This window comes from Pituophis catenifer, unplaced genomic scaffold (genome assembly GCF_029215685.1).
Source record: "Pituophis catenifer annectens isolate HBS135680 unplaced genomic scaffold, rPitCat1.0.hap2 SCAF_10, whole genome shotgun sequence".
Lineage (NCBI taxonomy): Eukaryota > Metazoa > Chordata > Lepidosauria > Squamata > Colubridae > Pituophis > Pituophis catenifer.
Window position 1 is genome coordinate 26,057,624 of NW_027256890.1, and position 70,668 is coordinate 26,128,291.

General features: G+C 47.1%; 3 protein-coding genes across 3 annotated transcripts; all 3 read left to right on the plus strand.

The window, feature by feature from the left end:
• Nucleotides 1-21,513: 21,513 nt before the first annotated feature.
• LOC139322403 (cystatin-like) lies at nt 21,514-23,575 on the plus strand. Its single transcript, XM_070951502.1, has 3 exons — nt 21,514-21,726; nt 22,446-22,574; nt 23,531-23,575. The coding sequence occupies exons 1-3, from the start codon at nt 21,514-21,516 to the stop codon at nt 23,573-23,575; spliced, it is 387 nt and encodes a 128-aa protein (XP_070807603.1).
• Nucleotides 23,576-25,568: 1,993 nt separating this feature from the next.
• Nucleotides 25,569-28,207, plus strand: LOC139322246 (cystatin-like). Its single transcript, XM_070951283.1, has 3 exons — nt 25,569-25,739; nt 27,198-27,323; nt 28,136-28,207. Exons 1-3 carry the CDS (start codon nt 25,569-25,571, stop codon nt 28,205-28,207), a joined length of 369 nt encoding a protein of 122 aa, XP_070807384.1.
• Nucleotides 28,208-59,045: 30,838 nt separating this feature from the next.
• LOC139321803 (cystatin-like) lies at nt 59,046-69,664 on the plus strand. The gene is given in 4 exon segments (XM_070950690.1): nt 59,046-59,168; nt 59,170-59,271; nt 61,763-61,891; nt 69,256-69,664. Coding segments are annotated over 4 exon segments (432 nt in total). The 3' UTR covers nt 69,334-69,664.
• Nucleotides 69,665-70,668: the final 1,004 nt, after the last annotated feature.

Below are 70,668 nucleotides of genomic sequence, written 5' to 3' on the forward strand. Positions count from 1 at the left end.
AAAAAAAATTTTTTGACTCAAATGTAACAACGGATGCTAGAATGTGATTCGGGGTGGAATTCCATGCTTAAAAATGTTATTATTAGCTGTTTTTAAAAATCGAGTGTTTTTGCTGCCCGAGGAAGAAAACGCGTGATGCCGGGGTCAGAAAAAAAGCTGCCCAGGAGCAAAAAAAAATTTTTTGTCTCAAATGTAACAACGGATGCTAGAATGTGATTCGGGGTGGAATTCCATGCTTAAAAATGTTATTATTAGCTGTTTTTAAAAATCGAGTGTTTTTGCTGCCCGAGGAGGAAAACGCGTGATGCCGGGGTCAGAAAAAAACCTGCCCAGGAGCAAAAAAAAATTTTTTGTCTCAAATGTAACAACGGATGCTAGAATGTGATTCGGGGTGGAATTCCATGCTTAAAAATGTTATTATTAGCTGTTTTTAAAAATCGAGTGTTTTTGCTGCCCGAGGAGGAAAACGCATGATGCCGGGGTCAGAAAAAAAACTGCCCAGGAGCAAAAAAAATTTTTTTGACTCAAATGTAACAACGGATGCTAGAATGTGATTCGGGGTGGAATTCCATGCTTAAAAATGTTATTATTAGCTGTTTTTAAAAATCGAGTGTTTTTGCTGCCCGAGGAAGAAAACGCATGATGCCGGGGTCAGAAAAAAACCTGCCCAGGAGCAAAAAAAAATTTTTTGTCTCAAATGTAACAACGGATGCTAGAATGTGATTCGGGGTGGAATTCCATGCTTAAAAATGTTATTATTAGCTGTTTTTAAAAATCGAGTGTTTTTGCTGCCCGAGGAAGAAAACGCGTGATGCCGGGGTCAGAAAAAAAGCTGCCCAGGAGCAAAAAAAATTTTTTTGACTCAAATGTAACAACGGATGCTAGAATGTGATTCGGGGTGGAATTCCATGCTTAAAAATGTTATTATTAGCTGTTTTTAAAAATCGAGTGTTTTTCCTGCCCGAGGAAGAAAACGCGTGATGCCGGGGTCAGAAAAAAAACTGCCCAGGAGCAAAAAAAATTTTTTTGACTCAAATGTAACAACGGATGCTAGAATGTGATTCGGGGTGGAATTCCATGCTTAAAAATGTTATTATTAGCTGTTTTTAAAAATCGAGTGTTTTTGCTGCCCGAGGAGGAAAACGCGTGATGCCGGGGTCAGAAAAAAAGCTGCCCAGGAGCAAAAAAAATTTTTTTGTCTCAAATGTAACAACGGACGCTAGAATGTGATTCGGGGTGGAATTCCATGCTTAAATATGTTATTATTAGCTGTTTTTAAAAATCGAGTGTTTTTGCTGCCCGAGGAAGAAAACGCGTGATGCCGGGGTCAGAAAAAAAGCTGCCCAGGAGCAAAAAAAATTTTTTTGACTCAAATGTAACAACGGATGCTAGAATGTGATTCGGGGTGGAATTCCATGCTTAAAAATGTTATTATTAGCTGTTTTTAAAAATCGAGTGTTTTTGCTGCCCGAGGAAGAAAACGCGTGATGCCGGGGTCAGAAAAAAACCTGCCCAGGAGCAAAAAAAAATTTTTTGTCTCAAATGTAACAACGGATTCTAAAATGTGATTCGGGGTGGAATTCCATGCTTAAAAATGTTATTATTAGCTGTTTTTAAAAATTGAGTGTTTTTGCTGCCCGAGGAAGAAAACGCGTGATGCCGGGGTCAGAAAAAAAACTGCCCAGGAGCAAAAAAATTTTTTTTGACTCAAATGTAACAACGGATGCTAGAATGTGATTCGGGGTGGAATTCCATGCTTAAAAATGTTATTATTAGCTGTTTTTAAAAATCGAGTGTTTTTGCTGCCTGAGGAGGAAAACGCGTGATGCCGGGGTCAGAAAAAAAACTGCCTAGGAGCAAAAAAATTTTTTTTGACTCAAATGTAACAACGGATTCTAAAATGTGATTCGGGGTGGAATTCCATGCTTAAAAATGTTATTATTAGCTGTTTTTAAAAATCGAGTGTTTTTGCTGCTCGAGGAAGAAAACGCGTGATGCCGGGGTCAGAAAAAAAACTGCCTAGGAGCAAAAAAATTTTTTTTGACTCAAATGTAACAACGGATTCTAAAATGTGATTCGGGGTGGAATTCCATGCTTAAAAATGTTATTATTAGCTGTTTTTAAAAATCGAGTGTTTTTGCTGCCCGAGGAGGAAAACGCGTGATGCCGGGGTCAGAAAAAAAACTGCCCAGGAGCAAAAAAAATTTTTTTGACTCAAATGTAACAACGGATGCTAGAATGTGATTCGGAGTGGAATTCCATGCTTAAAAATGTTATTATTAGCTGTTTTTAAAAATCGAGTGTTTTTGCTGCCCGAGGAGGAAAACGCGTGATGCCGGGGTCAGAAAAAAAACTGCCTAGGACCAAAAAAAATTTTTTTGACTCAAATGTAACAACGGATGCTAGAATGTGATTCGGGGTGGAATTCCATGCTTAAAAATGTTATTATTAGCTGTTTTTAAAAATCGAGTGTTTTTGCTGCTCGAGGAAGAAAACGCGTGATGCCGGGGTCAGAAAAAAAACTGCCTAGGAGCAAAAAAAATTTTTTTGACTCAAATGTAACAACGGATTCTAAAATGTGATTCGGGGTGGAATTCCATGCTTAAAAATGTTATTATTAGCTGTTTTTAAAAATCGAGTGTTTTTGCTGCCCGAGGAGGAAAACGCGTGATGCCGGGGTCAGAAAAAAAACTGCCCAGGAGCAAAAAAAATTTTTTTGACTCAAATGTAACAACGGATGCTAGAATGTGATTCGGAGTGGAATTCCATGCTTAAAAATGTTATTATTAGCTGTTTTTAAAAATTGAGTGTTTTTGCTGCCCGAGGAAGAAAACGCGTGATGCCGGGGTCAGAAAAAAAGCTGCCCAGGAACAAAAAAAATTTTTTTGTCTCAAATGTAACAACGGATGCTAGAATGTGATTCGGGGTGGAATTCCATGCTTAAAAATGTTATTATTAGCTGTTTTTAAAAATCGAGTGTTTTTGCTGCTCGAGGAAGAAAACGCGTGATGCCGGGGTCAGAAAAAAAACTGCCCAGGAGCAAAAAAAATTTTTTTGTCTCAAATGTAACAACGGATGCTAGAATGTGATTCGGAGTGGAATTCCATGCTTAAAAATATTATTATTAGCTGTTTTTAAAAATCGAGTGTTTTTGCTCCCAGAGGAAGAAAACGCGTGATGCCGGGGTCAGAAAAAAAACTGCCTAGGAGCAAAAAAATTTTTTTTGACTCAAATGTAACAACGGATTCTAAAATGTGATTCGGGGTGGAATTCCATGCTTAAAAATGTTATTATTAGCTGTTTTTAAAAATCGAGTGTTTTTGCTGCCCGAGGAGGAAAACGCGTGATGCCGGGGTCAGAAAAAAAACTGCCCAGGAGCAAAAAAAATTTTTTTGACTCAAATGTAACAACGGATGCTAGAATGTGATTCGGGGTGGAATTCCATGCTTAAAAATGTTATTATTAGCTGTTTTTAAAAATTGAGTGTTTTTGCTGCCCGAGGAAGAAAACTCTTCTGTTCTGTTCTGTTCTGTTCTGTTCTGTTCTGTTCTGTTCTGTTCTGTTCTGTTCTGTTCTAATTCACAGACTCCTGGTTTCTAGGCCAGCACATTAGCTACTACACTAAAGTGGCTCTCTGTTATTTACTGCTTTTTATTAATTCTTATTTACTGGCTCTCTATTATAATTGATTATTATTAAACTTATATATGATGCCCATCTTCATGTCAAGTGACCCTGGGCAGCTTATGAGATTGTAAAAAACACAAGAGAGTAGGGTAGAATAGAAATAGAAAGAATAGAGAATAGAATAGAATAGAATAGAATAGAATAGAATAGAATAGAATAGAATAGAATAGAATAGAATAGAATAGAATAGAATAGAATAACAGAGTTGGAAGGGACCTTGGAGGTCTTCTAGTCCAACCCTCTGCTCAAGCAGGAGACCCCTAGACCATGTTAGACAAATGGCTGTCCAGTCTCTTCTTAAAAACCTCCAGTGTTGGAGCGCCCACAACTTCTGGTGGCAAGCTGTTCCGCTGGTTGATTGTTCTCACTGTCAGGAAATTTCTCCTTATTTCTAGGCTGCTTCTCTCCTTGATTAGTTTCCATCTATTGTTCCTTGTCCTGCCCTCCGGGGCTTTGGAGAAGAATTTGACCCTCACTTCTTCGTGGCAGATATTGGAAGACTGCTATCATGTCTCCTCTACTCCTTCTTTTCATTAAACTAGACATACCCAGTTCCTGCAACCGTTCTTCGTATATTTTAGCCTCCAGCCCCCTAAATCCTCCTGGTTGCTCTTCTCTGCACTCTTTCTAGAGTCTCTACATCTTTTTTACATCGTGGCGACCAAAACTGGATACAATATTCCAAGGGTGGCCTTATAAAGTGGTATTAACACGTCACATGATCTTGATTCTATCCCTCTATTGATGCAGCCTAGAACTGTGTTGGCTTTTTTGGCTGCTGCAGCACACGGCTGGCTCCTATTTAAGTGGTTGTCCACTAGGACTCCAAGATCCCTCTCACAGTTACTACTATTGAGCCAGGTACCACCTATGCTATACCTGTGCATTTGGTTTTTCTTGCCTAAATGTGGAACCTTCAACCTTCTCTACATTGAATTCCCTTTTGTGTATGGTGCTACTCTAATCCACCTTGCGGATTAGATGTATAAATCATAGCCCAGGTTTTATTCAAATTTCAGAGCGCACCCTTTGTCAAGAACGCTCTAATCTCTCTTTGCGCAACGCCACCTCTCAAAAGGTGGATTTCTTCATCCCGGATTGTGCAAAATTGCATGACGTGAGTAACCGCTGATGGCATAAACTTGCTACGGTGAGCAGAATTGGAGGGGAAAAAAAATCTGCGTTTGCCTTGAGAAACGTATCTCTAAATCTCTGCAAGTGTTAGGTGAGCTTTTAAAAAAGAATCTCAGCTCTTGGGCAACTGAAACTGACAGGTTTGCAAAGATGAGAAACCAGGAGGAAAACCAAATGGACAGATTTGCATATTTGGGTAAGAGGCTTAAAAGACAAGGTCAGCCCAAACTTTCCGGAGCTAAATTAGACTAGAATAGGATTTGCTGTTCGTGGTTTGGCAAATTGTGGGGATGTAGCCCTTTTTCTCAGCATATAATCTTGTGTTTTGCTACTGTATTTCATTAACTCAGGCTTAGGTTTTAGTATAAGTAGTCCTCGACCTACAACATTCATTTAGCAACTATTCAAAGTTACCAGGGCGCTGAAAAATGTGACTTATGACCATTTTTCACACTTATGACCGTTGCAGCAGCTCCATGGTCCTGTGATCAAAATTAAAGTATTTGGTGGCTGACTCAACTCACCAAAGTCAAGTCGCCATAGCCAACTCACCATGGCCAACTCATCACGGCCAACTCACCATGGCCAACTTCTCACAGGCAACTCACCATGGCCAACTCAACATAGACAACTTCTCATGGCCAACTCACCATGGCCAACTCACCATGGCCAACTTCTCACGATCAATTCACCATGGCCAACTCACCATGGCCAACCTCACAGCCAACTCACCATGGCCAACTCAACATAGCCAATTTCTCACAGTCAACTCACCATGGCCAACTCAACATAGCCAACTTCTCACAGTCAACTCACCATGGCCAACTCAACATAGCCAACTTCTCACGGTCAATTCACCATGGCCAACTCAACATAGCCAACTTCTCACAGTCAATTCACCATGGCCATCTCACCATGGCCAACTCAACATAGCCAACTTCTCACAGTCAACTCACCATGGCCAACTCAACATAGCCACCTTCTCACAGTCAATTCACCATGGCCAACTCACCACCGCCAACTTCCCATGGCCATCTCACCCCAGCCAATTCACCACAGCCAACTCACCATGGCTAACTCATTATGGCCAACTCATCATAGCCAACTCATCACAGCCAACTTACTATGGCCAACCCACCACAACCAACTCACCATGACCAACTCATCATGGCCAACGTGCTGCGGGATAAAAGTTACACTAATATCAAAAGAAATGGTGGAATAGAATCATTAAAGAAAGGATGCAAAAAAGGGACAGAATGAAATGTGAATGACAAAACTTAAAATACTTATAAAATTATTTTAGATAATTAAATATCGTTGTTGAATGGTCCCGCAGTGAGTTGTCCCATGGCAAATTGGCTGTGGCTAGTTGTTCTGTGGCAAGGTGGCCATGGCTACTTGGCCATGGCAAATTGGCCATGGCTACTTGGCCATGGCAAATTGGCAGCAGTGAGTTGGCAGCTGCAAGTTGGCTGGCCCCGCCCATGCTGCCCCTCCCCTCCCAGTAGTCTACACGCGTCCCATTTTGGATGCCAGGTAAGTACAGGGCTCGCGCGGAGGTTCTGGGAGGGCGAAAATGGGCCAGAAATGTGCCATTTCCAGCCTCCAGAGGGCTGGGGGAGCCCATTTTTGCCCTCTTGGAGGCTCCAGAAAAGTCTCCGGAGCCTGGGAAGGGCAAAAAACAGGCCTACCGGAAGTCCGGAAACTGGCTATTTCTACCCTCTGGAGACTTCAAGGAGACCTACTAGGCCAAAAATGAGGCACCGGGGGCCGGGGGGCGGGAGGGTCATGCGTGCATGTGGGGGGGGGCACCGGAGGCATTGCATTATGGGTATGGGCACCTGAAGAAAAAAAGGTTAGTCATCACTGTCCTATTCCTATTAGAGGTTTGTCTTGTACCTGAGTGGTACAAATGGGGTGGTGGAACGAAGCATTTATCTGAGGATAGAGATAAGCCTCCAAGTGGCCTCAACGACTCTCTCAAAGGATGCAAATGACCAGCTGTCTGCAAGGAGTATCAATCCTTCCATTCTCCACCATTCTATCAGAGCTGAAGAAGCTTCTGGGATGAGAAGCAAAATGTCTTCAAAGAAAAAACAGAAAATCCAGCTGCCTCCTGAAAAAGCACCTTTGGGACAATCAGGACCTGGGATGACGGAAAATCGCTACAGACTAAATCCAGTCTTGCCTTTCCCAAACTCTTCCCCGGCTCCTTCAGCTGCACAACAACCTTGTGAGGTTATCAAGACAAGGACACACAAGCCAAAGGTTTACCTTCCCACTCCAATCCGATACTCCGATCGTGCCCTAAATGTAACACTCCAAAATTTACTAAACTACCATATTTTTTGGACTATAAGACGCACCGGAGTATAAGACGCACCAAAGATTTCGAAGAGGAAAATCTCCCAAACCCGTCATGTATTGTGTTTTTGCCCTCCCCAGCCCCCAGGAGCACTCTGCAGGCCTCCCAAACCAGTAGTGGGTTTCACTTACCTTCGCTACCGGTTCAGAACTGTGAACGCGTGCCCGCTTCGCTGCTGCACAGCCCTTCTGCGCATCCGCAGAGCATCTGTGATGATGTCCGAGCCTCCCGCCGCTGCTGCTACCAGTTTGCCTGAACCAGTAGAAACCCAGCACCATCCCAAACCCTTTGTGCATCCCGTTTTTGCAAAAAATGGGCCTGTTTTTAGCGAAAATGGGACGCGCAGGGTGGGGTTTCGGGAGGCCGAAACTGGCTGTATTCGGTGTATAAGACGCACCAACACTTCCACCCTCTTTTAGGGGGCGGAAAAAGTGTGTCTTATACTCCGAAAAGTACAGTAAGTTCAACACCTGAAGACATCAGTGACTAACCCACAGCTCTGATCTCCTGGTGGTCTCCCCTCCCAATTCAAAGCCTGCTTAGCTTTTTCAAGAGCTAAAGAGAACCGCGCTGCACCATAAATCTTTTACAAACTGCACAGAGTTTTCGGGAAGAAACCGAGGAGTGGGGGTGGGGGATTAATAAAACATCAAAGATTGGAGATGAAAGAATCTTCGAGTCACCTTAATGACTAGCACGTTAATTAGGAAACAGGTTCACAGGAGCTGACGCCCCAGTGCATTTATTACCCTTTAAAAAGTGTCACAACACGAGGCTTTGTTGTGTTTGATGCGGCAGACTATATGGAGGAGGCTGGCCTCCTTTTCAAAGCTGTGATCCTATGAGATAATGTCTAAAAAAAAAAATCAATGTTCTTTTGTCGGGAACACCAGTCCAGGAAATTATCATGAGGAGAACAGAGCAACAATGACCACAAGCCACTCTGGCAAAAGTCTCTGGATTAGGGGCGTTATTCAGCAGGTTCTGACCAGTTCTGGAGAACCGTTAGCGGAAATTTTGAGTAGTTCGGAGAACCGGTAGTAAAAATTCTGACTGGCCCCGCCCCCATCTATTGTCTGCCTCCCGAGTCCCAGCTGAAAAGGGGATTTTTGCAGTATCCTTCCCCTGGAGTGGGGTGGGAATGGGGATTTTACAGTATCCTTCCCCTGGAGTGGGGAGGGAATGGGGATTTTGCAGTATCCTTCCCCTGAAGTGGGGTGGGAATGGGGATTTTGCAGTATCCTTCCCCTGGAGTGGGGTGGGAATGGGGATTTTGCAGTATCCTTCCCCTGGAGTGGGGTGGGAATGGGGATTTTACAGTATCCTTCCCTTGGAGTGGGGAGGGAATGGGGATTTTGCAGTATCCTTCCCCTGGAGTGGGGAGGGAAAGGGGATTTTGCAGTATCCTTCCCCTGGAGTGGGGTGGGAATGGGGATTTTGCAGTATCCTTCCCTTGGAGTGGGGAGGGAATGGGGATTTTGCAGTATTCTTCCCCTGGAGTGGGGAGGGAATGGGGATTTTGCAATATCCTTCCCCTGGAGTGGGGTGGGAATGGGGATTTTGCAGTATCCTTCCCCTGGAGTGGGGAGGGAATGGGGATTTTGCAGTATCCTTCCCCTGGAGTGGGGTGGGAATGGGGATTTTGCAGTATCCTTCCCCTGGAGTGGGGAGGGAATGGGGATTTTGCAGTATCCTTCCCCTGGAGTGGGGTGGGAATGGGGATTTTGCAGTATCCTTCCCCTGGAGTGGGGTGGGAATGGGGATTTTGCAGTATCCTTCCCCTGCGATGCCCACCAAGCCACGTCCACCAAGCCACACCCACAGAACCAGTGGTAGTAAAAGTATCCACTGCTCTGGATGCAATACCATGAGGAAATGAGTGGGTCTTTCAGGCCAAATTGGGTGGGCCTGGAAAGGACCCAGATTAGGCCCAGGTGACCCTGAGGACACAGATAAACCTCCAAGCGGCCTCAACGACCCTCTAAAAGGATGCAAATGACCAGCTGTCTGCAAGGAGTATCAATCCTTCTGTTCTCCACCATTCTATCAGAGCTGAAGAAGCTTCTGGGATGAGAAGCGAAACGTCTTCAAAGGAAAAAAACCAGAAAGTCAGCATCTTAGCCACTGGGCCACCGCGTCCCTATTTAGACTCTATAGAGGTCAACAATTATGGATTTTTCAAGCATGTGGGTTCACTAAAATAATTACCAAACACTACCGTAAAAGGAGAGGTCCCTAGCTGATTTTCAACAGAGGGGTTATTAATATGAATTTTCTATCAATATCTGACTTTCGTTTTAAAGGACCAAGGAGGAAAAAAAAACCCTTTCAAACAATGTAATCAGGTTTTGGAATTAAGCTATTATTAATCAGACCCTCTTTTTGTTCTTTTTAAAAAAGTTAATAATGATGAAGTTCGAAATGGTTTGATTGTATTAACTATCGTACAGAACTACAGATAAGCCCTCGACTTATTCATTGAATGACGGTTCAAAATCATAAAAAGTCACTGGGAAAAAGTGACTATATATATATATATATATATATATATATATATATATATATATATATATATATATATATATATATATATATATATATATAATGTGCCACTATTTCTATTGCACTGTATTTCCTTTTCTAATTAAGAGTTGTTCGGTTTCATTTTATCTGTCATTTTCCCATTTAACTGTGGCATGTGTTTTATTCGGGGTTTTTTTTCCCCATCTCTACGCCACATCAGGATATCTCATTTCTTTACTGTTCTTATTACATATTTTGTATTCATATCAGCCTGCCTGCTGTTTATTTGCTGTGACTTTACATAAATTGTTCCGTTTGTCCTTTTTCCTAATTCGCCTTTCATGCTATTCATTACACATTTGCTAAGCTTCCCAGAACATTGACGGAAACTAATTTTCTTTGTCACTTGCGTTTCTCTCACCTTCTTCCTTCCTTTCTTTTTTTTCCTCCTAGCAAAATATCTATTTCTTTCCCACTAAAGATGAAAAACGGTTCACAAGTCACATCTATGGATGGGCGAGAGAAAATTGCTTAATTCTCACAGGTTGTAGATAATTGGAGGTCTTATTATGTTAGGTGTTTTATTTATTTATTTATTTATTTATTTATTTATTTATTTATTTATTTATTTTTTTATTTATTTAATTTATTTATTTATTTATTTATTTATTTATTTATTTATTTATTTATTTATTTATTTATTTATTAAATTTATATACCGCCCTTCTCCCCGAAGGGACTCAGGGCGGTGAACAGCCGAGAATTAAAATAACATACAATATAAAAGTTAAAATAATTAAAATAAATTAAATTAAACGGCCGCCCCAATTTAAAACCCCTAGCCATGGCAGTTTCTTAAAAGGCCACCAGATGGCAGCAAAGAGGGACTTTTGATCCCACTGGTGGGTCAAGGGGCTCCGGCCCCTGCAGCCCCATTGTGTTCTGTCCCCGTCTCACACACGCACACAAACAGACAGCCGGGGGTTAAATAAACTGGCAGACAACCAATTCTTCCGATAAGAAGCTTGGCAGCAACCCAGTAGCTGCTTGCCAAGAACTTTACTCATAAAACAAAATACACACAGTCAAGAATTGTCCAATTCGTAAAATAAATCCAAGGCTGATAATGTTGTTTCCAAAGATGCAATGTGACTCGATAGTAGTTAGTTTTGTCCGTCACAGAGTCTGAATGGCCACCTCACCCCCTTTTATACCCTGTGGGGTGTGGTCCAGTGACTCAGCCTAATCTCGGGCATGCCTTTTCTTCTGTTGCGCGCGCTTATCTCTGCGACGCTGGCGTGGATCCAGCCAAGACTCATTACCCTCATCACTGTCCACCTGTGGCTGCGTGGACGTGCTTGGCCCCAGCCCTATCTCTTGCCCTTCGGCAGACACCGAAGGCATTGCCAGAGAGGAGGGTCCTGGAGAGGGAGGCCTTGCCAACTCCTCTCCTTCACTCTCGGAGTCCTCTCCTGCCGATGACAAAGGCTCAGGTAACGGAGCCACAACACATTGGGGAAAGTTAATGGCCCTCTGGCCCCCTCACACATTGGTAAGGGAGGGGCCAGGGGCCCCTATAAGAACCCCTGCACAATGGCTGCTCTTCCCTGCTCTTATTCTAACTTCCTATGGGACTGATCCATGGGCTCAATCCAGGCATGGATGCCTCCATGCCAGGGAACTCATTGTACTCCACTTTTACTTCTAAATAAAGGCTTAATTTGATGGCATCCTTGTGTGCTGACTTTTCTTGGAAGTGCCCTCAACGAACCATCGACCTTCGTGAGATCCCTCACATATTAAGATTTTACAAAGCCTCTCAATGGGTTCATTCAGTGACCGAGTCAATATTTCAATCAGAATAGAGTTGGAAGGGACCTTGGAGGTCTTCTAGTCCAACCCCTTGCTCAGGCAGGATATCGTATATCATTTCTTAGACAAATGGTTGTCCAGTCTCTTCTTAAAAACCTCCAGTGATAGAGCAACCAACAACTTCTGGTGGCAAGCTGTTCCACTGATTAATTGTTCTCACTGTCAGGGACCATTTGCACCACTCATTGTTTCTTGTCTTACCTTCTGGTGTTTTGGAAAATAAGTTGACACCCCCCTCTTCTTTGTGGCAACCCCTCAAATACTGGAAGACGCTATCATGTCAACCCTGGACCTTCTTTTCTCTAGACCAGTTCCTACAACCGTAGAATAACAGGGTTATTCTAAACATAGAATAACAGGGTTGGAAGGTGTTGTGGCTCCGTTGCCTGAGCCTGGGCTATCGACAGATGCAGACTCTGAGAGTGAGGGAGAGGAGTTGACAAGGCCTCCCTCTCCAGGACCCTCCTCTCTGGCAATGCCTCCGGAGGACACCGAAGGCCAAGAGATAGGCCCAGAGCCAAGCACGTCCCCGCAGCCACAGGTGGACAGCGACGAAGGAGATAAGTGCTGGCTGGACCCGCGACAGAGGCGCAGGGAGAAGCGTGCACAACAGAAGGGAAAGTGTGCCAGAGATTAGCTGAGTCACTGGACCACACCCCACAGGGTATAAATGTGGGTGTGATGGCCGGTTCAGTTTGTGACGAGCAAAAACTGGAAATACTCCATGATCTCTGCGTTACTGGACTTTGCCTGCTTTATCGGACTGCATTTGGATTAATCCTTGTATTGTTGACACTCTGCCTGTTTTATCGGAATGCTTGCAGTCTAATCTTTGTTTTGTGTGAGTAAAGTCTGAATTGGCAGCTAGCCACTGGGTTGCTGCCAGCTTTATCTTCAAAGAGTTTTGTTGTGTGGTTTATTAACTCCGGGCCGTCTGTGGAGGTGTGTAGGAGGTGCGGGGACAGAACACTCAGGGCTGTTTCTCACTTCTGTTTCTAATTTTCATCTCATTTCTTTCTGTTTTTGGTTTTTTTCCCAGCCAGGTTTCTAGGTCCCAAGAGCTACTGATCCAGTTCGACAGAGGAATTATGGAGTCTGTCATCTGCACCTCCATAACTGTCTGGTTTGGCTCTGAAACCCACCAAGACAGACAGAGACTTCAGAGGATCGTTAGAACGGCAGAAAAAAACATGGCTACCAACCTGTCTTCCATAGAGGACCAGTAAACTGCACCAGTCAAAAAGAGGGCTGGGAAAATATCGACAGAGCCCTCGCATCCTGGACATCAACTGTCTCAACTCCTACCCTCAAAACGACGCTGTATAGAGCACTGCACATCAGAACAACTAGACACAAGGACAGTTTTTTCCCCCAAAGCTATCTCTCTGCTCAACAAATAATTCCCTCAACACTGTCAAACTAGTTACGAAGACTGTATTACTATTATTCTTCCCTTCCTTACTAGCACCTACCTCTTCCCACTGTATGACTATATGACTATATCCATGTTGCTTGTATCTTTCAAATTAAATTGTTTTTGTTTCCTAGTACAATTTGATAGCTTATTAGTAACCTTCACTATCACTAAGTGTTGTATCACTTTATTCTTAATGAATGTATTTTATTTTCCTTATGTACACCGAGAGCCTGTGCACCAAAGACAAATTCCTTGTTTATCCAATCACACTTGGCCAATGAAGAATTCCATTCCATTCCATTCCATTCCATTCCATTCCATTCCATTCCATTCCATTCCATTCCATTCCATTCCATTCCATTCCATTCCATTCCATTCCATTCCATTCTATTCTATTCTATTCTATTCCATTCCATTCCATTCCATTCCATTCCATTCCATTCCATTCCATTCCATTCCATTCCATTCCATTCCATTCCATCTACTCTACTCTACTCTACTCTACTCTACTCTACTCTACTCTACTCTACTCTACTCTACTCTACTCTACTCTACTCCACTCCACTCCACTCCACTCCACTCCACTCCACTCCACTCCACTCCACTCCACTCCACTCCACTCCACTCCACTCCACTCCATTCCATTCCTAATTTCTCTTCTCTTCTCTTCTCTTCTCTTCTCTTCTCTTCTCTTCTCTTCTCTCTTCCATTCCATTCCATTCCATTCCATTCCATTCCATTCTGCATTCTATTCTATTCTATTCTATTCTATTCTATTCTATTCTATTCTATTCTATTCTATTCTATTCTATTCTATTCTATTCCATTCCATTCCATTCCATTCCATTCCATTCCATTCTATTCTTCATCTGACATGTAGCTTCTATCCTTTTTTTCCTGTATTTCCTCTATATTGCCACTAAAGGGAGCCCTTGGCTAGCAAATTTAAGATCCTTGCAGGTAGTCCTTGACATACGACCACAAAATATATGTCTCGCATTAACAAATGCGAGACATTTGTTAAGTGAGCTTTGCCCCGTTTTACGACCTTTCATGCCCCCGTCGTTATTTCATGTCTTGCCTTCTGATGTTTTGGAGACACCCCCTCCCCCCCCGTCTTCTTTGTCACAGTCACTTATCTGAAATGGTATAGGTTGTCCAGCTTGAGCAGGGGGCTGGACTAGAAGACCTCCAAGGTCCCTATCAGCTTATTCTATTCTATTCTATTCTATTCTATTCTATTCTATTCTATTCTATTCTATTCTATTCTATTCTATTCCTATTTCTATTCTATTCCTATTTCTATTCCATTCCATTCCATTCCATATTTTCTATTCTATTCTATTCTATTCTATTCTATTCTATTCTATTCTATTCTATTCTATTCCTATTTCTATTCCATTCCATTCCATTCCATTCCATATTTTCTATTCTATTCTATTCTATTCTATTCTATTCTATTCTATTCTATTCTATTCCATTCCATTCCATTCCATTCCATTCCATTCCATTCCATTCCATTCCATATTTTCTATTCTATTCTATTCTATTCTATTCTATTCTATTCTATTCTATTCTATTCTATTCTATTCCATTCCATTCCATTCCATTCCATTCCATTCCATTCCATTCCATATTTTCTATTCTATTCTATTCTATTCTATTCTATTCTATTCTACTCTACTCTACTCTACTCTACTCTACTCTACTCTACTCTACTCTACTCTACTCTACTCTACTCTACTCTATTTCTATTTCTATTCCATTGCATTGCATTGCATTGCATTGCATTGCATTGCATTGCATTGCATTGCATTGCATTGCATTGCATTGCATTGCATTGCATTGCATTGCATTGCATTGCATTGCATTGCATTGCATTGCATTCCATTCCATTCCATTCCATATTTTCTATTCTATTCTATTCTATTCTATTCTATTCCATTCCATTCCATTCTGCATTCTATTCTATTCTATTCTATTCCATTCCATTCCATTCCATTCCATTCCATTCCATTCCATTCCATTCCATTCCATTCCATTCTATTCTATTCTATCCCATCCCATCCCATCCCATCCCATCCCATCCCATCCCATATTTTCTATTCTATTCTATTCTACTCTACATTTATTCTATATTTTACTATTCTATTCTACTCTTCTCTCTCTACTCTACATTTATTTTATTCTACTCTTCTCTACTCTACTCTACATTTATTCTATGTTTTACTATTCTATTCTACTCTTCTCTACTCTACATTTATTCTATATTTTACTATTCTAATTCTAATTCATTCCATTCCACTCCATTCCACCCCACTCCACCCAACTCCTATTCTTTGTGGCAGAAAACGCTAAGTTGGCCAGGTTCTTCACTCCACCAAGTTCAACATCGGCTCATATAAGAATTCAGTCGGAGCATTCCTGACAGATGTCACCAAGAGAGTGACACAGGTGAGACCTTCCGGGCAGTTTCTCAACTTTGCCAGCGTAAAGCCAGACGTCTGTACATCAGCTCTCAGAATTCCCCAGCCAGGTGGGTCCTTGGTGTAGCCAAAGGCAGCTCCTGAAATATTGGAACATTGCTAGGATGTCACCCCTCACTGTTCTGAATTGAAATCGTCCATGAAAATAATTAAAACTTCCTTTGCAGAGGTGGCTGCTGAGCTCAGACACGGCAGGTTTTATCAATTAAACTGCAAATAGATAATCAGGAATTTGGCATCCAATCTCACCTCCTCATTCCCTGGAAGTTGCTTACATTCCTGGATCATCTTCTTATATATCCTTTTCTCACCGGTCTCCTTTTTATATTCTGTTTCAATCAATTCCATAGAAAGATGGTATTCGACCCCAGTAATTACCTGAATTTAAAAATAAGTACACGGCCTTTTAATTAATTAGAAAACAGGATCGGCTTCATCGGTTGCAACCCGGAAAGCACTTTATGGCTTGAGAGCAGCAAGAACATCAGTTCAAGAGGAAATATTTCCCTTTCAGATACAAACAGCAGAAATCCAATCCTTTTGGGCCACGACAACAATCCCTCTCTTAGAAAACCCCTCAAGCTCCCTCCAGCGCCCCCCCCCCCCCAAACCCTTCTATTAAGAGCCCTGGAGGCACAGTGGTTAGAATGCAGCATTGCAGGTTAACTCTGCCAACTGCCAGCAGTTCGATCCTGACTGGCTCAAGGGTGACTCAACCTTCCATCCTTCCGAGGTCGGTAAAATGAGGACCCAGGTTGTTGGGAGGCAAGATGCTGACTCTGTAAACTGCTTAGAGAGGGCTGTAAAGCATTGTAAAGTAGTATGTAAGTTTAAGTATTCTTCCTTCCTTCCTTCCTTCCTTCCTTCCTTCCTTCCTTCCTTCCTTCCTTCCTTCCTTCCTTCCTTCCTTCCTTTCTCTTAGAATGCAGTTTTCTTTGGGGCAGCCCCTCAAATAGCAAACACTGCTATCATGTCACCCCTAATATCTTGAATTGAAGTCGTCCATGAAAATAATTAAAATCCCCTTTGCAGAGATGGCTGCTGAGCTCAGACAAGGCAGGAAATCAATTGATTTAATTTATAAGTTAAACCACAAATATATAATCGGAACTTGGCATCTAATCTCACCGCCTAATTCCCTGGAGGTTGCTTACATTGCTGGATCTTCTTATATACCTTTGTCTTACTGATTTTCTTTTTACATTCTGTTTCCACCAACTCTACCTTAAGATGGGGTTCATCCCTATTATCCACCTGGATTTAAAAATAAGTACACGAGGCCTTTTAATTAATTAGGAAACAGGATCGGCTTCATCGGTTGCAACCCGGAAAGCACTTTATGCCTTGAGAGCAGCAAGAACATCAGTTCAAGAGGAAATATTTCCCTTTCAGATACGAACAGCAGAAGTCATGGCCATTTGGTCCACGATAACAGTCCTTTCTGTCCACAATCCAAAAATCCTCCCTGGGAAGACCCACCCAAAAAAACCTGCCTCCTGTCCCCACACCCCAATTCTCTTCCATTGTATTTCGTCCTTGACGAAGATTGTGTTTTAAGAATGGAGTTGGAAGGGACCTTGGAGGCTTCTAGTCCATCCCCCTATTTTAGCAGGAGAATATTATTCCATTCTGAACAAATGGCTGTCCTATCTCTTCTTAAAATCCTTTTAAAAACTTCTTAAAACGGTTTTTAAAAAAAAAAACTAAGATCACTCAAACCCTCGTATCACTTAAATATGAGCCAGCAGAATAGAATAGAATAGAATAGAATAGAATAGAATAGAATGGAATGGAATGGAATGGAATGGAATGGAACGGAACGGAACGGAACGGAATGGAACGGAATAAAATAGAATAGAAAAGAATTCAGAATGGAATGGAACGGAACGGAACGGAACGGAACAGAACAGAACAGAACAGAACAGAACAGAACAGAACAGAACAGAACAGAACAGAATATTCTATAGAATAGAATAGAATAGAATAGAATAGAATAGAATAGAATAGAATAGAATAGAATAGAATAGAATTCAGAATGGAATGGAACGGAACGGAACAGAACAAAAAAGAATAGAATAGAAAAGAATTCTGAATGGAATGGAATAGAATAGAATAGAATAGAATAGAATAGAATAGAATAGAATAGAATAGAATAGAATAGAATAGAATAGAATAGAATAGAATAGAATAGTTGGAAGGGACCTTGGAGGTCTTCTAGTCCAACCCCCTGCTTAGGCAGGAAACCCTACACCACTTCAGACAAATGGTTATCCAACATCTTCTTAAAAACTTCCCATGTTGGAGCATTCACAACTTTTGGAGGCAGGTTATTCCACGGATTGATTGTTCTAACTGTCAGGAAATTTCTCCTTAGTTCTAAATTGCTTCTCTCCTTGATTATTTTATTTATTTTTATTTTATTTTTTTTCCCATCCGTTGCTTCTTGTCCTACCCTCAGGTGCTTTGGAGAATAGATTGACTCCCTCTTCTTTGTGGCAGCCCCTCAAATATTGAAACACTGCTATTATGTCACCCCAGTCCTCCTTTTCATCAAGCTAGACATACCCAATTCCAGTAACCGTTCTTCATAATTTTAGCCTCCAGTCCTGTAATCCTCTTGGTTGCTCTTCTCTGCACTCTTTCTAGAGTCTCCACATCTTTTTTACATCGTGGCGACCAAAACTGGATGCCGGATTCCAAGTGTGGCCTTATAAAGTGGTATTAACACGTCACGTGATCTTGATTCTATCCCTCTGTTGATGCAGCCTAGAACTGTGTTGGCTTTTTTGGCAGTTGCAACACACAGCTGGCTCATATTTAAGTGATTGTCCACTAGGACTCCAAGATCCCTCTCACAGTTACTACTATTGAGCAAGGCACCACATATACTGTACCTGTGCATTTTGTTTTTCTTGCCTAAATGTGGAACCTTATTTTTGCTTTTTTGCTTGCTTTTTTTTCACCACTGAATTTCATTACGTTAGATAGCGCCCAATGTTTAAGTCTGTCCAGATCCTTCTGCATCTTGAACCTATCTTCTGGGGTGTGCTGCAGCCGCCAAAAAAGCCACTGCAATGCTAGGCTGCCTTAACAGAGACGTGTGAGCCCACATCAGAGGCTGCCCAGTGCCAAGGAGAGGCTCAAAACCTTTGAGAAGGCCTTCATCCAATCTCCTGCAGTTTCTCTCTATCGGTGATGGCGAACCGTGTGCCAGAGATGGCATGCAGAGTCCTCTCTGTAGGCACATGCGCCATCGCCAGCTGCTCTTCTGGTTTCCGGCGTGCACATGCGTGCCAGCCAGCTGGTCTTCGGGCACGCCAGAGTGCCTGGAACCCTAAGACCAGCTGACTGGCGCATGCATGCACACCAGCCTCCTGATATTTGGGTTTTCAGCGCTCCGAAAAGATTCGTCATCACTGCCCTGTATCCTTCTTTGCATCAGCGAGTTGCAGTCCGCTCTGTTCTTTCTGGCAGATTGCTTTCCCCGCTTTATGAGTCTTTCATGGCGCGTGGGAAGCACTGACCTCCTCCTGATGCTATCAATGGGCCAATCCAATTCCCCTTTGGGCTGGGACCAGGGGTGAAATCCAGCAGGTTCTGGAGAACCGGTAGCGGAAATTTTGAGTAATTCGGAGAAACGGCAAATACCACCTCTGGCTGGTCCCAGAGTGGGGAGGGAAGGGGGATTTTGCAGTATCCTTCTCCCTGGAGTGGGGAGGGAATGGGGATTTTGCAATATCCTTCCCCTGGAGTGGGGAGGGAATGGGGATTTTGCAATATCCTCCCCCTGGAGTGGGGAGGGAATGGGGATTTTGCAGTATCCTTCCCCAGGTGTGGGGAGGGAATGGGGATTTTGCAATATCCTCCCCCTGGAGTGGGGAGGGAATGGGGATTTTGCAGTATCCTTCCCCAGGAGTGGGGAGGGAATGGGGATTTTGCAATATCCTCCCCCTGGAGTGGGGAGGGAATGGAGATTTTACAGTATACTTCCCCAGGAGTGGGGAGGGAATGGAGATTTTACAGTATCCTTCCCCAGGATTGAGGAGGGAATGGGGATTTTGCAATATCCTCCCCCTGTAATGAGGAGGGAATGGAGATTTTGCAGTATCCTTCCCCTGCCACACCCACCAAACCACACCCACAGAACTAGTAGTAAAAAAATGTGGATTTCACTACCACTTCCAGTGGGACCAGAAGGCCCATTTTTTGCTCTCCTCAGGTCCCACTGGAAGTTGGCAAACAGGCCGTTTCCAGCCTCCGGAGGGCCTCCGGGGGCGTGGGAGGCCATTTTCGCCCTTCCCAAGCTCCTAGAAAGGCCCTGGAGCCTGGGGAGAGCGAAAAAACGGGCCTTCCTCACCCGCCCAGGCCCTCTGGAGGCAGGAAACTGCCTGTTTCCCTACTTCCGGTGGGCCCAGAAGGCCCAAAAATCAGCTGGCCGCCGGAGCTGAGCTGGCATGCCCACCTGTGGCACGCACGCCATAGATTTGCCATCACAGTTATCTTACTGGTTTTCTTTTTACATTCTGTTTCCACCAACTCCACAGTAAGATGGTATTCGGCCCCAGTAATTACCTGGATTAAAAAAATAAGTACACGGAGTTTAATTAATTCCAAAACACGATCGGCTTCATCGGTTGCCACCCGGAAAACACTTTATGCCTTGAGAGCAGCAAGAACATCAGTTCAAGAGGAAATATTTTCATATCAGATACGAAGAGCAGATTGTGTCCTTTTGGTCCACGATAACAATTCCTCCCTTAGAAACCCCCCTAAGCTCTCTCCGTCCCCCCCCAAACCCGTCTATTGTTTCCAGAACAAGTCTGAGTCCTTTGGCTACTCCAAGGACCCAACAAGGCTGCCCACCCTCCACCCCCAAGAAACCTCCCCACCCCCAGACACACACCGCATTCCAAGCGTGATCTGACCCGGTGTGACAATAGCACTTCTTGTGATCTTAAAAATATAGCAATAGCCCTTTGACTTATATCCCGCTTCACAGTGCTTTTACAGCCCTCTCTAAGCGGTTTACAGAGTCGGCCTCTTGCCCCCCAACAATCTGGGTCCTCATTTTACCCACCTCGGAAGGACGGAAGGCTGAGTCACCCTTGAGCCAGTCAGGATCGAACTGCTGGCACTAGGCAGAATTAGCCTGCAATACTACATTCTAAAAATAATAATAAAGATAAATTTTTATTAGAGTATAAATATTAAAAAAAAACATAACACAACATACACACAACAAACATTTATACAACATATAAGCAAAAGAAATTTTGTTTCCTTCTTAAGCATTGTTTCAAAGTGACATTCAGCTTGTTATATATTTAGTCCAACCCACTGCCGCCCCAGCCAAGCAGGAGACCCTACACCATTTCTGAGGGATGGGCAGCCCAGTCTCTTCTTGAAAGCTTCTTGAAAACTAGCAGGAGCAGACGCTTAGTATCCGCCATAGAGGAGGGGGAGGGCTTCCTCTCCGTGGTTTAGGGGGGGGGATGACAATCCTGGTTTTGGGGGGGGGGTTCCCCACATCCTCATTGTCCAGGTGGCTAAAGGCAGCCTTGGCTTCTGCTTAGGAAACACACAACCAGGCTAAGAGATTAAGAGAGCTGGAAGGGACCTTGGAGGTCATCTAGTCCAACCCCCACCCATAGCCCTTGGCTTCTGCTCAGGGAATACACAACTAGCAGGAGTGATGACATTGTGTAGCAGAGTGCTGAGTAGTTAAGTCAACTATCTCGCCCCCCTCCTTCCGACTTCAGCCTAACCTCAACTAGGGGGGAGAACTGGGCCGAAGGGGAACCCAAAGCGTGCAGAGGCGGAGAGCACCTGGGCAGTGGAGACGGTCCAGCCACAGGGGGGGGGTGGGGCTTCTTGGAGAATGGGCGTGGCCTCCGCGCAGGTTAGCGCCGCTCCCACCTGAGGCTCCTTGCACATATAAGGCAAATCTGTCGAGCTGGCTCTGTTTCCCCGCCTCCCAGCGACCCTCTCTCTCTCTCTCTCTTGCCAGCCCCATGGTGCGCTCCGGGATGCCGATCCACTCCTTCCTTTGCATCTTGGGCACCCTCCTGATGCTCTTCCCACAGCTGCTCCTGGGAACCACCCCGGGCCTTTCCACGGTGCCTGTCACTGATCCAGGGGTGCAGAGAGCCCTCTCCAACCTGGTGCGGCAATACAATCGCCGCAGAAGTGACACCCTCCACTATTTTAAGGTGCACCAGCTTCTGGGAGCGCAGCAACAGGTGTGTGCCAGGAGGTTGGGGGTGGGTGGGTGGGTGGGTAGGTGGGCAACCTAAGTTGGACCCTTGGACCTTGTTTCCAAAGTCAGCAATCTTCTTGCCCCTAACAATCTGGGTCCTCATGGGAAGGACAGTAGGTTGAGTCAAACTTGAGCGGGTCAGGATCGAACTGCTGTCCGCGGGCTGAATTAGCCTGCAAAATGGCATTCTGAGAGAAAGGAACGATGCAAGGAAGGAAGGAAGGGAAAAAAGGAAGGAAGGAAGGTAGGTAAGCACATTGCTGAGCTTACCTTACATTGCTGAGCACATTGTAAGCCGCCCTGAGTCTCCGGAGAAGGGCGGCATATAAATCAAATTAAAAAAAAATAAATTAAAAAAAAATAATTAAAAAAAATCCAATAACACAAGACTTATATACTACTTCACAGTGCCTTACGGCCCTCTTTCAGCAGTTTGAAGAGTCAGCCTCTTGCCCCTAACGATCTGGGTCCTCGTTTTACCGACCTCGGAAGGACGGAAGGCTGAGTCACCATTGAGCCAGTCAGGATCGAACTCCTGGCAGTTGGAGTTAATAGAAGGGCTCTTAATAGAAGGGTTTGCGGGGGGGGGGGGGATGCTGGAGGGAGCTTAGGGGGTTTTCTATAGGGAGGATTGTTGCAACCAATGAAGCGGATCGTGTTTTCTAACGAATTAAAAAGCCGTGTACTTCTTTTTAAATCCAGGTGGTAAATGGGAAGCTACGTGAATACCATATTAAGGTGACTATGCTGAAAACAATATGTGTAAAGCAGAAACGTAGCTTGACGTTTAAAAGCATCCAGAGGTGTGAGACACTTCCAGGATTTCAACATGTAAGATCAGATGCCAAATTCCGATTATCTATTTGCGGTTTAATTTTTTTTTTTTTTAATTTGATTTATATGCCGCCCTTCTCCGGAGACTCAGGGCGGCTTACAATGCGTTAAGCAACAGCCTTCATCCTTTTGTATATTTATACAAAGTCAGCTTATTGCCCCCACAATCTGGGTCCTCATTTTACCTACCTTAGAAAGGATGGAAGGCTGAGTCAACCTTGAGCCTGGCGAGATTCGAACCTGCAGTAATTGCAGGCAGCTGGTGTTAATAACAGGGTGCTTTAGACCACTGTACTACCAAGGCTCTATTGATTAAACCTTCATTTGTTTGAGCTCAGCAGCCACCTCTGCAAAGTTAGGTTTTCATTATTTTCATGGACGATTTCAATTCAAAACATTGGGGGGGTGAGACGATAGCGGTGTTTGCTATTTGAAGGGCTGCCCAAAAGAAAAACGGGGTCAGCCTACAATATTAAAAAAAAAAATATTTAACAAAGGTTGTTGAGACTCTGGAAAGAGTGCAGAGAAGAGCCAAAAAGGATGATGAGGGGACTGGAGACAAAAACATACGAAGAACGGTTGCAGGAATTGGGTATGTCTAGTTTAATGAAAAGAAGGACCAGGGGAGACAGGATAGCAATATTCCAATATTTGAGGGGCTGCCACAAAGAGGAGGGGGTCAACTTATTTTCCAGGCCAGGCAAGAAGCAACGGATGGAAACTTTGGAAGGAAAGAAGCAACCTAGAACTAAGAGGAAACTTCCTAACAGTGAGAAAAATTAAGTATGGAACTGCTTTCCTCCAGAGGTTGTGGATGCTCCATCACTGGAAGTTTATTGAAACGACAAATGTTTCTCTGAATTGCTACAAGGCCCCTTGTTTGAACAAGGGGTTAGACTAAATGATCTCCAAGGTCCCTTCCAACTCTGTTTTTCTCTTTCATTCCTTTCCAGATAACACACGTCTACTTTATTCTCGACGTTTCACAAGAACATTGACATTCCCTGCCTGTTGCCGAACTGGACCTCCGCAGGACCTCTTCTGCTCAGGCTAAGGATTCTGAGGTTGTCCAGCATCCGAGCAACCTCTGGTGTGCAAACTGGCTTCAGACCAAGCTCTGCTTCTTCTGGCACCAATCAAGAAGGAGACGGTTTGCTTCAGCCCAAATTCACATCTTCTGAGTTTCTGAGATGATTCCTTGACATCCAGGGAGGCCTTTTCCTGCAGTTCTCCTCGTTTCTATCATTTTCATCTCTGAGAAGAATCAATATTTTGCTAATTCAGTTCATTAATCTTAATAAAGCTTTTGTCCTGATGTTTCTGGCTTGTGTCTCTTTCTTGTCCAAATCCCGTCCAACCTTCCGGTTTTGACACCCACAGCACAAGGACACCATGGCTTGTCCGAGAAAGTCCAGCTGGGGGAAATGGGGGTCTCCCTGGGCTTCTGCTTTGCCCGTCCATGCCTGTCCCACCTGGGAGGAAGGGAGGCCATCAGAGACCCCTGAAGCATCCTTGGCTGGAACTGTCATCAAGTCCAGTGGTGACCAACTGGTGGTCCATGAGAAAATTTTGGTGGCCCACAGAAAAATTATTTTCATTTCTTATATTGCACTAAATCGGGGGTCCTCAAATTACAGCCCCTGGGCCGGATGGTGCAATGAATGCTTGTGTTGCTGCAGAGAGTCTCCCCCTTTGGGGTCTTCTTCTGTGGGTCGGAGGGGGGCAAAAATTCCGACTTGGGTTCTGCTTCGGCCTCCTGGTGGGGGGCTTTGGGCGAAGGCTGGAGGGAAGAGCCTCTGGTGGAGAAGAGCCGGAGGGTCTCGTTCCAGTGGGACAGCATCATGGCCTGGAACTGGCTGACCATCTCAGCCCACTGAGCCTCCAGGCGCCGGTACCTGGCCTTGCACTCCCGCAGGTCTCCCCTCTGCTTGGAAAGCCTCTGCTCCTAGTCCTCAGTGAGGAGCTTCTGCTGAGCCTCCTTCTCAGCCAGATCCAATTTGAACTGAGCTGTTTTGCCAACTTTTTCTCATGGTGGCTGCTTAGCTCCAGCAACTGCTTTCCTGTTGGGGCCCTAAGGAGCCCGGGCGGGGAGGGGAGGAGGGGCTGGAAGGGGAGGGGCGAGTAGAGGCCGGCCATGTCACATGAGTGCCGTCAAGTTGGCCACACCCACCCAGTCACATGACCACCTAGCCACGCCCACCCAGCCAGTCATTAGGCAGATCATATTAGTGGGGTCCGCGGGATTTAAAATTATGAAGTTAGTGGTCCCTGAGGTCCAAAAGGTTGGGGACCCCCGATCTAGTCCAACGCCCTACCCAGCCCAAGCAGGAGACCCTACACCATTTCTGAGGGATGGGCAGTCCAGTCTCTTCTTGAAAGCTGCTTGAAAACTAGCAGGAGCAGAAGCTTAGTAGCATCCATAGAGGAGGGGGAGGGCTTCCTCTCAGTGGTTTGGGGAGAGGGGCGACAATCCTGGTTGGGCGGATGCCCGCACCCTCATTGTCTACGTGGCTAAAGGTAGCCTTGGCTTCTGCTTAGGAAACACACAACCAGGCTAAGAGATTAAGAGAGCTGGAAGGGACCTTGGAGGTCATCTAGTCCAACCCCCATCCTACACATAGCCCTTGGCTTCTGCTCAGGAAACGCACAACTAGCAGGAGCTCTGACGTTGTGTAGCAGACCGGGACTAGTAACTCAACTGTCTCCCCAACTTTCCCCAACTTCAGCCAAACCTCAACTAGGGGGGAGAATTGGGCCGAGGTGGAGAGCACCTGGGCAGCGGAGACGGTCCAGCCACAGGGGGCGGGGCTTCTGGAGAATGGGTGTGGCCTCCACGCAGGTGAGTGCAGCTGTCACCTGCCTCTCCTGCACATTGAAGCTCTGCTTCCCTGCCTGCCAGCAACCTTCTCTCTCTCTCTCTCTCTCGCCAGCCCCATGGAGCGCTCCCGGCTGCCTCTCCAGTCCCTCCTCGGCCTCTTCGGCGCCCTCCTGATGCTCTCCCCGGAGCTGCTAATGGGGATAGCCGGGGAAATTTTCGACCCGCCCATCACTGATAAAGGGGTGCAGGAAGCCCTCGCCTTCGCCGTGGAGCAATACAACCAGGACAGAAGGGACAGCCCCAACTATTTCAAGGTGGTGCGCGTTATGATGGCACAGTCGCAGGTGTGTGTGTCTGGAGGTGGGGAGGATTTGGGGAGGGGGGTAGGTAGGTGGGCAGCCTCGTTGGATCCTTGGAGTAGCCAAAGGACTGGGAAATTTTCTAGAAACAATAGCAAGAGGGGTTAGATTTATATCCCGCTTCACTGTGCTTTTACAGCCCTCTCTAAGCGGTTGACAGAGTCAGCCTCTTGCTCCCAACCATCTGGGTCCTCATTTTACCCACCTCAGAAGGACGGAAGGCTGAGTCAACCTTGAGCTGGTCGGGATGGAACTGCAGGCAATGAGCAGACTAAACCTACAATACTGCATTCTAAGCAGAAGGGAGGGAGGCAGTGGGGAAGGAAAGAAGGAAGGAAGGAAGGAAGGAAGGAAGGAAGGAAGGAAGGAAGGAAGGGAGGGAGGGAGGGAGGGAGGGAGGGAGGGAGGGAGGAAGGAAGGAAGGGGAGGGAGGTTGGAAGGAAGGAAGAGGGAGGTTGGATGGATGGAAGGAAGGAAGGGGAGGGAGGTTGGAAGGAAGGAAGAGGGAGGTTGGATGGATGGAAGGAAGGAAGGAAGGAAGGAAGGGAGGGAGGGAGGGAGGAAGGAAGGAAGGGGAGGGAGGTTGGAAGGAAGGAAGAGGGAGGTTGGATGGATGGAAGGAAGGAAGGGGAGGGAGGTTGGAAGGAAGGAAGAGGGAGGTTGGATGGATGGGAGGAAGGAATGAAGGGGAGGGAGGTTGGAAGGAAGGAAGAGAGAGGTTGGATGGATAAATGGAAGGAAGGGGAGGGAGGTTGGAAGGAAGGAAGAGGGAGGTTGGATGGATGGATGGAAGGTGAAGGAAGGAAGGAAGGAAGGAAGGAAGGAAGGAAGGAAGGAAGGAAGGAAGGAAGGAAGGGGAGGGAAGATGGAAGGAAGAGGGAGGTTGGATGGAAGGAAGGAAGGAAGAAAGGGGAGGGAGGTTGGAAGGAAGAGGGAGGTTGGGTGGATGGAAGGAAGGAAGAAGGAAGGAAGAAAGGAAGGAAGGAAGGACGGACACTTAGACTTATATACTACTTCACAGTGCTTTGCAATCTTCTCTAAGCGGTTTACATAGTCAGCATATTTGCCCCCAACAATCTGGATCCTCTTTACCAACCTCGGAAGGACGGAAGGCTGAGTCACCCTTGAGACAGTCAGGATCAAACTGCTGACAGTGGGCAGAGTTAGCCTGCAATGCTGCATCCCAACCACTGTGCCATCAGGGCTCTTAATAGAAGGGTTTTGGGAGGGCTGGAGGGAGTTTAGGGGGTTTTCTAGGGGTGGATTGTTATCGTGGCCCAAAAGCCCATGACTTCTGCTGTTCGTATCTGAAAGGGAAATCTTTCCTCTTGAACTAATGTTCTTGCTGCTCTCAAGGCATAAAGTGCTTTCCGGGTTGCAACCGATGAAGCCGATCATGATTTGTAACTAATTAAAAGGCTCTGTACTTATTTTTAAATCCAGGTGGAGACTTGGGTGAATTACAGTCTTTTGACGCAGTTGGTGAAAACAACATGTGAAAAGATAGCTTCTTGGAAACCGACTTATCAGTATATCCAGAAATGTAAGCGACTTCCAGGGAAGAAGGAGGTGAGATGAAATGGCCAATTCCGATGATCTATTTGTGGTTTAATTGATAAATTAATTTATCTCCCGCCTTGTTTGAGCTCAGCAGCCACCCCTGCAAAGGAAGTTTTCATTATTTTCATAGACGATTTCAAGTCAGAACATTAGGGGTGAGACGATAGCGGTGTTTGCTATTTGAGGGGCTGCCCCAAAGAAAACGGGGGTCAGCCTATTCTCCATAGCGCCTGAAGACAGGACGAGAAGCAACAGATGGAAACGCGTGAAATAGTAGCACCGCTTTATAATGCCTTGATAAGGCCACCCTTGGAAGATCACATCCAGTTTTGTCCACCATGATATTAAAAAAAGATGTTGAGACTCTGGAAAGAGTGCAGAGAAGAGCCAGAAAGGATGATGAGGGGGCTGGGGATAAAAACATACAAAAATCAGTTGCAGGAATTGGGTATGTCTAGTTTAATGAAAAGAAGGACCAGGGGAGACAAGATAGCAATATTCCCATATTTGAGGAGATGCCACAAAGAGGGGAGGGTCGACTTAATTTCCAGAGCTCCAGAAGGCCAGAGAAGAAGCAACGGATGGAAACTTTGGAAGGAAAGAAGCAACCTACAACTAAGGAGAAACTTCCTAACAGTGAGAAAAATGAACCATGGGGCTCCTTTCCTCCAGAAGTTGTGGATGCTCCATCACGGGAAGTTTTTATGAAAGGACAAACGTTTCTCTGAAATGGTCCAGGGTCCCTTGTTCGAACAAGGGGTTGGACTACATGATCTCCAAGGTCCCTTCCAACTCTGTTTCTCTCTCTCATTCCCTTCCAGAAACCAAACTGCTTCTTTAAAGTTAGACAAGTGCTTTCCAAGATGGAATTGACAGTCACCTCCTGTAAGTGATCTGGACCTCCGCAGGACCTCTTCTGCTCAGGCTAAGGATTCTGAGTGTGTCCAGCAGCCGAGCAACCTCTGGTGTGCAAACTGGCTTCACACCAAGCTCTGCTTCTTCTGACACCAATCAAGAAGGATACGATTTGCTTCAGCCCAAATTCCCATCTTCTCCTCTTTTCTATCATTTTCATCTCTGAGAAGAATCAATATTTTGTGAAATCATTAATCTTAATAAAGCTATTGTCGTGATGTTTCCAGCTTGTGTGCCTTTCTTGTCCAAATCCCATCCAACCTTCCGGTTTTGACACCCACAGCACAAGGACACAATGACTGGTCCAAGAAAGCCCAGCTGGGGGAAATGGGGGTCTCCCTGGGCTTCTGCTTTGCCTGTCCATGTGGTCTTTTTTAACCCATGACTGTCCACCTGGGAGGATTAGAGTTAGTAACCTCTATAGAAGGGGGGAGGGCTTCCTCTCCATCCCTTTGGGAAGGGAGTGACAATCCTGGGGCGGAGGGGTTCCCTCATTGTCCAGGTGGCTAAAAGTAGCCTTGGCTTCTGCTTAGGAAACACAATCTGGATCCTCTTTACCAAGGAAGGAAGGAAGGAAGGAAGGAAGGAAGGAAGGAAGGAAGGAAGGGGAGGGAGGTTGGAAGGAAGAAAGGAAGAGGGAGGTTGGATGGATGGAAGGAAGGAAGGAAGGGGAGAGAAGTTGGAAGGAAGAGGGAGGTTGTGTTGAGGGTAAAACTGCCCTCTGCAAAGTAGTGCAACGGACCAGATAGCGAATAGATACGATGCTTAGCAAAACGCACAGATAGTCACAGACTCTGAACGTTTAAAGAAAAATAAACAGTCTTTACTTGTAGTATAAAAACAAACTTGGCTTCTCAAAACAACTTCTTCAAACAATCACGGTTTAACATAAAACATAGTTCGCTTACAATTCCAGCTCTCTTCAAACACAGACACAGTTCCTTCCAGCAGTTCAACCTTCTATAGCAGGAGCAGGAGCAGGAGTGAGAGCAGAAACGAACAAACTTCCTGCCTTCCTTATATGTCTGCTTAGCACAGCCAATTAGTCATCTTTGTAGCAGTTAAAGTTACAGAACATAGTTTTCTATATATTATCTACCCAACTGTAGGATAAGCATCCAACATTCTCCACTTTGGGTAGACTAATATATTTACAATCTTAAACCATACTGTTCACATGTATCTATATGTTTCCTACTCCCTGTGCTTTTGTGAAATGATCGGAGGGGAGAAGGAAGGAAGGAAGGAAGGAAGGAAGGAAGGAAGGAAGGAAGGAAGGGGAGGGAGGGAGGGGGAAGGAAGGAAGGAAGGGAGGGAGGGAGGGAGGGAGGGAGGGAGGGGGAGGTTGGATGGATGGAAGGAAGGAAGGAAGGGGAGGGAGGGGGAAGGAAGGAGGGAAGGAAGGAAGGAAGGAAGGAAGGAAGGAAGGAAGGGTGAGGTTGGATGGATGGAAAGAAGGAAGGAAGGAAGAGGGAGGGAGGTTGGAAGGAAGGAAGAGGGAGGGAGGGGAGAAGGAAGGAAGAAAGGAAGGGGAGGGAGGGGGGAAGGAAGGAAGGAAGAGGGAGGTTGGATGGATGGAAGGAAGGAAGGGGAGGGAGGTTGGAAGGAAGGAAGAGGGAGGGAGGGAGGATGGATGGATGGGTGGATGGAAGGAAGGAAGGAAGGAAGGAAGGAAGGAAGGAAGGAAGGAAGGAAGGAAGGAAGGAAGGAAGGACACTTACTTATATACTACTTCACAGTGCTTTGCAATCCTCTCTAAGCGATTTACATAGTCAGCATATTTGCCCCCAACAGTCTGGATCCTCTTTACCAACCTTGGAAGGACGGTTCATTCATCTTAATAAAAGCTATTGTCCTGATGTTTCCGGCTTGTGTCCTTTTCTTGTCCAAATCCCGTCCAACCTTCCAGTTTTGACACCCACAGCACAAGGACACCATGGCTTGTCCAAGAAAGTCCAGCTGGGGGAAATGGGGGTCTCCCTGGGCTTCTGCTTTGCCCGTCCATGTGGTCTTTTTTAACCCATGCCTGTCCCACCTGGGAGGATTAGAGTTAGTAACCTCTATAGAAGGGGGGAGGGCTTCCTCTCCATCCCTTGGGAAGGGAGTGACAATCCTGGGGGGAGGGGTTCCCTCATTGTCCAGGTGGCTAAAAGTAGCCTTGGCTTCTGCTTAGGAAACACATAACCAGGCTAAGAGATTAAGAGAGATGGAAGGGACCTTGGAGGTCATCTAGTCCAACCCTCACCCCACCCATAGCCCACCTTGGGGAATTCATGGGAGGAGGGGAGGGCTAGGGAGGGAAAGGGAGGGGGAAATGGGAAAAATTTGTATTGGTAAAACTTTTTCAATAAAAAGAGAGATAGAAGGGACCTTGGAGGTCATCTAGTCCACCCCCCCTCAAGCAGGAGAATCTAACACCATTTCTGACGGATGGGCAATTCAGTCTCTTTTTGAAAGCGGCTTGAAAACTAGCAGGAGCAGAAGCTTAGTAGCATCCATAGAGGAGGGGGAGGGCTTCCTCTCCATGGTTTGGGGAGGGGGTGAAAATCGGGGAGTGGGTGGCTTTCCCACATCCTCATTGTCCACGTGGCTAAAGGCAGCCTTGGCTTCTGCTTAGGAAACACACAACCAGGCTAAGAGATTAAGAGAGCTGGAAGGGACCTTGGAGGTCATCTAGTCCAACCCCCACCCACCACCCCCCTTGGCTTCTGCTCAGGAAATACACAACTACCAGGAGCGCTGACGTTTCGTAGCAGACCGGGACTAGTAACTCAACTGTCTCCCCCCTTCCCAGACTTCAGTCTAACCTCAACTAGGGGGCAAAATTTGTCATGTGTAAATGCCTCATTCTTGAATGAAAGAAATATATATGTTCAGGAGTGTCAATAGTTAATTCATTCTCCTCCTTCTAATGTATTCCTCACTAACCACTCCCCACATTCAATCCTGCCTCCTTGGTATAAAAGATGATGCACACTCATTCTCCTTGCTTCTTTCTGCAATCGCTCTGTGAATAAAGAATGCCTTCTGTAAATAAACTATCTTCTATTTGAATATAAGAAGTCTGAATTTATTATTGAGTCTGATCCTCGAATTACGGCAACAAAATTGGGCCGAAGGGGAACCCAAAGCGCGCGGAGGCGGCGAGCACCTGGGTAGCGAAGGCGGTCCAGCCACGGTGGGCGGGGCTTCTGGAGAATGGGCGTGGCCTCCGCGCAGGTAAGCATCTCTGCCACCTGCGGCTCCTGCAGATCGAAGGCAAATCCGTCGAGGTCGCTCTGCTTCTCCACCTGCCAAGGATCCTCTCTCTCGCCAGCCTCATGGAGCGCTCCCGGCTGCCTCTCCCGTCCATCCTCGGCCTCTTCGGCGTCCTCCTGATGCTCTCCCCGGAGCTGGTCCTGGGGATAGACGGGTGTCTCTCCGACGTGCCTGTCACTGATCCGAGGCTGCAGAAAGTCCTCGCTTTTTCCCTGGACCTATACAACCGGTGCAAACGTAGCAGCCTTACTTATTTCAAAGTGCTGCGAATTCTGAAGGCGCAGTGGCGGGTATGTGTCTGGAGGTGGGGAGGATTTGGGGGGGGTTGGTTTGTAGGTGGGCAGCCTCGTTGGATCCTTGGAGTAGCCAAAGGACTCGGAAATTTTCTGGAAACGATAGCAAGGGGGGTTAGACTTATATATCCCTTCACTGTGCTTTCCAGCCCTCTCTAAGCGGTTTACAGAGTCAACATATTTTTCCCCCAACAATCTGGGTCCTCGTTTTATCCATCTTGGAAGGACGGAAGGCTGAGTCACTCATGAGCCAGTCAGGATCGAACTGCTGGAGAGTGGGCAGAATTAGCCTGCATTCTAAGAGGAGGGAAGGAGGGAAGGAGGGAAGGAAGGAAGGAAGGAAGGAAAGAAGGAAGGAAGGAAGGAAGGAAGGAAGGAAGGAAGGAAGGAAGGAAGGAAGGAAGGAAGGAAGTCTGGACTACTGTAACACTCTCTACATGGGGCTCCCCTTGAAGAGCACCCGGAGGCTCCAGCTGGTCCAGAATGCAGCCGCGCGGGTGATTATGGGGACGACTCGATGCTCCCATGTAACACTATTCCTGCGCAAGCTGCACTGGCTCCTGGTGGTCTTCCAGGTGCGATTCAAGATGTTGGTCGCCACCTTTAAAGTGCTCCATGGCATAGGACCTGGGTACTTATGAGACCGCCTTATGCCTCCGATAGCCTCCCATCGACCAGTAGGCTCCCACAGAGAGGGTCTCCTCAGGGTGCCGTCGGTTAGACAGTGTCGACTGGCGACCCTGAGTGGGAGAGCCTTCTCTGTGGGGGCACCTGCCCTCTGGAATGAGCTGCCCCCGGAGATTCGTCGGATTCCCGACCTTCGTACCTTTCGTCGCGCCCTTAAAACACTATTATTCCCTCAAGCAGGGCTGGCCTAAAATATTATTTTAATGGGTTATTTTATTTTAGATTATTGGCCAAACTATTTAATAATTTTAAATTGTTTTTAACTTTCATATTGTTGGTTTTTATCTTGGCTGTACACCGCCCTGAGTCCTTCGGGAGAAGGGCAGTATAAAAATTTAATAAATAAAATAATAATAATAATAAGGAAGGAAGGAAGGAAGGAAGGAAGGAAGGAAGGAAGGAAGGAAGGAAGGAAGGAAGGACACTTAGACTTATATACTACTTCACACTGCTTTACAGCCCTCACTAAGTGGTTTACATAGTTAGCATATTTGCCCCTAACAATCTGGGTCCTCATTTTATCCATCTTGGAAGGGCAGAAGGCTGAGTCACCCTTCAGCCAGTCAGGATCGAACTGCTGCAGTGGGAAGAGTTAGCCTGCAATGCTGCATCCCAACCACTGTGCCATCAGGGCTCTTAATAGAAGGGTTGGGGGGGGGGGCTGGAGGGAGTTTAGGGGGGTTTCTATGGGGTGGATTGTTATCGTGGCCCAAAAGGCCATGACCTCTGCTGTTCGTATCTGAAAGGGAATTATTTCCTCTTGAACTGATGTTCTTGCTGCTCTCAAGGCATAAAGTGCTTTCCGGGTGGCAACCGATGAAGCCGATCATGTTTTGTAACTAATTAAAAGGCCGTGTACTTATTTTTTAAATCCAGAAGAAAACTAGGGACGAATACCATGTTTCGGTGGAGTTGGTGGAAACAACATGTAAAAAATGGCCACATTGGCCATATGATTATGAGGAGGTCCAGAAGTGTGAGCAAGTTCCAGGGAATCAGAAGGTGAGATTGGATGCCAAATTCCTGATTATCTATTTGCGGTTTAATTGATCAAACCTGCCTTCTCTGAGCTCAGCAGCCACCTCTGCAAAGAAGTTTTTAATTATTTTCATCGACAATTTCAATTCAGAACATTAGGGATGAGACGATAGCGGTGTTTGCTATTTGGGGGGCTGCCCCAAAGAAAACAGGGTCAGCCTATTCTCCAAAGCACCTGAAGGCAGGAGGAGAAGCAACAGATGGGGACACATGAAATAGTAGCACTGCTTTATAATTTTTTTTTTTTAAATTTGATTTATATGCCGCCCTTCTCCGGAGACTCAGGGCGGCTTACAATGCGTTAAGCAATAGCCTTCATCCTTTTGTATATTTATACAAAGTCATCTTATTGCCCCCACAAACTGGGTCCTCATTTCACCTACTTTAGAAAGGATGGAAGGCTGAGTCAACCTTGAGCCTGGTAAGATTCGAACCTGCAGAAATTGCAGGCAGCTGGTCTTAATAACCAGCTTAATAACAGGGTGCCTTAAACCCCTGTACTACCAAGGCTCTTAATGCCTTGATAAGGCCACCCTTGGAAGATTGCGTCCAGTTTTGGTCACCACAATATTAAAAAAAGATGTTGAGACTCTGGAAAGAGTGCAGAGAAGAGCCAACAAGGAGGATGAGGGGGCTGGAGACAAAAAACATACAAAAACCAGTGGCAGGAATTGAGTATGTCTAGTCTAGTGAAAAGAAGGACCAGGGGAGACAAGATAGCAATATTCCCATATTTGAGGGGCTGCCACAAAGAGGAGGGGGTCAACTTATTTTCCAGGCCAGGCAAGAAGCAACGGATGGAAACTTTGGAAGGAAAGAAGCAACTTAGAACTAAGGAGAAACTTCCTAACAGTGAGAAAAATGAACCATGGGGCTCCTTTCCTCCAGAAGTTGTGGATGCTCCATCACTGGAAGTTTTTATGAAACGACAAAAGTTTGTCTGAAATGGTCCAGGGTTCCTTGTTTGAACAAGGGGTTGGACTACATGATCTCCAAGGTCCCTTCCAACTCTGTTTTTCTCTCTCATCCCCTTCCAGAACCCAATCTGCTTCTTTAAAGTTATACAACTGTTTTCCAAGATGGAATTGGCAGTCAACTCCTGTAAGTGATCTAGACCTCCACAGGACTTCTTCTGCTCAGGCTAAGGATTCTGAGTGTGTCCAGCAGCCGAGCAACATCTGGTGTGCAAACTGGCTTCACACCAAGTTCTGTTTCTTCTGATACCAATCAAGAAGGATATGATTTGCTTCAGCCCAAATTCCCATCTTCTGCGTTTCTGAGATTGTTCCCTGAAATCCAGGGAGGCCTTTTCCTGCCCTTCTCCTCTTTTCTATCATTTTCATCTCTGAGAAGAATCAATATTTTGCTAATTCAGTTTGTTAATCTTAATAAAGCTTTTGTCATGATGTTTCCAGCTTGTGTGCCTTTCTTGTCCAAATCCCGTCCAACCTTCCGGTTTTGACACCCACGGCACAAGGACACCATGGCTTGTCCGAGAAAGTCCAGCTGGGGGAAATGGGGGTCTCCCTGAGCTTCTGCTTTGCCCGTCCATGACTGTCCCACCTGGGAGGGAGGGAGGCCACCAGAGACCCCTGAATCATCCTTGGCTGGAACTGCTGCCAGATGCTGAATGGAGAAGGGAGGGAGGGCGGGAGGGAAGGAAGGAAGGAAGGAAGGAAGGAAGGAAGGAAGGAAGGAAGGAAGGAAGGAAGGAAGGAAGGAAGGAAGGAAGGAAGGAAGGAAGGTTGCTTAAAATCTGTCCACGGATCATCACCTTTCTTTTTTTTTTATTAAAGTTTTTTTTATTTTAAATACATTAAAACAGCATTAAATATCAAACATGTAGACACAACAAAAAGTAACACGACCAAAAACAAAATATCATTTTCTTTTCAGCTATATACGGATCACCTTTCAATTTCTCACGCCCCAACCTCCATATCCGCCCCTCCCCCCATCTACTCAGAAAGATGCCAAGATGCCCCTTGGCTGTAAACTCTCCATGGGGAGGAGGGGGCTTTCAGGGTGACAATCTTGGGGGTCCCAAACTCCTCTTCATCCACCTGGCTAAAGGTAGCCTTGGCTTCTGCTTAGGAAACACACAACCATGGTAACAGATTAACAGAGCTGGAAGGGACCTTGGAGGTCATCTAGTCCAACCCCCATCCTACACATAGCCCTTGGCTTCTGCTCAGGAAATACACAACTACCAGGAGCGCTGAGGTTTAGTCGCAGATGGCGAGTAGTAATTCAACTGTCTCGCCCTCTCCCTGACTTCAGCCTAAACTCAACCAGGGGGGAGAATTGGGCCTAAGGGGAACTCAAAGCGCACAGAGGCGGAGAGCACCTGGGCAGCGGAGAAACTCCAGCCATGGGGGCAGGGCTTCTGGAGATTGGGCGTGGCTTCTGCGCAGGTGAGCATCTCTGCCACCTGCGGCTCCTGCAGATCGAAGGCAAATCCGTCGAGGTCGCTCTGCTTCTCCACCTGCCAAGGACCCTCTCTCTCGCCAGCCCCATGGAGCGCTCCCAGCTGCCTCTCCCATCCCTCCTCGGCCTCTTCGGTGCCCTCCTGATGCTCTCCCCGGAGCTGCTAATGGGGACAGCCGGGAACCTTTTCGAACAGCCCGCCACTAATCCGGAGGTGCAGCAGGTCCTCGCCTTCGCCGTGGAGCAATACAACAAGGACACAGGTGACAGCACCAACTATTTCAAGGTGCTGCGCCTTGTGAAGCTGCTGAGAGAGGTGGGTGTCTGGAGGTGGGGAGGATATTTTGGGGGTGGAGGCAGCTTAGTTGGATCCTTGGAGTAGCCAAAGGACTCGGGATTGTTCTGGAAACAATATCAAGAGCTATTAGACTTATATCCCGATTCACAGTGCTTTCCAGCCCTCTCCAAGGGGTGGACAGAGTCGGCCTCTTGCCCCCCAACCATCGGGGTCCTCATTTTACCCACCTCGGAAGGCTGAGTTAACCTTAAGCCAGTCAGGATCGAACTGCTGGCAGTGGGCAGAATAAGCCTGCAATCTAACCAGAGGGAAGGAACGAGGGAGAGAGAAAGGGGGGAAGGGAGGGGGGAGGGAGGGAGGGAGGAGGAAGGAAGGAGGGAGGGAGGGGGAAGGAAGGGAGGAAGGAAGGGAGGAGGGAGGGAGGGAGGGAGGGAGGAAGGAAGGAAGGAAGGAAGGAAGGAAGGAAGGAAGGAAGGAAGGAAGGAAGGAAGGAAGGAAAATAGGTAAGTAGCAATGGCATTTAGACTTATATACTGCTTCACAGTGCTTTACAGCCCTCTCTAAGGATGGAAGGCTGCCAATCTTGAGCCAGGCAGGATTTAACTGCCGAACTGGTAGCAGTCAGCAGGAATACTCTGCAGTATTGCATTCTACCCACTGTGCCATCAGGGCTCTTAACAGAAGGGTTGCGGGGGTGCAGGATCGAACTGCTGGCAGTGGGCAGAATTAGCCTGCAATCTAACCAGGGGGAGGGAGGGAGGGGGGTTTTCTAAGTGAAGGATTGTTATTGTGGCCCAAAAGGCCAGTATTTCTGCTGTTCGTATCTGAAAGGGAAATATTTCCTCTTGAACTGATGTTCTTGCTGCTCTCGAGGCATAAAGTGCTTTCCGGGTTGCAACCGATGAAGCCGATCCTGTTTCCTAATTAATTAAAAGGCCCTGTACTTATTTTTAAATCCAGGTGTTTATTCTGAGCTTCTACCATTTTATGGTGGAGTTGGTGGAAACAACATGTAAAAAAAAGGCCGGTTGGACAGCCACATATCAGGACATCCAGAAATGTGAGGAACTTCCAGGGAATCAAAAGGTGAGATTGGATTCCAAATTCCGATGATCTATTTGCGGTTTAATTGATAAATGGAATCAATTGATTTCCTGCCTTCTCTGAGCTCAGCAGCCACCTCTGCAAAGTTAGGTTTAAATTATTTTCATGGACGAGCTCAATTCAAAACATTAGGGGTGACACCATAGCGGTGTTTGCTGTTTGAGGGGCTGCCCCAAAGAAAACAGGGGTCAGCCTTGTTAGATCAGGCGCAGGAACAGAAGACGTGACCAGCTCGATACATGTAACAACTTTATTTACATAGTAACAAGTAAAAGAAGACTGCTGGCGCGCTGCCGGAGCTCTCCTTATATTCGCTCCCGGCAGACGCACCGCCCCTAGACAGGGATTCAAATCTCCCGCCCGATGGCTGGCAGCCAATCAGGGCGGATGCCCTTATATGGACATAACACTCCTCCCCCCTTAGTCTGAACTGTCAATCTCGTTTACAAAAGTCACGTAGTCGCGCAGGTACGTAGGACGCCTCGGCACCCTAGCTGACCTGCGCAGTCTCACTTGTTCTCCGTCTCCGACCTGGATGGACGGGGCTCTGTCGTCTCCGGGCTCCCTCTCCGGAACCGGGCTTGGTTCGGCTGTCGAGTGAGCGGGGTCACCCCCAGCGCCTCCGGTCGGACCGCAGACCTTGGGTGGCTGGTTCTGGTGGTCTTCTTCCTGGCCTGTGGATCTGTTTCCTCGTCTCGGTGGCTCGGTTCCGACCCGGGAAGAGCGTCTGAGTCTCGGTAAGTCCATCGTTTGCTCCTCCCTGGTCTCCCGGGCGCTGCGGTTCGGTTGCGGTTCGGCCTGGTGCCGGGTGGGTGGTGGTTCTGTTTGGTGCCCTCTGGACCGGCCCGCCGGCTGCGGGAGGTGCTGGCCCGTGTTGCGTTGTCCGACCTCGCAGGGGTGGTGTTGGTCTGCTAGGTCGGGCTGGCGTTGGTCTACCCTGTCTGGTCGGTGGTTGTCGACCTGGTCGGGCTGTTGTTGCGGCACTACCTCTGCGGGGCGGCGGAGGTCTCCCTTGCCGGGGTGGTGCAGGCCTACCTGGCCGGGTTGTTGTCGGCTTTCCCTTCCCCCTAGTCCCTGGTCTACCGTTGGGTGGTGCCTGGGGTCATCCGGGTCGGGGTGTTGTTTCCTGGCTGCCTCTTGTGATGGGCGGGGGTCCCTCTCGCCGGGGAGTCGAGTGCCACCCTTGCCCATAGGTTTGGGGGTGCCCGTCTTGGATGGGTCCCGGTCTACTCGCCTGGAACTGCAGCCTCCCTTGCTGGGCTGGCATGGGCTGCTGTAACTGGTGGGGTGCGCTGCTCCTCCTCTGGGCAGGTCCCGGTCTACCTGCGGGCTGGGTTGGTGGTCCTTGGCCTTGCCGTGCCCGGTGCCCACCTGGCTGGGTTGGTGGTGCCATCCCCCGTGCGGTTGGCCCCGGTCTACCTCGCTGGACTGCCGGTGTGACAGCATTTGGTAGTGGGCTGGGCCAACCTTGTCGGGGTGGTGCTGCTCTGCCTCGCAGGGGTGTGGTAGGCCTACCTCGTCAGGGTGTTGTAGGCCTACCTCGTCGGGGTGTTGTAGGCCTACCTGGTCTGGGTGTGGTAGGCCTACCTCGCCGGGGTGTTGGAGGCCTACCTCGTCGGGGTGTTGTAGGCCTCCCTCGTCAGGCTGGTTTTCATGTGCCCCCCCCCACCTTTTTCGGAGTTGGTCGATGTGGCGTCTCGTGAACTGTCCATCTTCCAACTCAACGATGTAGGATTTGGGCCCGGTTGTGCTGGCAATTTTCCCCTTCAGCCACTTAGGAGAGCCGCTGAAATTCAGCGCGAAGATTGAATCTCCTTTGCTGAAGGCGCGAAGCGGGCGGCTGGCGGTTGCGGTCACTTCCGGGCTGTATTGGGGGTGCAGCCGGTCCAAGGGTGACCTCAACCTTCTGCCCATCAACAGTTCGGCCGGGCTCTTGTGGGTGGTGGCATGTGGCGTGATGTGCTGTGTGAGGAGGAAGTTGTCTATGCGCTCTTGCCAGTCCCCCGGGCCCATCTTGGTGAGGGCCTCTTTGGTCAGCCGGACCATGCGTTCGGCTTGTCCGTTTCCGGCCGGCCTGTAAGGGGCGGACAGGGCGTGGCGGATGCCCAGTCCTGCCAGGAAGGACTCCATGGCCAGGGATGTGAGCTGGGGGCCGTTGTCTGAGACCAGCACATCCGGTAGGCCGTGTGTGGCAAACAGGCGGCGCAGGGCTCGGATGGTTGCTTCAGTTGTGGTAGATGCCATCGGCACCACCTCGAGCCATTTGGAGAAGGCATCTACCACGATGAGGAGGTGTCGCCCTTGCATCGGACCCGCGAAGTCAATGTGGATCCTCGACCAGGGGTTGCTGGGGGTCTCCCACTTCGCGACTTCGGATTGCGGCGGCGCTGGGCGAACTTCTTGGCACGGGTCACATCTGGAGACCCATTGTTCAATGTCTTTGTCCATGGAGGGCCACCAGACATAACTCCGTGCCAGGGCCTTCATGCGGACGATGCCCGGGTGCCCCTTGTGTAAGGTTTCTAGCGTCCGCCGTTGCAGGGTGCCTGGAATCAGCACCCTGTCTCCCCATAGCAGGCAGCCTTTGATGGTGGACAGCTCCTCCTGTTTCCTTGCGAACGGGCTGAACCTTTCCTCTGGCTTTTCCGCTGGCCACCCTCTGAGGATCCAGGACTTCACTTGGCGGAGTGTGGGGTCCTTTTGGGTGTGGACGGCCACATCTGCGGATGACACCGGGCAGCTGGCGTCGTCATCAATGTGAAGTAGGTGGAGCGTGGGGGCTGGGTCCTCGACCGGCTTCCTCGACGGGCATCTGCTGAGGGCGTCAGCGTTTCCTATGGCTGTGCCTGGCTGGTGCACGAGCCTATAGGAGTAGCCAGCTAGGAAGATGGCCCATCTCGTCATTCTTGGGGACATGAAGGTCGGGGTTGGTTGGTCGCCTGCGAGGAGTCCCAGGAGAGGCTTGTGGTCTGTGACTATGGTGAAGCGTCTTCCGTAGAGGTATTCGTGGAAGCGCTTCACTCCAGCCACGATGGCCAGGGCTTCTTTGTCCAGCTGGCTATAGTTCCGTTCTGCGCCGGACATAGTCTTTGAAAAGTACGCGATTGGGGCTTCCGAGCCATTGGGCAGTTCGTGGCTGAGGACTGCCCCCACCCCGTAAGGCGACGCGTCGCAGGTCAGTCTGATGGGGAGCGTCTCGCTGTACTGGATGAGGACGCTTTTGGACGTCAATAGTCCTTTGATGGCCCGGAATGCCGCTTCCTCTTCCTGGCCCCACTTCCAGGAAGCCGATTTCCCCAGCAGGCGGTGGAGTGGCTCAGCAACTGTGGCTTTCTGTTTTAAGAAAATGGCGTAGAAGTTGAGCAACCCAAGGAAAGCCTGAAGCTCCGTTTTGTTTTTTGGGCTTGGAGCTTCATGGATTGCTTCCACTTTTGATTTGGTGGGGTGTATGCCTGTGCTATCAATGAGGAAGCCCAGGAACTCGACTTCCTGTACTCCTATGATGCACTTGTCCCGCCTGACCCTCAAACCCTTGTCCTTGAATCGCTGCAGGACAAGCCTGAGCCTTTCAAGGAGTTGGGGTCTCGAGTCACCGGAGATGAGCACATCATCGAAGTAAGGCACCACCCCTGGAACGCCTTGGAGAAGGCGTTCCATCATGGATTGGAATATGCCAGGGGCAGCGCTGACTCCAAATTGGAGGCGGTTACATTTAAATGCCCCTCTGTGCGTGACAATTGTCTGAGCCTCCGCCGTTTTGTCATCCACTGGCAGTTGCTGGTAAGCCTGGGCCAGGTCCAGTTTCGCGAAAATTGATCCAGATCCCAGGGAATGCAGCAGGTGTTGCACCACTGGGACTGGGTATGCGCTCTGTGCCAACGCCTTGTTGATGGTACAACGGTAGTCAGCACAGATGCGCACAGACCCATCATGCTTCAGTGGGGTCACAATGGGGGTCTCCCATGAGGCATGATCGATCGGTTCCAGTACGCCCTGGGCGATCAGCTTATCCAGCTGTTCATCTACTTTCGGCCGCAGGGCAAATGGAACTCGGCGGGGCTTGAGCCTGATTGGGGTGATTCCCTTGTCCAGATTAAAGGAGATTGGCCTCCCCACAAATTTCCCCAGCTTACCATCGAAGACTTCTTTGAACTCTTCGATGATGGAGTCGAGTTCGTCCCTGCGGATCTCGTGGATGCCCTGAAGTGAAAGTCCTAGAGGCTTGAACCACTCCACGCCCAGCAGGTTCGGTCGGCTGTGCTGCACGATGGTGATGGGCAGCTTTCCATCGAAGTCGTTGTACTTCACATGGATGGTTGCTCTGCCTAGGATGTCGATGGGGTTTCCATTAAAGTCCACAAGTTTGTCTTTCGGGGCTTTCAGCTGGGTCCTTTTGTATGCCGGTTTCAGCTGTTGTAGGTGCTGCCAGTCCATGATGGAGAAGGCGGATCCGGAGTCTACCTCCATCTTGCACGGGGACCCCTCTGCTAGCAGCGTCACGTGGAACTTGGTGGTCCCCTCGTCGCTTGTGTGAGCAATGGTGGTGGTCTGGTGCACCGTTCTGTTTCGGGGATATTCCTCCTCCCCGCGCCGGGACTGGTTTGAGGACCGTTTGGATGTCCTCTGGTTATCCTTGCGATTTTCCCGGAATCGCGGTCTGGGCGGCTCCGGGGCTGGGTCTGTGGCTCTGCAGGCCTCGGCGATGTGGCCCCTCTTCAGGCATCGGCGGCAGGTCGCGTCCCTCCATCTGCAGGTCGCTCTGGGGTGGTCGCCTCTGCAGCTGCCGCATCGCTCTCCGCGGTCGCCATGCGGTGGGGTTTCCCGCCTGGGAGGGCGGGACACCTTGTGGACGGCCATTTCCTCATCAGACTCGGATTGAGTGGTTGCCTCGTCCGATGAGGTTGGGCCCGACTTGTGGATCTTATGGATCCCTCTTGCTTTTACCATTGCAGCGGCTGCTTGTTCGGACGTTTCCGCCGCTGTTGCCTCGTCGAGGACGTCTTTAAGCGGAATCTTCTTCCTGCTGAGGAATTTCTTCTGCAGCCCCACATCTCGCATTCCAAACACAATGCGGTCCCGGATGGCATTGTCCACATTGTCGAACTCACAGTTGGCAGCGAGTTGGCGGAGCGCTGCCACGAATTCTTTGATTGATTCACCTTCCCGCTGGTTTCTTTGCTGGAAGGTGAACCTGTTTGCGATGGGGGTGCCTGTAGGTGCATAGTGCTCCTGTAAGACGTCCTGCAGGTCATTCCAGGACATCTCCTCGATGTCCCTAGGTGCCACGAGGTCCATCGCCATCTCTAAGACGTCCGATCCGCAATGAGCCAGGAAGAGGGCTCTTTTCCTCTCATCATCGAGGTTCTGGTATCCATTGCCTCGCAGGAACTGCCGGAATCGGACCATGTATGACCTCCACTTCTCCCGGGATGGGTCGAACGGGTTCAGCGCGGTCATCGGGGCTTGCGGGGTAGCCATTCTGGAATTCGCTGTGGTGAGGTGACTTCAGCTCTTTGGGCGATCGTGCCGTGAGTCTTTCTCAGGTTCTCTTCTCTAGTCCTTCGTCGCCAGTGTTAGATCAGGCGCAGGAACAGAAGACGTGACCAGCTCGATACATGTAACAACTTTATTTACATAGTAACAAGTAAAAGAAGACTGCTGGCGCGCTGCCGGAGCTCTCCTTATATTCGCTCCCGGCAGACGCACCGCCCCTAGACAGGGATTCAAATCTCCCGCCCGATGGCTGGCAGCCAATCAGGGCGGATGCCCTTATATGGACATAACAAGCCTATTCTCCAAAGCACCTGAAGGCAGGACGAGAAGCAACAGATGGAGACACATGAAATAGTAGCTCTGCTTTATAATGCCTTGATAAGGCCACCCTTGGAATATCGCATCCAGTTTTGGTCACCACAATATTTAAAAAAGGATGTTGAGACTTTAGAAAGAGTGCAGAGAAGAGCCAAAAAGGAGGATGAGGGGGCTGGGGACAAAAACATACAAAGAACGGTTGCAGGAATTGGGTATGTCCAGTTTAATGAAAAGAAGGACCAGGGGGGACAGGATAGCAATATTCCAATATTTGAGGGGCTGCCACAAAGAGGAGGGGGTCAACTTATTTTCCAAAGCTCCAGAAGGCCAGAGAAGAAGCAACAGATGGAAACTTTGGAAGGAAAGAAGAAATCTAGAACTAAGGAGAAACTTCCCAACTGTGAGAAAAATGAACCATTAGGATTTGCTTTCCTCCAGAAATTCTGGAAGTTTCAATGATACGACAAATGGTTGTCTGAAACACTACAGGGTCTCTTGTTTGAAACAATGGACTAAGTGATCTCCAATGTCCCTTCCAACTCTCTTTTTCTCTTTCATTCCCTTCCAGAAACGAATCTGCTTCTTTAAAGTTATACAACTCCGTAAGATCCTGTTCAAGTTCATGTCGGAATTGGCTGTCACTCTCTGTACCTGAGCTGGACCTCCGCAGGACCTCTTCTGCTCAGGCTAAGGATTCTGAGGGTGTCCAGCAGCCGAGCAACCTCTGGTGGGCAAGCTGGCTTCACACCAACCTTGGCTTCTTCTGACACCAATCAAGAAGGAGACCGTTTGCTTCAGCCCAAATTCCCATCTTCTGCGTTTCTGAGATCGTTCCCTGAAATCCAGGGAGGCCTTTTCCTGCCCTTCTCCTCTTTTCTATCATTTTCATCTCTGAGAAGAATCAATATTTTGCTAATTCGGTTCATTCATCTTAATAAAAGCTATTGTCATGATGTTTCCGGCTTGTGTGCCTTTCTTGTCCAAATCCCATCCAACCTTCCGGATTTGACACCCACAGCACAAGGACACAATGGCTGGTCCAAGAAAATCCAGCTGGGGGAAATGGGGGTCTCCCTGGGCTTCTGCTTTGCCCGTCCATGTGGTCTTTTTTAACCCATGACTGTCCCACCTGGGAGGAAGGGAGGCCACCAGAGACCCCTGAAGCATCCTTGGCTGGAACTGCAACAGCTGCTGAATGGAGAAGGGAGGGAGGGAGGGAGGGAGGGAAGGAAGGAAGGAAGGAAGGAAGGAAGGAAGGAAGGAAGGAAGGAAGGAAGGAAGGAAGGAAGGAAGGAAAGAAGGAAAGGAAGGTAGGTTGCTTAAAATCTGTCCACGGATCATCACCTTTCTTTTTATTTTATTAAAAAGTTATTTTTATTTTAAATACATTAAAACAGCATTAAATATCAAACATGTAGAAAAACAAGAAGTAACACAACAAAAAACAAAATATCATTTTCTTTTCAGCCCCAACCTCCATATCCGCCCCTCCCCACCATCTACTCAGAAAGATGCCAAGATGCCCCTTGGCTGTAAACTCTCCATGGGGAGGAGGGGGCTTTCAGGGTGACAATCTTGGGGGGGTCCCTAAATCCTCTTTATACCACCTGTCTAAAGGTAGCCTTGGCTTCCGCTTAGGAAACACACAACCAGGCTAACAGATTAACAGAGCTGGAAGGGACCTTGGAGGTCATCTAGTCCAACCCCCACTCCACCCCGCCGCCCTTGGCTTCTGCTCAGGAAATACACAACTACCAGCAGCGCTGACGTTTTGTAGCAGACCGCGACTAGTAACTCAACTGTCTCCCACCTTCCCAGACTTCAGCCTAACCTCAACTAGGGGGGAGAATTGGGCCGAAGGGGAACCCAAAGCGCACAGAGGCGGAGAGCACCTGGGCAGCGGAGGCAGTCCATCCATGTGGGGGTGGGGCTTCTGGAGAATGGGCGTGGCCTTCCCCCAGGTGAGCGTCTCTGCCACCTGCGTTTCCTTGCACATTGAAGGCAAATCTGTCGAGGTGGCTCTACTTCCCCGCCTGCCAGAGACCCTCTCTGTCGCCAGCCCCATGGAGCACTCCCGGCTGCCTCTCCTGTCCCTCCTCGGCCTCTTCGGCCCCCTCCTGATGCTCTCCCTGGAGCTTCCCCTAGGGATAGCCAGGAGGACTTTTGAGCTGCCCATCACTGATAAAGGGGTGCAGAAAGCGCTGACCTTCGCCGTGGAGCAATACAACAAGGACACAGGTGACAGCACCAACTATTTCAAGGTGCTACGTTTTCTGAAGGCAGTGAGAGAGGTGGGTGCCTGGCGATGGGGAGGATAGTTTGGGGGTGGAGGCAGCCGTGTTGGATCCTTGGAGTAGCCAAAGGACTCGGGATTGTTCTGGAAACAATATCAAGAGCGGTTAGACTTATAAACTGCTTCACAATACTTTCCAGCCGTCTGTAAGCGGTTGACAGAGTCGGCCTCTTGCCCCCCCAACCATCTGGGTCCTCCTTTTACCCACCTCGGAAGGCTGAGTTAACCTTAAGCCGGTCAGGATCGAACTGCTGGCAGTCGGCAGAATTAGCCTGCAATCTAACCGCTGGGAGGGTGGGGGGGAGGAAGGAAGGAAGGAAGGAAAGGAAGGAAGGAAGGAAGGAAGGGGGAAGGAAGGAAGGAACAAAGAGGGAAGGAAGGGAGGAAGGAAGGAAGGAAGGAAGGAAGGAATGGATGGAAGGAAGGAAGAAGGAAGGAAGGAAGAAGGAAGGAAGGAAGGAAGGAAGGAAGGGGGAAGGAAGGAAGGAAGGAAGGAAGAAGGAAGGAAGGAAGAAGGAAGGAAGGAAGGAAGGAAGGAAGGAAGGAAGGAAGGAAGGAAGGAAAGTAGATAAGCAGCAATGGTAAGGATGGAAGGCTGCCAATCTTGAGCCAGTCGAATTGGTAGCAGTCAGCAGAAATACTCTGCATTACTTCAGTCTAACCACTGTGCCACCAGGGCTCTTAATGGAAGGGTTTTGGGGGGTCTGGCGGGTCTGGAGGGAGCTTGGGGGGGTTTCTAAGGGAAGGATTGTTATTGTGGCCCAAAAGCCCATGACTTCTGCTGTTCGTACCTGAAAGGGAAATATTTCCTCTTGAACTGATGTTCTTGCTACTCTCAAGGCATAAAGTGCTTTCCGGGTTGCAACCGATGAAGCCGATCATGATTTGTAACTAATTAAAAGGCTGTGTACTTATTTTTAAACCCAGATGCATGATTGGAACGAACACCATCTTATGGTGGAGTTGGTAGAAACAAGATGTAAAAAGAGGGCCGGTATGATAATGACTTATGAGAACTTTCAGAAATGTCCACCACTTCCAGGGAATCAAAAGGTGAGATTGGATTCCAAATTCCGATGATCTATTTGCCGTTTAATTGACAAATGAAATCAATTGATTTCCTGGCTTCTCTGAGCTCAGCAGCCACTAACTGCAAAGTTAGGTTTTAATTAAACGGGGGGTCTTCACCTGAACCCCCCCCTCCCTTGCTCTACCTCTTTCCTGCTCTGCCCAGCCTGACTTTGCTCTTCCCAGTTTCTTTCTTTTTTAAAAAAATATACTTTATTAGTTTTATGGTTAAAAGCATCAAATCTCTACTAAAATCAGAAGTGCAGTGTTTGTACCTATTTATAAAATATACATCAGATATACTTCACGTTTAAATTGCAAGAAATAAGCACACCCTGACATCATGATTTTATCCTACTGTTTAACCATTCGTACCACTTTTCCCATACTACATGGTGTTTTGATTTCTCATCGTTATTTATTTATTTATTTATTTATTTATTTATTTATTTATTTATTTATTTATTTATTTATTTATTATATTTCTATACCGCCTTTCTCCCGTAGGACTCAAGGCGGTGTACAGTCAAGAAAAAATATAGACACACAAACATCATGAAATTGCTAATTAAAATTATTACTTAGTTTGGTCAATTAAATAAAACCCAGAATTAGATAACATTTAAAAAATCATTCGCATGTTTGTATGTTTAGCCCTGCCTGTTGGAACATCAGGGTCTTGAGGGCACGGCGGAAAGCACGGAGATCAGGGATATTCCGTATCTCCAGGGGCAGTTCATTCCAAAGGGTATTTAGCTCGTTCGTTAGTTTTGTCATTTCTGCGCACTCTGAAATTTTATTTATTCATATTTCCTCTGGTGGTATGGTTTTCTCTTTCCAAAATTCCGCATACACTAATCTGGCCGCTGTTGTAATATGAATTATAAGTTGAATTTTATCTTTAGTAAACTCATCCCTGATTATTCCCAAAAGAATAACAGCCAACAGATCCACTCTCTCACTCTCGGTCAGCCGTTCCTCTTCCCCTTCGGATTCAGACTCCGACAGGGACAGGACAGGACCCTTGGAATATTACGTCCAGTTTTGGCTGCCACGAGATGAAAAAAAAAGATGTTGAGACTCTGGAAAGAGTGCAGAGTAGAGCAGCAAAGATGATGAAGGGTCTGGAGACAAAAACATACGAAGAACAGTTGCAGGAATTGGATATGCCCCGTTTAATGAAAAGACGGACCAGGGGAGACAGGATAGCAAAGGAGCCTTGGTGGCACAGTGGACTAAGTGCTGTTAAAGTAGCACTTAGCTGCCAGCTGCCTGCAATTACTGCGAGTTCAAATCTCACCAGGCTCAAGGTTGACTCAGCCTTCCATCCTTCCGAGGTAGGTAAAATGAGGACCCGGATTGTGGGGGGCAATAAGCTGACTTTGTATAAAAAAAAAGAACACGGCTTAGAGGGGGCCAAAAGCCCTACTAAGCAGGTAGATACAAAAAAGTATGAAGACTATTGCTTAACGCATTGTAAGCCGCCCTGAGTCTCCGGAGAAGGGCGGCATATAAATCGAACCAATAAATAAATAAATAAATAAATAAATAAATAAATAAATAAATAAATAGGGAGGGAGGGAGGGAGGGAGGGAGAGAAGGAGGGGAGGAGAAAAAAGGAAGGATTGAGATGGACGGAAGGAAGGAAGGAAGAATAACAGAATGAAAGCATTGGAAGGGACCTTGGAGGTCATCTAGTCCAACCCTCTGCTCGAGCAGGAAACCCGGCCAATCCTGTATAAATCGAACCAATAGATAGATAGATAGATAGATAGATAGATAGATAGATAGATAGACAGATAAATAGCAGTATTCCAATATTTGAGGGGCTGCCCCAAAAGGGAGGGGGTCAACTTCTTTTCCAAAGGGTGTCAGAATATTCATGACTGGGAAGACATGGTAACAAGGTCAGCCAATTGGGAGCTGAGACAGACGGGAGCCAGGCCGTGTCTTAGACTGCAGCTTCTGAGTCTGTGCAGAGCTAAAGTGAGACTGGTCTCTCGGCTGTGTGTGACCACGTCTGCTGATCTGAGCTGAAGAAAAACTGTTGGTATTGCACATATACTTTATGTGTTGTTATGAATATAAAGAAGTTAAGGAATCAGTTATCTGTGTGTGCTTCTGGATTTGATTTTTGCAAGAAACTCAGACAAAGGGCAGGACAAGAAACAATGCAGGGAAACTTTGGAGAGAAGCAACCTAGAACTAAGGAGAAACTTCCTAACAGTGAGAAAAATTAAGCATGGAACTGCTTTCCTCCAGAAGTTGTGGATGCTCCATCACGGGAAGTTTATTGAAACGACAAATGTTTCTCTGAAATGCTACAGGGTCTCTTGTTTGAACAAGGGGTTGGACTAGATGATCTCCAAGGTCCCTTCCAACTCTGGTTTTCTCTTTCACTCCCTTCCAGAAACCAACCTGCTACCTTAACGTTCCAGACCCCAAACCACTATTTTACAAAATGATTTTGGCAATCACCATCTGTAACTGATCTGGACCTCCGCAGGACCTCTTCTGCTCAGGCTAAGGATTCTGAGGTTGTCCAGCATCCGAGCAACCTCTGGTGTGCAAGCTGGCTTCACACCAAGCTCTGCTTCTTCTGACACCAATCAAGAAGGAGACGGTTTGCTTCAGCCCAAATTCCCATCTTCTGCGTTTCTGACATTGTTCCTTGACATCCAGGGAGGCCTTTTCCTGCAGTTCTCCTCGTTTCTATCATTTTCATCTCTGAGCAGAATCAACATTTTGTGAATTCATTTTATTAATCTTAATAAAAGCTATTGTCATGACTTTTCCAGCTTGTGTCCCTTTCTTGTCCAAATAGCAGCGTTTTAATATAAATATAAACATTTCATATAAAAGATTTATAATCCCATTGTATTATTTAAAGTGCTTCACAGCCCTCTCTAAGCGGTTTACAGAGTCAGCCTCTTGCCCCCAACAATCTGGGTCCTCATTTTAACGACCTGGGAAGGATGGAAGGCTGAGTCGACCTTGAGCTGGTCGGAACTGAACTCCTGGCAGTGAGCAACTTAGCCTGCAATGCTGCATTCTAACCACTGGGAAGGAAGGGAGGGAGGGAGAGAGGAAGGAAGGAAGGAAGGAAGGAAGGAAGGAAGGAAGGAAGGAAGGAAGGAAGGAAGGAGGAAAGAAAAAAAGAAAGGAAAAGAAAGAGAAAGAGAAAGAAAGAAAGAAAGAAAGAAAGAAAGAAAGAAAGAAAAAGAAAGAAAGAAAGAAAGAAAAAAGAAAGAAAAAGTAACAATAGGACTTAGACTTATATATTGTTTATGGTGCTTTACAGCCTCTCTAAGCAGTTTACAGAGTCAGCCTTTTGCCCCCAACAATCTGGATCCTCATTTTAACGACCTGGGAAGGACAGAAGGCCGAGTCAACCTTGAGCTGGTCAGGATCGAATTTCTGGCAGTGAACAGAGTTTAGCCTGCAACGCTGCATTCTAACCACTGGATGGGGACGGAGGGAGGGAGGAAGGAAAGGGAGGGAGGGAGGGAAGGAGGAAAGAAAGAGAAAGGAAAAGGAAAAGGAAAGGGAAAGGGAAAGGGAAAGGGAAGGAAGGAAGGAAGGAGAGAGAGAGAGAGAGAGAGAAAGAAAAAGAAAAAGAAAAAGAAAAAAGAAAAAGAAAAAGAAAAAGAAAAAGAAAGAAAGAAAGAAAAAGAAAGAAAGAAAGGGAAAATAGCAATTTCACTTAGACATATACTGCTTCGCGGTGCTTTACAGCCCTAAGCAGTTTACAGAGTCAGCCTCTTGCCTCCAAAAATCTGGGTCCTCATTTTACCCACCTCAGAAGGATGGAAGGCTGAGTCAACCTTGAGTCGGTCGGGATCGAACTGCTGGCAGTCGGCAGAATTAGCCTGCAATGCTGCCTTCTAACCACTGCACCACCACCAAGTCAAACAAGGGAAGCAGATCAGTGAATTTGGGGGGGAGAGGGATTTTGGATTCTTTGGGCTCTGAGGACAGAGTTTTGGGGTCCTGGCCTCCAGCGTGTCCCACAAATCAAGACCCCCCTCCTTAATTTCTTTTGTTAGGTCGGCTTCACCAGTGCCCCAGGGCAAGGAGGGATCCTGGCCCAGCGGGAATTCGACCGGAGGTTTTCACCACACTTTGTAAGTAATCTTGAGTTCACTCTGACCCTCCTAATTTCCACAACTGGGAATAACTGAGTACAGCTTATGACGACCGGTTGAAGTTACAACAGATCTCCCTAAGGCCACTTACGACCCAGAGTCAGAGTTCCAATGGCCATACTCCCACACACAATCACATCTCGAGCACTTGGCAACTGGCCCAGCTCTCTGCAGTGTCCTGCATTCACATTTTTTGTTTGCTGCGGGGGGGGGGAACATTTCTGGCTAAAACTGCGCTCACTTCACCATAGCAGCAATTCCCTTAAACCAACTACCCAGAGTGTCAGCACTTCAACCTGCATTTACTCTAGTGCTGACATAAGAAGGAGAAGAGGGGGCAGCTGGCAAGAGGACGCTTGACTTCTCACCTACTTATTTTCCCTGAAGATAATATCCCCTAGGAGATGAGATGGGAGGGGGGACATTCCTGGGAGCTGAAACAGTAGATATGGGGAGAGTGATTTAGAAGATGGCCAATGAGACGCAGAGAATTGGGGAACGGAAAGGGAAGGTTTGGGGTCAGGAAGTCAGTGTTGGCTACGCCACAATCGGGGACAGATTGTCATGCTTAATAAAATGAAAGAGTTCGTCAAAGACTATTTGTTTGGAAATGCAATTTATTTTATTTGAGATGACATTGAAACCTGACACAGAGAAGGTTGTAAAATTGGGCAGGGTCATAGGCTTAACAACTGGCATGTCATACGAGAGTTAATTCCAAGCCGGTCCTACAAACGAGATCCAATTCCAAACTGGATTCAGAGCAGATTTGCAAGCCAAGGAGGAGCTCCGTAGTCCATTAACAAGGTTCAGAGTCCACAAACGAGGTTTGGGGGGGGGGCAGACCTGCTGGGTGGGTGTGGCTAGGTGGTCATGTGACTGGGTGGGCGTAGCCAATTTAGCAGTCCATTAAACAATACACACAAATTAAACTTTAATTTGTTATGCTCCTGGAGGTGGAAAGCAGGTTAGTGAAGGGATGTGGTTGCCAGGGTGCGTGTGTGTGTGAGGGACTTCTGTTTGTGTGTGTGTGTGTGTCTCTCTCTCTCTTTCTCCCTCCCTCTCTCTCCTCTCTCTCTCTCCCCACTCTCTCTCCCCCCCTTCTCTCTCCAAGAAGAGATTGGACAGGGGGTTGGACTAGATGACCTACAACAGTGATGGCGAACCTATGGCACGTGAGCTCAGCTTATTTTCAGGCCTTCTGGGCCCACTGGAAGTAGGGAAACAGGCTGTTTCAGGCCTCCGGAGGGCCTCGGAGGTGTGAGGGTGTGTGGAAGACCTGTTTTTCACTCTCCCCAGGCTCCAGAGCCTTTCTAGGAGCCTGGGGAGGGGCGAAAACAGCCTTCCGGTCCCGCCAGAAGTCAGCAAACGGGATGTTTCTGGCCTCCAGAGGGCTTCCAGGGAAGGGATGGGGAAGGCCATTTTCGCCCTCCCCAGGCTCCTAGAAAGGGTCTGTGAACTTCCTTCACCTGCATCAAGAGGCTCTTTAGTTCCTCTTTACTTTCTGCCATTAGAGAGGTATTATCTGCAATATCTGAGGTTGTTGATATTTCTCCCGGCAATCTTAATTCCAAATTGTGATTCATCTAGCCCCGCCATTCTCATGAAGTGCTCTGCATACTCCTTTCCCAATTTTGAACCAATCACTGGTTCCGTGCCCAGTTCTCACTGTTGCTTCCTGACCCACATATAGGTTTCTCAAGAGAGAAATAAGATGGTCTGGCACTCCCATCTCTTTAAGAACTTGCCACAATTTGTTGTTTTCCACACAATCCAAGGCTTTAGCGTAGTCAAGGAAGCAGAAGTAGATGTTTTCCTGGAACTCCTTAGCTTTCTCCATGATCCAGCGTATGTTGCCAATTTGATCTCAAAGGCTTTAGCATAGTCAAGGAAGCAGAAGTATCAGTAGATGTTTTTCTGGAATGCCCTAGCTTTCTCCATGATCCAGCGTACTTTGGCAATTTGATTTCTAGTTCCTCTGCCTCTTCGAAATCCTGCCTGCAGTTCTGGTAGTTCTCGAGCCACATACTGCCAGAGCCTAGCTTGTAGGATTTTGAGCATAACTTTTACTAGCATATGAAATGAGTGCAAGGCGGTAGTTTGAACATTCTTTGGCATTGCCTTTCTTTGGCATTGGAATGTAAACTGACCTTTTCCAATCCTGTGGCCACTGTTGAGTTTTCCAAATTTGCTGGCAAATTGAGTGTAGCGCTTTTACTGCATCGTCTGTTAAGATTTTGAATAGCTCAGATGGAATACTGCCACCAACGACCAATACTTGTCGTTGCTCAGATTTCCTAGGGCCCATTTGACTTCGCATAGGATGTCTAGCTGGAGGTCAGTGACCATCCCATCGTGGCTGTCAGCGACATTAAGCTCGTTCTTGTATAGTTCTCCTGTGTAATTTTGCCACCTAGAAAGGCCCTGGAGCCTGGGGAGGACGAAAAATGGGCCCACTGTGCCATTGCATGCCAAAAGTGGGTGGAATGCAGGGGGACATACGCGAGGGAGCAGGGCGCATAGAATTATGGGTGTGGGCACGTGTGCACACGACATCCCACCCCCGTGTTCCCCCCACTTTTGGCAGACGATGACAAAAAGGTTAGCCATCACTGACCTACAAGGTCCCTTCCAACTCTGGATCTGTATCTGATATCTGTGTGTGTGTGGGGGGGGCGGCCTCAGTTTCTCTCCTGTTCATTCCTTTGCTTCCCTTTTTTTGTAAAGCTGGACTGGGCAGCCTTTGGCGTCATGACGCTGCCCTCCATCGGCATCCCGCTGCTGCTGTGGTACTCGAGCAAGAGGAAGTACGACACCCCCAAGAACAAGAAGAACTGAGCGGCCCTTCGGATGGGACGCTTCCCTCATCCGGGGAGATTTCCAGAAGCCGGAGAACCAAGTGGGATGCTTTGCCAACTGAGAACTTTTTCTCCAGTTTGAAAGGAGAGGGGGAAAAAGGATGTTTTTACTCTGGGCCAGCCCCCCCCCCACTCCATCCCATTTCTTCTCCTTTTGAGACCTGCTTTCCTCGATCACAAAAAAGGATTATGCAAGGAAGGAATCTCACATCCCTGGCAGAGGAAACATTGGAGCCATAAAGGGGTCGAAAGGTGGATTTGCTTGCGTATCCCCCACTGAGGGATCCCTCCGATCTGCATGGGCAGATAGTTTTTTTGGTTTTTTTTAAAAAAGAAAAATAAATCTTAAAACTCCCCGTTGGGTGTTTGGTGGGATATTTTTTTCCTCCTCCTCCTCCTCCTCCTCCTCCTCTTTCTCCTTCCGTCTGCCTGGTTTGAATAATAATAATAACTTTATTTATTTTATTTATTGGTTCGATTTATATGCCGCCTTTTTCCGGAGACTCAGGGCGGCTTACAATGCATTAAGCAATAGCCTTCATACTTTTGTATATACCTGCTTAGTAGGGCTTTCGCCCCCCCCCCCAAAAGCGGTGTTCTTTTTTTTTTTTTTATACAGTCAGCTTATTGCCCCCACAAACCGGGTCCTCATTTTACCTACCTCAAAAGGATGGAAGGCTGAGTCAAGCTTGAGCCTGGTGAGATTTGAACTTGCAGTAATTGCAGGCAGCTGGTGTTACTTAACAGTGCTTTAGTCTGCTGCGCCACCAAGGTCATTTATTGTCCTTGTACGTGTATACCTAGTATACCCATACAACAAAATTCACTTAACATCCAGAGACCAGGCCCATCACACATAACAATCCCCAAACACACTCCACACACACACACAAATTCCCCACCCCTAAACCACCCAAACATCCACACAACAGACCAAGTAATGCTGTCCAACAGCTCATCAATGGTGGCCCTTTACTTCATGGTTGAGTGCGATTATAGCTCTGGGATAAAAACTATTCAGAAAACATGTGGTTCCGAGTTTGAATTGTTCCGTATCTTCTGCCAGAAGGCAACAGTCCAAAAAGATTGTGAGCAGGATGGGAAGAGTCTCGGAGAATGTTATGCAACTTCCTCAAAGAGCGAGATGCGAAGATGTCGTCCAGGGCTGGTAGCTGGAGTCTGATGATATTCCGGGCGGTTTTAATGATTCTCTGTAGAGCTTTTTTGTCCGCTACAGAGCTGCTCCCATTCCATGCAAGAATGCCGTATGTCAGGACACTCTCCATGGTGCTGCGATAGTAGGACCGAAGGAGATGCCAAGATAGATTTATCGCCTTAAAAGGGAAATACGTGGTAGGCAAGTTAATATACTGGATTTATATTTGGGTGTAGGTTTAAAATAAAGGTCTTTCCCATCAAGGCTGGAGCATAAATGACCCGGATGAGGGGACGGAAAGGGAACTCATCAAATGTGCAGAAGCTGGTGGAAATAGCAAACACTTTAAAACTTGAAGGCTTGTGGACTTCAAGTCCCAAAATTCCTCAGCAAGCTTTGCTGGCTGATCCATAAGGCTTTGCTGGCTGATCCATAAGGCTTTGCTGGCTGAGGAATTCTGGGAATTGAAGTCCATAAGTCTTAAAGTTGCCAAAGTTGGAGACCGTTAGAGATAGGTTCAAGATCCAGAAGGATGTAGACAGATATGAACACTGGGCCCTAACCGACAAAATGCAATTCATTAGTGAGAAAAGTAAGATTTTTTGCTTAGGTAGAAAATAACAAAATTTCCTACCTAAGAGAAGCAACCTGGAGTTAAGGAGAAACTTCCTAACAGTGAGGACAATTAACCCGTGGAACAGCTTGCCACTAGAAATCATGGGCGCTCCATTACTGGAGGTTTTTAACAAGAGACTCCTTGTTGTTAGTTGCGAAGTCATGTCCGACCCATTGCGACCCCATGGACCACATTCCTCCAGGCCTTCCTGTCCTCTACCATCCTCCGGAGTTCATTTAAGCTCACGCCGACTGCTTCAGTGACTCCATCCAGCCACCTCCTTCTCTGCCGTCCCCTTCTTCTCCTTTTGCCCTCCATCGTTCCCAGCATTCGGCTCTTCTCCAGGGAGTCCTTCCTTCTCGTTAGGTGGCCAAAGGATTTGAGTTTCCTCTTCAGGATCTGGCCTTCTAGAGAGCAGTCAGGGTTGATCTCCTCTAGGACTGACCGGTTGGATGGCCTTGCAGTCCAAGGGACTCGCAGGAGTCTTCTCCAGCACCAGAGTTCAAAGGCCTCCATTCTTTGGCCTTCTCAGCCTTCCTTATGGTCCAATTTTCCCAGCCATCCATTGCAACTGGGAAAACCAGAGCCTTGGCTATACGCACATTTGTTGACAGGGTGATGTCTCTGCTTTTGTTTATGCTGTCTAGATTTGCCTTAGCTTTCCTCCCCAGGAGCAAGCGTCTTTTAATTTCTTGACTGCAGATCCCATCTGCGGTGGTCTTGGAGCCAAGGAAAATAAAATAAAATCTGTCACTACCTCCATTATTTCCCCATCTATTTGCCAGGAATTGAGGGGTTCGGATGCCATGATCTTAGTTTCTTAATGTTGAGTTTCAAGCCACCTTTTGCACTCTCCTCCTTCACCCGCATCAAGAGGCTCTTTACTTCCTCTTTACTTTCTGCCATTAGAGAGGTATTATTTGCAATATCTGAGGTTGTTGATATTTCTCAGGGCAATCTTAATTCCAAATTGTGATTCATCTAGCCCCGCCTTTCTCATGAAGTGCTCTGCATATAAGTTAAATAGGCAGGGCGACAGTAGACAGTAGAAATTTTCCGAACTCCTTTCCCAATTTTGAACCAATCACTCGTTCCGTGCCCAGTTCTCACTGTTGCTTCCTGACCCGCATATAGGTTTCTCAAGAGACAAATAAGATGGTCTGGCACTCCCATCTCTTCAAGAACTTGCCACAATTTGTTGTTTTCCACACAATCAAAGGCTTTAGCGTAGTCAAGGAAGCAGAAGTAGATGTTTCCCTGGAACTCCTTAGCTTTCTCCATGATTCAGCGTATGTTGCCAATTTGATCTCAAAGGCGTTGGCATAGTCAAGGAAGCAGAAGTATCGGTAGATGTTTTTCTGGAACGCCCTAGCTTTCTCCATGATCCAGCGTACTTTGGCAATTTGATCTCTAGTTCCTCTGCCTCTTCGAAATCCTGCCTGCAGTTCTGGTAGTTCTCGATCCATATACTGCCGGAGCCTAGCTTGTAGGATTTTGAGCATAACTTTTGCTAGCATGTGAAATGAGTGCAATGGTGCTGTAGTTTGGACATTCTTTGGCATTGGAATGCAAACTGACCTTTTCCAATCCTGTGGCCACTGTTGAGTTTTCCAAATTTGCTGGCAAATTGAGTGTAGCACTTTTACTGCATCGTCTGTTAAGATTTTGAATAGCTCAGCTGGAATAGTGTCACCTCCAGTAGCTTTGTCGTTGCTCAGATTTCCTAGGGCCCATTTGCCTTCGCATAGGATGTCTAGCTGGAGGTCAGTGACCATCCCATCGTGGCTATCAGGGACGTTAAGCTCGTTCTTGTATAGTTCTCCTGTGTAATTTTGCCACCTCTTCTTAATCTCTTCTGCCTCTGTTAGGTCCCTGCCATTTTGGTCCTTTATCATGCCCATCTTTGCATGAAACGTTCCCTTCGTGTCTCCAATTTTCTTGAAGAGATCTCTGGTCCTCCCTATTCTATGGTTTTCTTCTATTTCTTTGCACTGTTCATTTAAGAAGGCATTCTGATCTCTTCTAGCTATTCCCTGGAATTCTGCCTTCAGTTGGGTGCATCTGTCTCTCTCTCCCTTGCCTTTCGCTTCCCTTCTTTCCTCAGCTATTCGCAAAGCTTCCTCAGACAGCCACTTCTCTGGAATGATATAGGTTGGACTAGAGGACCTCCAAGGTCCCTCTCAATTCTGTTATTCTGAAGAGGAGAGCAGGGTCTCCTGTTTGAGCAGAGGGCTGGACTAGAGGACCTCCAAGGTCCCTTGGAGGCGGGGAGCCCCAAGGTAGCGGAGAAGGCTCAGCCGCGGGGCGGGGCTTGTTGGGAAGGGGCGTGGCCCCCGTGCAGGTGGGTGGGTCCCTCTACTATTTCTAGCCGGAGCAGATCTGGGGCACTTGCGAGAACTTCTCTTCGGAGCGACGGTTGCAGTTTGCTTCCTTGCCTGCCAGCGCCATGGTGCCGATCCCGGCTCCCCTCTGCCTGCTCTGCGCCCTCCTGATGCTGCCCTCGGGGATGCCGGCGACGATCCGCGGGGGTCTTTCCCCCAAGCCCGTCTCGGATCCGGGGGTGCAGAAAGCCGCCGCCTTCGCCGTGGAAGAATACAACGCGCTCAGCGAAAACCCGGACTATTTCAAGGAATTGCGCATTGTGGATGCGCAGTTCCAGGTGTGAATTTTTTTTGGGGGGGGACAGTTGGGGGGGACACAACAGCCTCCTTGGGTCCTTCTTGGAAGAGCCAAAGCCCGGGGGGGGGCTGTAGGTGCAATGGAAGTGAATTCGGGACTGTAGGTTCCATGGAAGGGAATTGGGGGGCTGTGGGTACAATGGAAGAGAATTGGGGGGGTGTAGTAACAATAGAAGGGAATTCTGGGGCTGTAAGAGCAATGGATGGGAATTGGGGGGCTGTAGGAACAATGGAAGATAATTGGAGGGGCTAGAGGAGCAATGGAAGGGAACTGGGTCTGCAGGTACAGTGGAAGGGAATTGGGGGGCTGTAAGAGCAACGGAAGGGAATTGGGGGGCTGTAAGAGCAATGGATGGGAATTGGGGGGCTGTAGGAACAATGGAAGATAATTGGAGGGGCTAGAGGAGCAATGGAAGGGAACTGGGTCTGCAGGTACAGTGGAAGGGAATTGGGGGGCTGTAAGAGCAACGGAAGGGAATTGGGGGGCTGTAAGAGCAACGGAAGGGAATTGGGGGGCTGTGGGTACAATGGAAGGGAATTGGGCTGTAGGATCAATGGAATTGGGGGGACCGTAGGTACAACGGAAGGGAATTGGGGGCACGAGAGGCAGTTTAGGGGAAGGTTTTGGGGGTGCTGGAGGGAGCTCAGGGGGTTTTCTATGGGAGGGAACCCAAAGGACGTGATTTCGGCTGTTCGTACGTGATACAGAAATATTTCCCCTCGCATTGATTTCCTTGGGCAGGGCGGTTGGACTAGATGACCTCCAAGGTCCCTCCCAACGTCATTATTCTGAAGAGAAGGAGGAGAAGGAAATAAGGCTCTCCTCTTTGAGCAGAGGGCTGGACTAGATGACCTCCCAGGTCCCCTCCCGCCCTCTCCTGATTGACCAGTTGCTCAAACTCCGGGCGGGGGCGGGGAAGGCTCAGCCGCGGGGCGGGGCTTGTAAGGAAGGGGCGTGGCCTCCGCGCAGGTGGGTGGGTCCGGCTACTACTCCTAGTACTAGCCGGAGCAGATCTGGGGCACCTGCGAGAACTTCGCTTCGGAGCGAGGGTTGCAGTTTGCTTCCTTGCCTGCCTGCCAAGACCCATGGTGCACTCCCAGCTGCCGATCCGGGCTCCCCTGTGCCTGCTCTGCGCCCTCCTGATGCTGCCCGCGGGGATGCCGGCGACGATCCCCGGGGGTCTTTCCCCCAAGTCCGTCTCGGATCCGGGGGGTGCAGGAAGCTGCTGCCTTCGCCGTGGAAGAATACAACGCGCTCAGCGCAAACGGCCACTATTTCAAGGGGTTGCGCGTGGTGGACGCCCAGTCCCAGGTGTGTGGGGTTTTTTGGGGGGGGGGACAGTTGTGGGGGGGGACACAACAGCCTCCTTGGGTCTTTCTTGGAAGAGCGAAAGCCCTGGGGGGGGGACTGTGGGTACAATGGAAGGGAATTGGGGGGCTGTGGTTACAATGGAAGGGAATTGGGGGGCTGTGGGTACAATGGAAGGGAATTGGGGGGCTGTGGGTACAATGGAAGGGAATTGGGGGGCTGTGGGTACAATGGAAGGGAATTGGGGCTGTAGAACAATGGAAGGGAATTGGGGGGCTGTGGGTACAATGGAAGGGAATTGGGGGGCGGTGGGTACAATGGAAGGGAATTGGGGGGCTGTGGGTACAATGGAAGGGAATTGGGGGGCTGTAGGAGCAATGGAAGGGAATTGGGGGGCTGTAGGAGCAATGGAAGGAAATTGGGGGGCTGTGGGTACAATGGAAGGGAATTGGGGCTGTAGGAGCAATGGAAGGAAATTGGGGGGCTGTGGGTACAATGGAAGGAAATTGGGGGGCTGTGGGTACAATGGAAGGGAATTGGGGGGCTGTGGGTACAATGGAAGGGAATTGGGGGGCTGTGGGTACAATGGAAGGGAATTGGGGGGCTGTGGGTACAATGGAAGGGAATTGGGGCTGTAGAACAATGGAAGGGAATTGGGGGGCTGTGGGTACAATGGAAGGGAATTGGGGGGCTGTGGGTACAATGGAAGGGAATTGGGGGGCTGTAGGTACAATGGAAGGGAATTGGGGGGCTGTGGGAACAATGGAAGGGAATTGGGGGGCTGTGGGTACAATGGAAGGGAATTAGGGGGCTGTAAGTACAATGGAAGAGAATTGAGGCTGTAGGTACAATGGAAGGGAATTGGGGGGGCTGTAGGTACAATAGAAGGGAATTCGGGACTGTAAATTCCATGGAAGGGAATTGGGGGCGTAGGAACAGTAGAAGGGAATTGGGGGGCTGTAGGTTCCATGGAAGGGAATTGGGGGGGGGTTGTAGGTTCCATGGAAGGGAATTGGGGGGCCCATAGGAACAATAGAAGGAAATTGGGGGGCTGTGGCTACAATGGAAGGGAATTGGGCTGTAGGTACCTTTGCTTTTAAGTTCAATCTTCCTAATTATTCTCTTATATAACCATATTAAGCATTCTTCTGAACACAATTGTTACATATACTTACATCCTATTTATTAACATCGTATTTTATCCTTACCAGTATTCAAGACTCTTAGATTCCAATTAATCAAATTTCAATTTACATTCTTATTTCTTGTTTTGATTTCTATTTTCTAGCCACCTATAGAATCTGTTCCGCAGTTTATAGTAGTCGGAATTGTCTCTTTCTTTAATCTTCATTGTCATTTTATCCATTTCAGCACATTCGAGGATCTTTTTAATTACTATTTCTTTAGGTGGTGTATTAATCTGTTTCCATTTGTGCCAGAGTAATTCTGGCCGCAGTTAGTATATAACCATGTTCTGTTCTGTTATTCTGTTATTGTTCCTCTCTAGCAATAAACTACTTCCTGGGTTGCAATTTATGTCACTGAGCCTGTTCTGGGTTTTTCCCCTTGTAATTCACTTTAAGGTCACATGACTGTTTTTTTTTTAAATTGAAATTTATTATAATACAATACAATACAATACAATCAGACAGTGTTACTTTTTCACACAGGTTAGATCAATTCTTCCTTTATGTTTCATAGTTCCAGTTACATATACATATGTATATTTTAAGATACATATACGTATCTTAAAATTTGTATTAAACTTTCATCTATTTTTTATTCGGTTGTCAATCCACCTGTACCAATCATCTCACACCGTATAGTATTCCGAATCCTCTTTATCATTTAATTCTAAGGTTAATTTGTTCATTTCGGCACACTCTAAAACTTTCTGAATAATAAGTTCCTCTGGTGGTGTGTCTTTTTCTTTCCAATATTGGGCGTATGCTATTCTCGCTGCAGTGAGTATATAATTTAATATCTTCTTTTTTCCCCATAGTTAGTCTTTAGTATTCCCAGGAGAAATGTTTCAGGTATCAATTCAATTTTTTCATTATTTATTTATTTATTTATTTATTTATTTATTTATTTATTTCATGTATTTATATGCCACCCTTCTCCAGAAGGACTCAGGGTGGCGAACACAAGTTAAAAACGGGTACAACAAAATCCCATTTTAATCCAAATTAACTAATAAATAATAAAACCCAGAATCAGAGTCAGCCTATTTGCTTGAACAGCCAAGTCTAGTTGATTCTTGTAGCCAATTTTGTATTTTCCTCCAATACCTCTTCGCTTTGGGACAGCACCACCACATATGAAAGAAGGTACCTTGGTGATATCCACACTTCCAACATTTGGGGTTTACATTTGGATAGATTTTTGCTAATCTCGCAGGTGCTAAGTGCCATCTGTATAATATTTTATATTGATTTTCTATATACGTTGCTGCTTTTGTTAATTTGTAATTTTTTTAAAAAAAAAAATCCAGGTAGTTGCAGGGGCGAAATATTATCTGACGATGGAGTTGGGGAAAACCAACTGTGAAAAGACCGGCAGCAACCGGAAGACGTATAAAGAGATCCAGAACTGTCAACTCTCTCCAAGGGCTCAGCAGGAGGTGAGATCAAATGCCAAAATCTGATTATGTATTTATTTAACATTTCATGGACAAAAGCTACCTTGCTTTTTGAGATCAGCAGGCCCCGCTGTAAAACAAACAAGCAAACAAACAAAAAACCAGATTTAATTTATTTTCATGGATGCTTTCAGTTCAAAAGAAAGGTGAAGCTGAGCTGTAAGAAATGAGAATTGTGAATTGTGTTCACACATCATCACATAGCAAATTAATTGGGTTAGGGGTATTTTGTTTTTCCCTAGATATTTTGTGATTTCCTAACAAAGTCAAGAGAGTCCTGAGTAGCTTATGGCTCCGTTTGTTGCACGGGCTGAGCAAATGGGTCAGTAGTGGGTTAAGAGTGGCTCAAGGGGCTAAGATGCTGAGCTTGTCGATCAGAAAAGTCGGCAGTTTGGCAGTTCGAATCCCTAGTACAGGGTTGGACTAGATGACCTCCAAGGTCCCTTCCCACTCTGTTACTGTTAAAAGAGGGTTGTGTGAAGGCAGTGAACTGAGAAGAGCAGCCTCCCCACAGCTGTCAGGGCACCAGAGTTGTTTTTTTTTAACTTTTTTTTTTATTTTTTTCTCTTCATAACAAACATTGCATCATTAATCAGGGTACAAACTTTTTGTGTCATCTTAATTAACACCACCATTTTCTTAATAGGGACATATCTTGGCTTATACATTTCAATTTAATGGCTCTCCTGTTAAAGCATTTTTCCCTTCCAAATTCATTTAATTTTTGTACCACTTTTTGTCCGTATTCTTTGCCCGCCAATGATAAAATTGCCCCCGTATGTTATAAGACTCCGATTCTTCCTTCCCTTTAATGGCCAATGTTAATCTATTCATTTCGTATCTTTTATGTACACTGAGAGCGTATGCACCAAAGACAAATTCCTTGTGTGTCCAAACACACTTGGCCAATAAAGAATTCTATTCTATTCTATTCTATTCTATTCTATTCTATTCTATTCTATTCTATTCTATTCTATTCTATTCTATTCTATTCTATTCTATTCTCTATTCTGCACATTCTAATATTTTCTTAATTACCTTGCCCTCTCTAGGGACTTTTTCCCACTTTCCAATTTTGTGCAGATAGAAATTCTCTCTGCAGTTATTACATGAATAAGGGGCACCGGAGTCTTGAACTGATCCTGTCCCCATGGGACCGCAGTGATGAGGGACCCCCAAAACCCATTGATGACTTTATGGATTGGCAAAAACTTCAACACTTGCCTTGACAGCTGGACAGGATTAATCTGGATGGATTATTCTTTAGGGGTTTGGTAAATTAGAAGAGGAGTTAAAAGTTGTCGCCAAGATTTATTATGTCGCGTGAATTCAGCATCTTTGAGTCTCTATTGTTTTTCAGAGTCCCTACGGAGTTGGGCGGCATAGAAATATGATTAATTAAATGAAATTCTGGCAAATTGGTTTTCTGTGATTCTTGGCTGGAAAAGAAAAACAAAGGAACAAGTACAGATTAGGCAAAACCCAGGGCTTCAAAAACAATAACTGTGAGGAACCTTGGAGTCTTAGTGGACGATGACTTAAATAGGAGCCAGCCGTGTGCGGCAGCAGCCAAAAAAGCGAATACAATCCTTGATGGTATAAACAGAGGCATGGAATCAAAATGATGTAAAGTATTAGTATTGCTTTATAAAGACTTAGTAAGGCTGCATCTGGAATGCTGCATCCACTTTTGGTCCCCATGTTACAAAAAAGAGGTTGAGACTTTGGAAGAAGTGCAGAGAAGAGCAAGTTAAGATGATCGAAGGCCTGGAGACTAAAACATAGGAAAAACGGTTGCAGGATTTGGGTTTAGGTAGTCTAGGGAAAAGAAGGACTAGGTGTGAGATGATAGCAGTCTTCTGGTAGTTGAGGGGCTGCCACAAAGAGGAGGGGGGTCAAATTATTCTCCAAAGCACCAGAGGGCAGAAGAAGAAACAATGGATGGAAACTAACCCAAGAGAGAAGCAACCTGGAATTAAGGAGAAACTTCCTAACAGTGAGGACAATTAACCAGTGGAACAGCTTGCCACTAGAAGTTGTGGTTTCTTCAACCCTGGAGGTTTTTAAGAGACAGGGCAGGACATTTGTCTAACATGGTATAGGGTCTTCTGCCTGAGCAGGGGGTTGGACTAGAAGACCTCCAAGGTCCCTTTTCCAACTCTATTCTGACCGGTGACTCTCAGCTGCAGCCAAACCATTATCTCACAGCAGCTGCTCCATTTGGGAAGGGCCTCCACCACACGGTCTGTGTGGGCCCATCAACGGGCCACTTCCACAAATATTTTGGCCACTGAGTAATGATCTTAAGATCGGGTGGAGCCGGACAATCCCGGATGGATCTGTTTTATCGGTTACTCGACTGTCAAAATAAGGCCGGGTATAGGCACCGAACATTCAGAGGCCAAAAATGTCACAAGTTTGGCTCCTTCCTGCATTTAAAAGATTGCTCATCCTCCATGGCCTTTTTAATTCTGATGACTAACCTGCCACTCATCTCAAAATCATGTAAATAGGTCACCTGAGACACCTTAGATCCCCATTCTTCCCTCTTCGGCTGTCATTAATTATAAAACTCTGCACGTCTGCCTTGGCACCGAAAGGCAGCGGAGGTGTGAAAAAAAAACATTGCGTAACCTAATATTGTTTTTATTACAACTTTTACGTAATTTAGGTAGCTGTCCATCACACAAGCGTTTTTTTTTTTTCTTTTCTTTTTTTTTTCCCCGGCTACTGTTCGTTCAGACGGCAGGTAGTCCTCGGGACTTAACCAAAGTTCATTTAGTGACCGTTTGAAGTTGACGACGGCACTGGAAAAAGTGAATTGTGACCAGATTTTCACACTTAACGACAACTGGAGTTGCGTCGTCTCCGTGGTCACGTCATCAAAACGCAAACGCTTGGCAACTGACTCGTATTTATGACGGTTGCAGTGTCCCGGGGGGGGGGAGGGCGGGGGTGTTATGTGATCCCCGTTTGCGACTTTCTCACAAGCAAAGTCAACGGGGGAAATCTGTTTCGCTTAACAACCATGTTATTATTTTAACAACTGAAGTGAGTCACTTAACAAATAGCAATAGCACTTAGATTTATATTCTGCTTCTTCTCCTCCCTGGAAGAGCTTGATAGCTCCCGCTGCCTTAAGAAAGTTCAAAACATCCTTAAAGATCCATCTCATCCTCTTCCCCCCCCCCTTTTTCTTTTTTTTGAACTATTACCATCTGGCAGACGGTACCGGGTAATAAAAACAAGGATAAATAGGCTGAAAAACAGCTTCTGTGATCCCAGGGCAGTAACTATATTGAATTCTACTGTATATTGCAATATGATTGCTATATCAGGGGTTTTCAATTCAGAACCGTGATGGCGAACCTATGCATACGTGCCACAAGTGGCACGCAGTGCCCTCTCTGCCGGCACGCCAGCCATCGCCCCAGCCCAGCTCCACCACGCATGCGCACATGCCTTCCGCCAGCCAGCTGGTCTTCGGCATGCATGGGGGTGGGGCACATGCAGGGGACGCGTGCGTGAATGCACGGGGTATGCGTGTGCACATGTGCAGGGGTGCAGGAGGCTTTTCAGGGCCAAAATGGGGCGTGGGGCAGCCCCACACTGTGCCCCTTTGCCCTTTGCAGGGCCTGGAAAGCCTCCTGCACTAACCTGGAAGTCAAAACGGGGGGTGAGGTGTTGTCTGGGGTGCATGCACAGGAGATATGCATGCATGCACAGGTCTGGGGCGCATGCAAGGGGGGGGCACTCACATTGCATTTTGAGAGTCCAGGCACGCTTCCGTGCATTTGTGTGCATGCACTTTGGGCACTCCGCACCAAAAAGGTTAATTACTACTGGTACAGAACATGAAGGATGTGTGTTTTTTGTTTTATTTTTTATGTGCAATGCAGTGGCCTGGAGGTGGAGCTCTCGCCTCACAATCAGGAGGCTGTGAGTTCGATCCTAGGTAGAGGCGGGTATTTCTCTCTCTGGGCACCATGAGAATATATATCTTCTGAACAAAAACTCCACATTGGCAACAGGAAAGGCATCCGGCCAGTAAAACAGTCTGCCACCTCCAATTCAGTTGCCCAGACTCCACCTCGCAAAGGGATTATGGGGTGGTTAAAAGACGATGAGGTACACTGAAGATGTAATTTTAATTTCGTTGTACGAGGTGGAGGGTGGATTTGATTTAAATCGAGTTGATTTAAATCACGATTTAAATCATGATTTAAATCACTAGTAAAAAGGCTTGAGTTAAATCAACTCGATTTAAATCGTGATTTTTAAAGAGCAGCTGTCATCTCTGCTCCTCCTCTGACCCACCATTGACTTCACCGATAGTCCCAGTGTTGCAGAATATACAGCCTCCTGCTACCTAACTCAGCTCCCTTTCATGCTGAATAAACTGAATTATTTATGTATCTTAAATAGAAAACTATCTTACGAAAGATTTTTACCCCAAAAGTTTTTTTATTAAAATAAATTCGATAAAAATAAAAAAAAATCCGATTTAAATTTGATTTTATTCTACTTTTAAATTTTGTATGTATGCGTTTTATTGTTTGGCTGTGCACCGCCCTGAGTCCTTCGGGAGTAGGGTGGTATAGAAATCAAATCAAATCAAATCAAATCAATAAATAAATAATAAATCAATCAAAAAAATCCAATTTAAATTTAAAAAATCTGATTTTTTTTTATTTTTTTAAAAAAATCATTGATTTTTATCCACCCTGACGAGGTGCAATGACAATAAACTAAACCAACTCATTAATATTAAGATAATATTAATTATCTCACTCGTCCTTGCTCCATTCTTCTTTCCAAACTTAATTAAGCCATTTTGGAGGCTCTCTCGAGTTAGGTCACTCAAGGAATTATGGTTGTCTCAGCTGCCCAGAACTTCCCCATGTCTCAAAGGAAGATGAAAACGGGCAACTTTGTCAAACGCTTGGCTGAAATTCTCAGGCTGCCTCTTGCGACTGACCGCATTCCTACCAAGGGCTCAGAAATAAGGTTGCTTCACAACAGTATCTGTTTGAGGCTCTTGCCCAATAAAACATCCAGCTGAACAGGCCTGCCATTTCCTGTATTTTCCTCCTCTTCCTTTTTTTTTTTGAAGACAGACATTCTGCTGTGTATTTGGGGCTACAGCTTCCTTCACATTTAATATAGAATGACAGAGTTGGAAGGGACCTTGAAGGTCTTCTAGTCCAGCCCACCACTTAAGCAGGAGAAACTATACCCGTGAGGGCGAACCTATGGCATGCCATAACGGTGGGCACACAAGCGTTGCCTTAGCTCAGCTCCGGCACGCATGTGTGCACCGGCCAGCTGATTTTCGGGCCTTCCGGGCCTACAGGAAGTTGGGAAACAAGCTGTTTCCGGCCTCCGGAGGGCCTCCGGGGTGTGTGTGGGGAAGGCCCGTTTTTCGCTCTCCCCAGGCTCCAGAGGCTTTCTAGGAGCATGGAGAGGGTGAAAATAGCCTTCCCCACCCACCGGAGGCCAGAAACAGCCCATTTGCCAACTTCCGGTGGGACTGGAAGGCCCATTTTTCACTCTCCCCAGGCTTCAGAGGCTTTCTACGAGCCTGGGGAGGGTGAAAACAGCCTTTCCCACCCTCCCGAGGCCCTCCGGAGGCCGGAAACAGCCCATTTGCTGACTTCTGGTGGGACTGGAAGGCCCGTTTTTCACTCTCCAGAGGCTTTCTAGGAAAGCCAAACAGGCCTTGGCCACACACACACACACACACACACACACACACACACAGAGAGGTCCTCTGGCGCCTGGGGAGGGCGAAAAACAGGCCTCCCAGGCCCACCATGCCATCATGTGCCAAAAGCGGGTGTCATGCAGGGGGTGTGGGGTGCAATGAATTATGGGTGTGGGCACGCGCGTTTAACCCCCCCCTCGTTCCCCCCCCCCGCTTTTGGCACGTGACGGCAGAAAGGTTAGCCATCACTGCCCTATACCATCTCAGACAAGTGGCTGTCCAATCCATCCAATCTCTTCTCAAAAAAACCTCCAGTGATGGAGCTCCCAAATTCAAATTCAAACCTTTATTGTCATGGTACATGTACACACACACACACACTACAACACAACTTCTAGAGGGAAGCCATTCTACCGGTTGATTGTTCTCACGGTCAGAAAATAGTTCTAGATTGGTTCAGAAACACACTGATACAGGTAGTCCTCGACTTAGGCCCACAATTGAGCCCCACATTTATGTTGTTAAGTAAGACATCTGTTAAGTGAGTTTTGCCCCGTTTTACGACCTCTTTTTTTGGCCACATTCGTTAAGTGAATCACAGCAGTTCTGACATTAGTCACAGGGTTGTTAAATGAATCTGGTTTCCCCGTTGACTTTGCTTGTCAGAAGTTAGCAAAAGGAGATCACATGACTCCGGGACACTGCCACCGTCATAAATGTGAGTCAGTTGCCAAGCATCCGAATGTAAATCATTTGAAGATGGGGAAGCTGCACCGGTCATAAGTGTTGAAAAACAATCATCGTTCCACTTTTTTTCAGAGCCGTTGTAACTTTGAACTGTCACAAAATGAACTGTTGTAAGTCGAGGACTACCTGTATATAAACAGAGAACAAACCCTACTCCCTCCTAGCATGGATGATGTTCCTTAGTTGGGTCATGAAACGTCTGCCGTGTTTCCCCCAAAATAAGACCTGGTCTTATATTAATGTTTGCTCCAAAAGACGCATTATGGCTTATTTTCCAGTTAGGACTTATTTTGAGGTGGAAATACAGTACTAAATGCCTCCGTCTGCTGATGATTTTAACTGGGTCTTATTTTGGGGGGTAGGGCTTATATTACGAGCATCCTGAAAAATCATGCTAGGGCTTATTTTCCGATTGGATCTTATTTTCGGGGAAATGGGGAACAAGAAAAAAACCAAGCTCAGGGAGCACCAAGGACCCCTCAATTGCCTCCTCCTCCTCCTCTTCCTCCTCCTCCTCCTCCTCCTCCTCCTCCTCCTCCACAGACCTCCCGCCATTCTAGCACTGATGATGTTCCCTAGTTGGGTAATGAAACATCTACAAGAAAACAAACCAAGCTCAGGGAGCACCAAGGGCCCCGCAGTTGTCATCTCCTCCTCTTCCTCCTCCTCCCATCCTCCTCCTCTTCTCCACAAACCCCACTCCCTTCTAGCACTGATAATGTGTCATGGGTCATGAAACCTCTGCAAGAAATCAACCAAGCTCTTGAGAGCATTGTTTCAACCCTGACTTACAAGTTATCGTTTCTGTTGATAATTTATATACCCCCACATGTCCCAAGCACTGATTATTTGGGTTTCCCTTCTTTTTTTTCCTCCCCTCTTCATTCTCTTTTAGAATCTGACTTGCCACTTTGAAGTCTGGTCCCGTCCTTGGCTGGAAAAGACTGAGTTGACAAAGATGAGCTGTAACTAATCTGGACGGCTGGGATGGACTTACGAGGTGACTCCAACACGGGCAAATGATTCCGAGTGTCTCCAGTGACCGAAAAACCTCCGGTGTTGCAAGCTGAATTTACAAGAATCTTTGCTTTTTCCGTCATGCATGACCCTTCCCAAACCATGAGTTAAAATGGTTTACTTAAGCCCCATTTCACATTTTCCACGACATACGGTATACACGGGGGTCTTTTCTTCTTCCTCAGTTTCCCCTTCTTTTCTCTAGCTTTCTTTGCTGTTATAGAGAAGACAGATCTATATTTTGGTGAGTTGGTTGTTAACTGGTCTTAATAAAGCTATCAGCACGATGTTTCCAGTTTGTGTCCCTCTCTTGTCCAAATCCCGTCCAACCTTCCGGTTTTGACACCCACAGCACAAGGACACCATGACTGGTCCAAGAAAGACCCAGCTGGGGGAAATGGGGTCTCCCTGGGCTTCTGCTTTGCCCGTCCATGACTGTCCACCTGGGAGGAAGGGAGGCCATCAGAGACCCCTGAAGCATCCTTGGCTGGAACTGCAACAGCTGCCAGATGCTGAGTGGGGAAGCCATTTGCTGCTTTTCCAAACTTCTGGGAACTTTAACTGTGGTTGTTGCATCCCTTTGACCGTTTTCTCTTCGGTAACTGCAATCAACCATTTTTAATAGAATTCACACTGATTCTTGAAACCCCTCCCTCGCTTGCTTTAAATGTGTCCACGGATTGTCTCTTTTCGATTCCTCACCCCCCCAAAGTCCATATCCCCCCCACATCTATTCAGAAAGATGCCAAGATGCCCCTTGGCTGTAAACTCTCCATGGAGGGGAGGGGACTCGCTCTCCAAAGCTTTGAGGGGGCCCAACAATCTTGTGGATCCCCAACTCCTCATTATCCACCTGTCTAAAGATAATCTGGGCTTATGTTTAGGAAAAACACAACCAGGCTAACAGATTAATGGAAGGGACCTTGGAGGTCATCTAGTCCAGCCCACTGCCGTCCCAGCCAAACAGGAGACCCTACACCATTTCTGACGGATGGGCAGCCCAGTCTCTTCTTGAAAGCTGCTCGAAAATTTAACAGGAGCAGAAGCTTAGTAGCATCCATAGAGGAGGGGGAGGGCTTCCTCTCCATGGTTTGAGGAGGGGGTGACAATCGGGGGGTGGGGGGTGGGTTTCCCACATCCTCATTGTCCACCTGTCTAAAGGCAGCCTTGTCTTCTGCTTAGAAAACACACAACCAGGGTAACAGATTAAGAGAGCTGGAAGGGACCTTGGAAGTCATCTAGTCCAGCCCCCACCCCACCCACCGCCCTTGGCTTCTGCTCAGGAAACACA

What these genes read in the sequence shown, in the direction of transcription:
- LOC139322403 (XM_070951502.1), top strand. Translation starts at nt 21,514, where the DNA reads ATGCCGATCCACTCCTTCCTTTGCATCTTGGGCACCCTCCTGATGCTC. An exon ending in TTCTGGGAGCGCAGCAACAG is followed by an intron (nt 21,727 to 22,445) that starts GTGTGTGCCAGG and finishes TTTTAAATCCAG; the next exon opens with GTGGTAAATGGGAAGCTACG. An exon ending in CACTTCCAGGATTTCAACAT is followed by an intron (nt 22,575 to 23,530) that starts GTAAGATCAGAT and finishes ATTCCTTTCCAG; the next exon opens with ATAACACACGTCTACTTTAT.
- LOC139322246 (XM_070951283.1), top strand. Translation starts at nt 25,569, where the DNA reads ATGCTCTCCCCGGAGCTGCTAATGGGGATAGCCGGGGAAATTTTCGAC. An exon ending in TTATGATGGCACAGTCGCAG is followed by an intron (nt 25,740 to 27,197) that starts GTGTGTGTGTCT and finishes TTTTAAATCCAG; the next exon opens with GTGGAGACTTGGGTGAATTA. An exon ending in GACTTCCAGGGAAGAAGGAG is followed by an intron (nt 27,324 to 28,135) that starts GTGAGATGAAAT and finishes ATTCCCTTCCAG; the next exon opens with AAACCAAACTGCTTCTTTAA.